This window comes from Mytilus galloprovincialis, chromosome 5, assembly GCF_965363235.1.
Source record: "Mytilus galloprovincialis chromosome 5, xbMytGall1.hap1.1, whole genome shotgun sequence".
In the NCBI taxonomy this organism is placed as follows: domain Eukaryota; kingdom Metazoa; phylum Mollusca; class Bivalvia; order Mytilida; family Mytilidae; genus Mytilus; species Mytilus galloprovincialis.
Window position 1 is genome coordinate 54,566,817 of NC_134842.1, and position 72,089 is coordinate 54,638,905.

The 72,089-nt window shown below is 32.1% G+C and overlaps 3 protein-coding genes and 1 long non-coding RNA gene across 5 annotated transcripts in view; 2 read left to right on the forward strand and 2 right to left on the reverse strand.

Annotated features, from left to right (window-relative positions):
- Window positions 1–7,252: 7,252 nt before the first annotated feature.
- LOC143076048 (tectonic-like complex member MKS1) lies at window positions 7,253–29,014 on the reverse strand. Its single transcript, XM_076251676.1, has 20 exons — window positions 28,868–29,014; window positions 25,714–25,861; window positions 24,514–24,593; window positions 23,631–23,703; window positions 22,979–23,088; window positions 22,476–22,607; window positions 21,701–21,831; window positions 20,682–20,727; window positions 19,218–19,311; window positions 18,380–18,422; window positions 17,395–17,457; window positions 16,270–16,340; window positions 15,803–15,881; window positions 12,087–12,194; window positions 11,303–11,436; window positions 10,832–10,914; window positions 10,620–10,679; window positions 9,170–9,207; window positions 8,471–8,541; window positions 7,253–7,988 (listed from the first exon to the last, which is right to left on the reverse strand). Exons 1-20 carry the CDS (start codon window positions 28,942–28,944, stop codon window positions 7,959–7,961), a joined length of 1,671 nt encoding a protein of 556 aa, XP_076107791.1. The 5' UTR covers window positions 28,945–29,014; the 3' UTR covers window positions 7,253–7,958.
- A 3,735-nt stretch (window positions 29,015–32,749) lies between these two features.
- On the forward strand, window positions 32,750–36,911 carry LOC143076049 (uncharacterized). 2 transcript variants are annotated; one of them, XR_012978521.1, is made up of 5 exons: window positions 32,750–32,837; window positions 33,879–34,049; window positions 34,571–34,677; window positions 35,397–36,165; window positions 36,270–36,911. It is a non-coding gene; the product is annotated as an uncharacterized LOC143076049 (long non-coding RNA). The 2 variants fall into 2 exon arrangements; XR_012978520.1 differs by lacking the exon at window positions 36,270–36,911 and having other exon boundaries at window positions 35,397–36,257.
- Window positions 36,912–42,826: 5,915 nt separating this feature from the next.
- Window positions 42,827–56,908, forward strand: LOC143076050 (uncharacterized). The gene is made up of 8 exons (XM_076251678.1): window positions 42,827–43,001; window positions 44,222–46,136; window positions 49,161–49,210; window positions 51,918–52,026; window positions 53,017–53,081; window positions 53,441–53,524; window positions 54,615–54,713; window positions 55,586–56,908. Exons 2-8 carry the CDS (start codon window positions 46,048–46,050, stop codon window positions 56,833–56,835), a joined length of 1,746 nt encoding a protein of 581 aa, XP_076107793.1. The 5' UTR covers window positions 42,827–43,001; window positions 44,222–46,047; the 3' UTR covers window positions 56,836–56,908.
- Window positions 56,909–58,966: 2,058 nt separating this feature from the next.
- The window catches only part of LOC143076051 (uncharacterized), a 17,109-nt gene continuing 3,986 nt past the window's right edge, over window positions 58,967–72,089 (reverse strand). The window contains exons 4-9 of the mRNA XM_076251679.1: window positions 71,574–71,876; window positions 69,649–69,691; window positions 69,056–69,126; window positions 68,088–68,162; window positions 65,723–65,782; window positions 58,967–63,812 (exon numbers count right to left, since the gene is read on the reverse strand). Coding sequence (XP_076107794.1) covers window positions 62,479–63,812; window positions 65,723–65,782; window positions 68,088–68,162; window positions 69,056–69,126; window positions 69,649–69,691; window positions 71,574–71,876 — 1,886 coding nt within the window. The 3' untranslated portion in view covers window positions 58,967–62,478. The remainder of the gene's footprint in view (window positions 63,813–65,722; window positions 65,783–68,087; window positions 68,163–69,055; window positions 69,127–69,648; window positions 69,692–71,573; window positions 71,877–72,089) is intronic.

Consider the following 72,089-nt stretch of genomic DNA (forward strand, 5'->3'; position numbering starts at 1 on the left):
GATATATTGTTAATTTTCCAAGTTTGTTTAAGTATTTGCCAAGTCTTTTTAATACATTTAGTTGTCTGGATGCTTTTTTGCAGATGTTTGATATATGCGTGTTGAAATTTAGTTCAAAGTCAATGGTGATGCCTAATAGTTTGACCTCTTTTTCACATTTTATTTTGTTACCTGCTAGATCAAATGTAATGTTTTTGCCCATTGTTTTTTTTGCCAATTGCCAAAGCTTGAAATTTTTCAGGGTTTGCCTTCATTTGATTGGAAGAAAACCATTCTATTAGAGCCAAACTGTCTTTTTCAAGTGTGGAGATAACGGTGTCTATATCTCTATTTGCATAAGATAATGTGTTGTCATCAGCATAATTGTAGAGTGAACTGTTTGTGGTGAAGTGAAATATGTCATTAATGAAGATGTTAAACAGTATAGGACCTAGAATAGAACCTTGTGGTACTCCTTTGTATATGTTTTGCCAATTGCTCAGACTAGAGCCAACTCGAACACATTGTTTCCTGTTAGATAAGTAATTTTTAATGAGTTTTAATGAGGAAGTTGAAAGACCATATGCTTCAAGCTTAAGCAGTAGAAGATCGTGACTCAATCAAATTTTATAAACCTTATACGTAATGCTTATTACCCCATAACACAGCTCTATCAAGTTCGATGTTGGATGGTGTTATTGTTCAAGAGTTATTAGATATGAAGTTGGTACTAGTACTAATGATACAAATATCAACACGTAGACTAAAGATAGGAAAGATGCTTAATCTGTTGTTTCTGTTCTTTAACTTTAGTTTGCCTCAACCAAATGTTTTGAAACTTATACACACTGCTTATGGTCACCAAACAGTCAAAATTACGTGAATCCTGTTTCTATATGTGGAAGTGTACTTTTTTTACACAAGCAGGGGCATCTGTGGCCCTTAGACATATTGCTCATTTATTTCAGTAAACGGTTTATATATTTACTTCCTTTGGATTCTACTTCTATTAGAATTTACTTGCATTTGTTATACGCCCGTCAAAATTTTTGAAAATTTTGACGGTCGGGACATATTATGGAATACAAATGTCCGGTGTCCGTCCGTCCGTCTGTATGTCTGGCGTAAACATGTCGCACCGTAACTTGAAAACGACTTATCCAAATTTCATGAAACTTTATTTAGTTGTTTCTTATGATGGTCAAATGATCTGTATACTTTTTGGTGAAAATAAGATTAAAACTTTTTGAGTTACGGCAGTTTGTTACTAAAACAGGGGGGTGTTTTTTTCACATGTCGCACCGTATCTCAAAAACGATTCTTGATTATGGCTTAAAACTTTGAACACTTCTTAGTTATATTAATGTTAATATCTGTATACTTTTTGGTGATGATTCAAAATTTTATTTTTGAGTTATAGAGTATTTTGTAAAAAAGGGGGAGGTTTTTTTTTACATGTCGCACCATATCTCAAAAACGATTTATTATTATTGCTTAAAACTTTACACACTCCTTTGTTATATTAATCTAAAGATCTGTATACTCTTTGGTTTTGATTCAAAATCTTATTTTAGTGATATTTAGTTTTTTGTAAAAAAAAAAACAGGGTTGGGGGTTTCACATGTCCCGCAGTGTCTCAAAAACAATATATAGTTATTGCTTAAAACTTTCTCAGAAACTATTTATGATCTTCTTCTTCCGAATACGGGAGTAGACTCCTAGGTAGGAGTGTAAAACTTCCCGGAACTTGTGTGCTATGTACATATGGACTTAATTTAAAAATAATATGACAAAGAAAAATCATTATCAATAACATATATACATTATGTACAGTGGCTTCAAAGTTTAATAAGTTGCTGTGGATCCTTCAAGTGTTAGAGTGGATATGCCACTTTTGAAGGATTCCAGGGTGTCAGACATACCTATTGCTTCAGGTAGTGAGTTCCAGTCCGAAATAGTGCGAGGATAAAATGAAAATTTATAGAAATCTTTATTTGTGGATATTTGCCTAAATTTATGTTTCCCCCTAGTGCGTCTATCAGAAATTGTTAAGTTGTCCTTAGGAACTTCAACTAACCCCCAATTTATTTTATACAGCATAGTTAATCTAGCCTTTTTCCTTCTTAATTCTAAATTTTCCCATTCCAATGATTTTATTAAATTTGAAACTGCTCCAGGTGATCTATCTTTATAATCATTGAAGACAAACCTGGCTGCCTTACGCTGTACCTGCTCAACCTGAGTGATGTGTTGTTTTTTGTATGAATCCCAGACAGGGGAAGAGTATTCGACGACCGGACGGACAAGTGATGTGTACGTAAGGTTTTTAACCTTACGTGTGCAGTTTTTTTAAGTTCCTACGAAGAAAACCTAAGGTTTTATTTGCCTTACAAGTAATATTGTTAATATGCGTTCCCCAATCAAGATCATGGCTTATAGTTACGCCTAAATATTTACTGTCTTTTACTGCTTCTAAAATATGATTATGTAATATATAATCAAAAGTGGAAGGTTTACTTTTTTTAGAAATATGAATTACATAACACTTCGTCAGGATTAAAATTCATTTGCCAATCCTCTTCCCATTCTACTAAACTAGACAAATCTTTTTGAAGTAATTGTGCATCAGAACTATTATTTACATTTCTATATAATAAACAGTCATCTGCAAAAAGTCTTGCATTGCAAGTTACATGTTCGGGTAGGTCATTTATAAAGAGTAAAAATAATGTTGGGCCTAAAACTGTTCCCTGAGGGACACCAGAATCAACTGCTAATTTTGAAGATTTTACACCGTTTAGTAGTACTTGCTGTCTCTGTTGCCTGAAAGTTTCATGATTATTGCATAAAACTTCCACACAAGACGTCGGGTGTATCATGCCCTCATGGCGCAGCTGTTTAATTTTTTAGGATTGCGGTGCAGTTTGATAACAGACAGTGACCAGCATAAAAAAGTGTTTCACTAGATTGAGCTCTTTGTCTAAGTGTACTTTAAAGGTTCTTCCCACTGAGTTCAGTTTATTGATATGCGTATTGTAACGTTTGTGGGTCATCGTAAATTCCCCTTTTTCTATTTTTAGATACTATATATAACTGTAGTTGTCCGGTCATTTTTTTCGCGGGGATCGTTTATCTCGTGCTTGAACTCAATGTCCAGACTTCATGTGATTTTTAAGATGCTTAAACAGACTATCCATGTATTAGATAAAATACAAAGGTAACAAAGAAACAGGCCGGTAACAACCGTTGCCGGATAGTTTTTCTGCACGAGTAGTCAGGTCAAGGTCCGAGGCGATAGCCGAGGACCTTGACCTGACTACAAGTGCAGAAAAACTATTCGGCTGGTTGTAACCGGCCTGTTTCTTTTGTTACTTTTGTTTTTTATCTGACTTGTACGACGTTTCAAGTAATAATATTTTAAGCAAGACTAAACATTTGAGAAACTTGGATAGCAATAAAGCAGTAAATGTAAGTTATAGTATAAACACATTTTTTTTCCTTTCCCTTCAACCGTGATTTTTTTTCAAGAAAAAAAATCAGGAATCTTATAATTTGATAAAAAAAAGAACTATTTCAAGTAAAAGATAATTGTTGTACACATTTAAGACTTTTTAAAATGCAACTTCGTAAAAAAGTAATATATTAAGGAATATTTTAGTGGTAAGTAAGATAACGTTTGATTTTTATGAATAAAACGGAAAGCGGGGAGGGGGAGGGGGGGGGGGGGTTAATTCATTTTAAAATACACAGGCTGTAATCTTTATGTTTGATGAAAAAATGCAGGATGAACCATTCAATCCCCCATTCCCCCTTTAAAAAAAAATCGTAAAAATCGCGCGTTTGTTGCCAAATACATGAATTTAATATGCAGTGATGGGGGTCCCGGGGGTTGGAACAACCCTTTTTTTGACGATCAATGCATTTAAATGGGGACATAAAGTTGAACCCCCCTATTTTGTTCTGGATTTAGACATGTATCCGCCACTGATATAAATTCGATAACAATATAAAGGTATCAAAAGAATGAATTTCCTAGTTCATTAGGGAATGAAATATTTATGAAAAAAAAGAATTTTGTCTTAGTATTATATATATTCAGGAATATACTTTGTGATTTTTTTTTAAACTCATGCTCGTCTCTAGATCTGCAAGTGTTGATCGGGATTAAACACGTGTTACTATATGATCCAATCGCAGCTTACCGCCCAAAATTGATGACATAAGTTGAAAGATTTTCTTCTAGATTTGCTGCTTATTTGGACGTGTATTAGATGAACACTTTTTGTTTATAGGATCAATCGTGCATTGGTGAGTTGATAGGGATTTTATCTTTTGATATTAGATTTGATTTTTATTTACTTATTTCTTGTCTTATTTTTATTGAAATGTTCACGTCAGTATCATCCTTTCTTTACTTTCAGCATTGTCCAAAATACTATTCATGTCCATATATTGAAGAAAACATTTATTGACCGAATATTTTGCTTCATGAAGGGGGCGGTGTGTTCTTTTTTGAGTATATTAACTATTTACTTTTCAACGCCATCACCCAAATGTTTTTGTTTAAATAAGCATCAGGGGCTGATCCAGTCATTTTAAAAAGGGGGGGTCCAACTATATGTCCCCATTCAAATGCATTGATCAGCCAACAAAAAAGGGGGGTTGGTCGATCAATCGTATACGGAATCCCCCCTGGATCCGCCAATGAGCACTATTAAAAGTATTTGGAAAATCAGGAATCATTCAAAACATTAATTTGTCATCTGCTTGACCATAATAAATTTTTTTCTCATAAAATTTGGGATCAAAATATCTATTTTAGGAGAAAACCATACCCCCCCCCCCCCCCCACTATTGAAGTTAAATGTCTAATCCCTTAGTGTACTGATGTGAATAGTATTTAACTGGAAATGTTTGAAAAAAGATATTGATGCTAACGTAAATATTTTGTTCAATAGAAAGACAGGAAATAAGTCGGTGAACCAAAAAGTTCAAATCTAATTGAAAGTTAAAGTGCCCATGAACTCACTGATCATGCACGAGTGATTCTATTCATAAAAAGTGTCCGTGTAACAACTAAAAAGAGTCCGTGTATCGTCTAAAAAGAGTCCGTGTAACACCCGTTAATGTACTGTTTTTCTATAGCTCTGCGGGGGGCAAAGTCGTACAAATCAACATGTCCATGACATGAAATCCAAGGTAAAGTGATTGAACCATTTTGAATTATCTAGCTATCACAACTGGCAGCACATGGTGCTACTAGAGCAGTAAATATTCTTTCTAATTTTTCACGGCAATTAAAAGATTTAGTTTTCATTGATTCAAACATTCTTCATATCAAAAATTGAGAATGGAAATGTGATATGTGTTTAAGAGACAGTAAAATGACAAAAAAATCAAAAAGCAGTCAAAGGTCACCAATGGGTTTTTAACAAAGTGAGAAAATCCCTCGCTCGATGGCGGACTTCAGATGGCCCCTTAACAAAATGTGTACTAGTTCAAACTCCAATACATAAAACCGATCTTACAATCAAAAACATACAAATATATCTATATATTTAATACAGATATAAGAAAATGGGATATGAGTGCAATCAGACGATACTACATATACTTCAAACAAAATATACAAGTTGTACAATGAGGGCAAATGTCAAGATCATATAAAGTTTCTCGTGCCACAAGACTCGCCATCTTATGACAATACATCTTCATGCTACATGTTCAGAAGCAAGGTCAATTTAGAATTATACTTCTAGGTCAGGGTAATATACAAAGGAACACACTGTATCATGACACACCCAAAGTGCATAGGTCAAGAGTCAAAAAGTCATAGTCTGGTCAGGAGTTCCATGCCAAAAAAAACAAGCGAAACTGCAAGCTACTGCTCACTGATGATACCCCCGCTGCAAGTGGATAATATTAATAGTGTAAAAATATGCAAGTGTTCCGTAAACAGGAAGTTGTCAAGTGATGAATCTGAAAATGCATCACACGGTATAGCTGACTTATATAAATCCTGAAACCAAATTTCAGAAATCCTTGTATTGTAGTTCCTGAGAAAAATGTGACAAAAATTTTCAACTTGGCTATCATGTGTAAAATCATACAAGTGTTCGGTAAACAGGAAGTTGTCAAGTGATGAATCTGAAAACGCATCATACGGTATAGCTGACTTATATAAATCCTGAAACCAAATTTCAGAAATCCTTGTATTGTAGTTCCTGAGAAAAATGTGGCGAAAATTTTCAACTTGGCTATCATGTGTAAAATCATACAAGTGTTCGGTAAACAGGAAGTTGTCAAGTGATGAATCTGAAAACGCATCACACGGTATAGCTGACTAATATAAATCCTGAAACCAAATTTCAGAAGTCCTTGTATTGTAGTTCATGAGAAAAATGTGACGAAAATTTTCAACTTGGCTATCATGTGTAAAATCATACAAGTGTTCGGTAAACAGGAAGTTGTCTAGTGATGAATCTGAAAACGCATCACACGGTATGGCTGACATATATAAATGTTGATACCAAATTACAGAAAGGGTGGATGTGTAGTTCCTGAGAAAAATGTGATGAAAGTTTCATGGGACGGACTGACGGACGGACTGACAGACAGAGGTAAAACAGTATAGCCCCCCTTTTTTAAAGCGGGGGTATAAAAACACAAAGCAGTCCTGCACAAAAGTTCATCACTGTACAAGTAACAATGTCTCATGGCATGATGCACTACACATCCCGAATACAGAAAACATGAGTCAGGGACAGAAACAGAAGACATGTATCTAAACTCAATGGAAAAGTACTTGTATTTCATGTCACTATATACACATGTCTTCAATATAGAACATAAACTCTCGCAACCATTCAAAGTTAACACCGTCTTACCACTGTTAATTGAAAATCTGATCGTGCAGTTATGTCAATAAATCAAAACAGTAAGATAAGACATTAAAACACTTAAAACTAGGGTTTACCATTGATTTCTTACCTCACCATGTGATAGCACTATGGTAAACTGATAGAAACACTTGGTGCAGTCATGCAATTAAATAGTTGCAATATTACGAAGAGAACAAAATACAAGACAGAGTAAGAAACAAATGAAAGTAATTATACATACGAACTTTTAATCACAATGCACAAATAAGGAACTGTAGTTTTCATTCATTTTTTCATTTAAAATGTACGCTCCCGTTAAACTATGGGAATTAACGCTGTATATTTATATAAACGATCAATCTTGTAACCAAATCAACAAATAAACACATAAATATTAAATGTTTTCACAGTTTAATTCTATTCATATATCAAAATAAATATACAAACTATATATATATGTACAAAATATAAAATGGACGGAGTAAAATAATATTATTCACTAACAATTGTATTACATACTCTTTTAAAACTCTCTTAACCATCAGCAAGCCAATGTAAGAAGGTGGACTTATAACAGTTTTATGCAGATAAGTAATATCTTTTCTTTTCTAATTATCATAACAACAGTATATTTTTTTTGTTTTCTGAGGTCTTCAAATCATACTAATGGATCTAGTTGTAAACCGATTGAAAAGGCTGACAGAAACATTTCAAATACTTTGATAAATATGAAAAGTTTCCTTTACTTCGATCTTTAACTGTCCTATGCTAGGTTTCAATACTAGGTTTCATTATTGATCAAATATCATACAAAAGAACATTTTTCAGAGGAATTGATTGATTTTTGGTGTTAAGCACCACTTTTTAGCACTATTTTCTATTTAGTGGAGGCCAGTTTCCATTGAGGAAAAAAGCCAGAGAGAACCACAACCTTCAGCAAGAAAACTGGAAATCCTAATCAATCAGGATTGGGTTATTAAAACTTAAAGATTTTCAGAAATATTCATCCTATTAATTTCCTGTTTGTCTTTCTCATAACTTTCTTTTACCAATGTCAACCAGCAATATTTTTAATTTTTTTACAAAAATAATATTTTTCTAAGCCACAGACTCTACAGATCTTCCAGTTGTTTTTGCACGGGGGGGTAACTTCGATATTTTCTTGGTAGGGGTGTGCCATTTTTGCCTCAAAAAACGTACCCATTTTAATATAACATTCACTGAAATTCAGTACCTATAGTTATATAAATATTTAAGAAAGAATGACCTATACTTATATACAATATTTAAAATATGACCCATGCTTATATAAGCACTAACTCACCGGGGTTCATTTGGGAACTTATTTGAAAGCACTTTGTTTGAAAGGTGAACTTTGATTTAATTTAATATAATAATTGACCATTAATAATGTAAGATTCTCAATAGCATATTTATATATAATATGTAGATCAAACCCTGAATCAATATATAATTATCAAACGTAAATGCATTTTAATATAGGATGTCATTAAAAAGGAGGGTCATTTTTATATAAAATCTCGCAAAATTATGACCCATATTTTTGGCACATCCCCGTATACCCAATAATAGGAAGTTGACCCCCCGTGTGTTTTTGTCAGTTCTTTTTCTGCATTTTCTCTTGCCTGCATCATTCTCTGTCTTGCTTTCTTGAATGCTTCTACAAGTAAAAAAATAAAGTCAACGTAAGTATGTATCCTTAATAAAAAAATATCAATGCCCTTACAAATAGATTCCACGATTTCAATTTGTTTTTTAACTGATTTCATGATGTCTTGTATCACACAGAATGTTGGTTTTAATTGTAGGTGTATGCATACTATAGTGTATATTCACTTATTTTTCTCAATTAATATTCTATAGTGTGTCTTTCTATATTGTGACTTACGCTATTGTTTCAGGTAAGGTGAAGGTTGGTGCCTATTATAACATTTAAACCCACTGCATTTGTTTGCACCTGTCCTAAGTCAGGAACCTTATGTTCAGTGATTGTTGTTTGTTGCTGCAGTTCATAAGTGTTTTTTTCATTTCTTGTTTTTTTTAAACAAATAAGACCTTATGTTTTTCCGTTTGAATGGTTTACACTAGTAGTATGTGGAGGTCTTTATAGCTTGCTGTTCAGTGTGAGCCAAGACTAAGTGTTAAAGGTTTATCCTATAATTGTTCACTTTTTACAATTTGTGATTTGAGGATGGAGACTTGTCTCATTGCAATGGGCACTCATACCACATCTTCTTGTATCCATTGAACAAACAGATTGCTAGATTATAATGAAAACTAAGTCTTACCTAACACTGAGGCAATATTGGCTTGAACAGCATTTACGCTGAAAATAGAATAAAATACATTAAACTAAAATGTGTCCGTAGTACACAGATTATTATTTAATTGCAGCCCACACTCACTATCATTTTTCTATGTTCAGTGAACAGTGAAAATGGGGCCAAAACTATAATTTGGCATCTAAATAAGATAGATAATATCATAGGAAACATGTGATCTAAGTATCAAGATGGTTGGACTTCAACTTCAGCAAAATCTTCTTTGACCAAATATTTTAACACAAAGCATGACCGACAGAGAAACGAACAAACAAAGACACAGACAGAAAAACATTATGCCCATAGGAAGAGCATAAAACTGATATTAAATAAATAATACTACATAGTACTAAGTAAAGGCATTACTGTTTTATTGTTGCAAAACCTTCAGGCAAGACTTTTCTCTCTTGGTCAATTTTCAATGAAAATTAACAATTTAAATGATTATGAATGTAATAATGTAAAATCAGAAATCATTGTGATGTTTTTTATTATGAGAAAAATGTGACGGGGTATTATAACAATAATTTTAACTCACATTTTGATTTTTTTTATAAAAATTGAACAGGATTTATCTTAATATCGCAAAGATTAAAATTGCATTTCAATCCAAAATGACAAAATCGCAATAACAAATTCACACAATAATTGCCAAATTGACAGTCTCCATTTTCCTACATGAAAATGTGGCATAAAACTTTGTATAAAATATATGTAGAAAAGCATAACTTTCTTATATCAAGAAATACCAAAATCCATGATTGCTAAGGGAAAGCCTGATCAAAAATTTAATAAGAGATGAAGAATGCTATTGAATGATATTTTTAACAATTTTTTATTGTTTCTGTGACATTATGCCATCACTATTTCTAATTGGTAGTGGATGATGAAATGTTTAAACATTAAGTGACAGTCTTTGTAAGAATCAGGGAATATTGAAAAAATCTAAACATGGCTGAAAAAAACCCACCTACCCAGCCATCCTATTTTGAAGTAACACTCATCCTGAGTTAAAAATGGTAGGTCTTTAGTGTCTGTGTGTCCGGTAACTTGCTAAATCTTTAGATAAACTTTGGTTAGAATGATAGCAAATTACAGAGTTAGCTCCCCTAAATTGTTAATTTCTAGTGCATTGTAACCAAAATTTATCTCCAATACCAGAACAGGACAAGGAAACGAATGGTATATTTTTGCATTGTTATACATTTTGAACATAAATTAATGTCAACCTGAGTGGGTTTTTATTTGTCATGTTTTCACCACTGCCTGATTCTTAGGTAGACTAGCACTTAATATTCTACAAATTTAGTAGGACTTAACATAAGATATTTCAATAAATAATGACAGGTTGTGAAAAATAAAGAATCCACAAAACTACCAATATACACTCCAAATTCCTTATTAAATCTTGACTTACCCTAAGTTATCTAACAATGATCCTAGTGATCGTTTCTGGGACTTCTTTTCCATAAATGCTCTGAAATATATAAAACAAAGATCTAAAATAAGTCTGTTTTCATTTTTTTAAATGAAGCTACAAAAAAAAAAAATTGATAGCATAATATTTTCCCAAAATATTGATATTGATAGATTTATTTTTTTATATGTATAAAGAGAGACAACTCTTACCTGGCCTGCATCATAACATTGAGGTTGACTGTGACTTCGCCTGTTGTTTCTGTACGGAATCCATATTTACTTAAATGGCTTCCCTGAAACAAATTTTTGTTCATACATCATTAGGAAAAAAATATTTGGTTTACATAAATACACTTCCAAACAATGACCTCTTAACTTACCATCAGATATTGGCTTTTAAAAAATTGTCAATAAATGAATGAATGCTAAAATCAATTGTTTAAAATTTTTCATTTTTTGTTTTTGTGTTATAAAAATTTTTGGGTAAAACATAGGACAAAATGAAATCCCAAAAAACTCTTACATAATAATGTCAACAATTGTGAATAATAATTAGCTGATCAAAAAATCAATGATGAATATGTTCTCAGTCAGATATTGAATAAACAAGTTGAAAGCATAGCATGATGGTAAAAAATCATATATCAAATCAACATCAGAAACTATATATATACATTGTACCTGAAATGTTGATGGTATAGCTGTGTATGTCTGATCTTCTAATTCTGGTGATCCTCCAACAAAATATCTCCGTAATTCTGAGGCTACAGACATACCAATAGGTCGCCAACAATGGGATGTTATTTTCTTACTTCCTGTTATGGAAATTAAATATTATGCATTATACTGTAATTAAGATAAACAAGAATGTGTCCATAGTACACGCATGCCCCACTCACACTATCGTTTCAAATGTTCAGTGGATCCTTGACCAAAAACTTTAACCTATAGCAAGACAGACGGACGGAAGAACAGATAAACAAAGATAAAAAATATTCAGTAATCTTAAGCTACCTACAATTGATTCAATATTATTTTGTGGTAAACCAATTTTTGTTGATTTTTTTAGTAAAGGTGAACCATGAATATCTTTGTTTGACAAATTACAAATGTTCAATAAGCTTGTGTCTAGACTTTGGCAAAACCATGAAACTATCTATGATAAAATACAAATTTTCCTCAACCCATGAAAATTGGTACCCATGAAAATAAAATTCACCGTATGTATGTTATCTAAACTCTTGTATGAGAGATATGATATCTCTGTAACTCTGTGATATATAATAGGATTTTATCAAAGGGATGATATCCTTTTACTCTGTGTCTACGCTCACTCGACAAAAAACTTCATATTATGTCTCCAGCTGATATTTTACGATATCAACATGCAGATAACCTGATAATCGGTACATATCTGTACTTTTATTAAATAGATCCTTTAGCATACTTGACTAATCATTCTTACCTGGTGCATTAGGAACAGTTACATATGTGTAACCTTCTGTTCTGAATCTCTTAAATGAGTCTAACGACAGAACTTCCAACATAATTAATGGGAAATGTGGAACCTCATCTGAAATGTAATGTCAAATGTACAATCAAAGAGCTGAAAGCTCTGAAGAAAAATGACGCCACTGTCTCTAATATTGGGATAGTTTTTATGCAAGTCTTGATTTTCATATACCGTAATTATGCAACATGTCTCGTAAGCATATAATTGGTATTCGTATATGTGTGTGTGTGAAGTGAAGGTGACAACTGGCTGTTTTTTTTAAAGACAAATGAATAGGTCAAGACTACCTGAATTGTACAAATAAATACCGTAGAAAGGCCTTTATATTTCTCTCTGGTACATAGTCTGAATCCGGGTCCGTTCGCGCCCATTCACATTTGCGCCCACTCATGTTCGCCCCCTTACACTTTCACACCCTACATGTTCGCAACCAATCTTAATTGGTTTTGTGTTTAATAACTCTGTAAGCAAGTGTTTTCTTATAAGTATAGTTGTTGTCATTGTCTCAAAATAAAGTGAGACAGCATTTGTTTTTTGTGTTGAATAAATCTTAATCATGTTTTGGATAGCGTATTGTTAAAAATAATAATAGTCCTTTCTAAATAAAGTGGTATTTTGTCAACGTTTTATTTTGTGTTGAATAACTCTTAATCATGTTTTGGTTAGTGTATTGCTATAACTTTGTTTCATTGACTTGTTTCAAAATGAATTGAGATTCTGACTATGTTTTTTTCTGTGTGTTGAATAAATTTTATCATGTTTTGGTTATAATAGTGGATTGCTATATTTTGGTTCCTATATTTTATTGTTTCGTTGTTTCAGATCAAAGGGACCAAGCTGTTAAAACAATTATCTTTTGTGTTTTTCCTTTAAAATCTTCAATGTTTTACTCATACCAAGCTCTAAATACATTCAGTATTTACATTCAGTATTTACACCAAAGCAATTTAAAACAACAATCATGATTTTCCAATTATTCAACTTGAATTTGAATTAAAATTGGGCGCGAATGAGTAGAGTGCTAGGACCTTGGGTGCGAACCTGCGAGGTGCGATCGTGTAGGGTGCGAAAGTGTATTGGGCGTGAACAAACCTGATACCACATAGTCTGAACCCACCTTCCTATGACCGCAAGGCTATGTTAATTTTTTTTCTGGGACGCCTTCCTACTAACGTCGTAGGAAGGCGTCCCAGAAAAAAAAAATAGCTTTGCCAGACGTCATAATTATTTGGACTAATACATGAGATATTGGATATTTTTATGCATTATTTTAACCAGTTGAGCATTTTACAGGATTGTTGGTTTAATGCTGTTTACTGAAAAAAAACAACCTTAAATTCGCTAATTATCTGGCATGAAAGTTTGATTTATTGAAAGGGACTCATAGTTTTCTATTTATTTTAATACTTGTTTAATTGTTAAAACAACAGCTTGGGTAAGGGCTTCCTTGTTTACCTTTATACACAACAACATATTCACTTTGGTTTCGTTGTTTACCTAAATACACAACAACATATTCACTATGTACTTGGTAACAGTTATTAATTAATTGAATAGAAAATATCATAACAAATATTATTGGATGCCGAATTGACGTCAAATAGGTGCCGTTTTGACTAGATGCAAATTTAACCAGGTGCCGACTTGACTTGTACGTTTCAATTCCTCTGCGATCGTTTGCAGTGTTTTCTTGAGAAAACCTATTTTCCATCATCAAAGAGAAGAAGAAACTGCTTGAAAATGATCCTGGAACGCTTCATGATTGTTAAAATAAGTTTAATTCACTTAAAAAACAATTTTAAAACTTGCGATGTTTAAACAGGAAGTTTCAAAAGCACGTATAAAAGAAGAAATTAACCGGTGAGAGTTGAAATCCGTACATGACAGATATTACTATAGTATGACTTCGAAAGCAAAACAGTTCCATCCTTTTGTAAAACAGTCTTTGATATACCTATCACATTAATGTTTGAAGGGTCTTAAGCTTATTTAAACCATATAAGTCGGTATGAAACACCAAAACGGAATGAACAATAACCGATTACGTTTTGTAGTTTACAAATTCTAAACTGGTTCCCGTCAAACTACAACACTTTGTTCGAGTGTAGTGGAATACAAGCAGAAACCAGTTAGTTTGTAAAATAGTAAATATGAAACCGAGTGTAAACTGGTTCCTGGCTGATTACTACACAATGATCATGCATAATGATAACACAAGCAGATTCCAGTTTCAACTTTGTATGGAAAATAGTAAATACGAAACCAAGCGCGGTAGGCAGAGAAATGTAATGAAGTTCAGGTCGCCAGTAATGGAACAATGACTGCGTCATTTTCCAAAAAATATTGTTAACTGAAGTACTAATTATCTGACAGTTTTAGTTTTGCTGATTTCTAAACATCCACAAGATTCAAATAAATCCTAAAATAACTCCATTTTAAAGACAATAATAAGATGATAAAGTGTCATGGGTACTACTTGTACAAGTTAATTTTATTTACTTGAAAAAAATATACACATATAAGTAAATAAATAATAGAATAATCTCCCCTTAATTTTCTCAAAAATTTACTTGTATATTAAAGTCAATTTTTCTTACAATCCCATAAAAATCCTCAAGTTTTGAGATTTAAAATCATCAATTTTTTTTTTTTATTAAAATTCAATGTTTCATCTCATTAATTCAACAAAGTAACTGATTGAGCAGAGATCTTGTATGTTTGTGCAAGGCCTTCAAAAATTGTTCCTTGGGGGGCCTGTAAATGAGCAGTGTTATGAAGATAACAGACAAATAGGATTTTCATTGTCCATGAAATTACATTTAAATGATTAGTACAAAGGGTACACAATTTAAATTCTATTAGAGCCAAAAAATTAAAAAAATTCCAGAAAAGAAGAAAGGATGACTTTTTTACTTATACAAGTAAAAAATTGTGAATGTCTAAGGGACATAACCTAAGCCATTTTTTTTACCTATACAAGTAAATAAAATTCACTTGTATAAGTATCCTACAAGTTTATTTATATGTGTATATTTTTTTTTTACTTCAGCGAGTTAATAAATATTACTTGAATAAATAGTACCACTGACTGAAGCGAAAGTAAAGATAATGAAAAAAAATAATTTAATGCAACGAAGGAATTGATCAAAAACATTAAATCTGTTTCAAAATCTAATATATATCCTTGTCTCAGTGATTTTTTCATGCTATTAAGAATGCATTGTGACGTTACAGTTACCATTGAATAAACATGCATAGAACGATCAATATGATGTACAAAAACATATAATCTGACCATATATATATAAATATATCTTTTCCTTTCATTAATCATCACCAAAATTGTGAAGAAAAAAATAATTTAAAAATTAAGTAGTCTTTAGTTCTATGAGCACTCAGTGTCTTACATCTCAAAACAATATGTTGAAACTTTAGTGCATTGTTTTTTTTTTATTTATTAATTCTTTAAGTAAATTTTTGATAAATCATTGGTATAACCCACTTTCTCTATTCAGATTCTATTTTATAATGTGGAAATAACTTTTAAATTTTGATAGCATAAGTGCATGTGATTTGAATTTACAGCAACATTTAATACATATATCATATTTCAAATGATCTTCTGTAATGGAAATTTTATTCTAGTCTAAATATCAACCGACACTAACCTTGTTCATCTTCATTCACTGAGTCATTTTTGTAGAACAGTTCAAAACTGAACGGGAAACTGAATTTGGCAACGTCATCCTAAAAGTGACATATAAATTAACATTACTTCACTGGATTAAAACATATAATTATGAAAGATAAGGTTGATAAATCTCTATGTCTTTTACTTTTGTTGGTCTTGTTTGATTTCTTCTCTATGCCCTTTTTAACATGGTAGACATTAAATATGTCACTATCTTTAAACCAAGCTTTTTAATTTTCTAGTGAGAACCACCAACAGAAATGTCCATTTTGTTTGCCGACTACATCTAAACTATAACTATTAATGCAAGCTTTATGGTTACGTAGCACACATGGGCCCAATGTTTTGTTTTAAAACATAACATGGCTTTGTTTACAAAATGTAAGAAGAGTGTAATATTATGTCTTATTATGCATTTAAATGTTATAAACTATAGATGTTTACCCTTCCTTCCACTTTAGTAGAACACGTCTGTGTGACCCAGGATAATTGTTGATGTTTCTCAGCTGTCCAAACTATTCAAACAGAAATTTTCAAAAATGAAATAGCATTGTCAACTAATATGCCAAAAAATTAATGTTTAGGGTTTTTAGACCCTCATTTTTGTGGGGATCCTTTTTTTAATTTTCAAAACTTTTCAAAAACGTATCTGTTTTATCAACCACAAACTTAAAAAACTAAATCCATGATTAAATAAATCACAAACATTTTAAATAGTAATTAGTATTATCGCTATTTTGTGCATTTTTCTTTTGATCTTTTTTTGTGATAATTTTCATATCATGCTTCTCGCTTGAGATAGAAAAAATATCGCTAGAAACTAAGGAGGCCATGTGGCGTTGCTAAAGAAATTGACATGAAATTGACAACGTCGTCATAGGTAAAATAGCGATAAACAGATTATCATTGGTCATCTCAACTCGATTGCTTTTCTCACTTTCGCTGTACCAGCTCAAGCGAGAAAATCAATCTCGTTGAGATGATCAACGATAATCTATAATTATCTTGTTCATTGGAAAACTGCAAACAACAAACTTCCAAAAAAGCTAGTATGTTTCTATATTGATAATACCAAACAAATATTGTTAACACTATATTTTATGGATTTTATGGGGGGGGGAGAACCTGACCTATCCCCCTCTATAATTTGTAGGAAAGTGTAAACACTGGGTTTTGGGGATTGCTTCACAAATTTGATAAGAAAACAAGAAAAAAGAAATTTAAGTACTTTCAGTTTGAATCAAAAGAAAATAAAAACAAAATAGAAAGTACAAATAATAAATCAACATGAATAAGCTTGATCATAATATTTCATATATAATTATCGGATATTGCGAAAAAAATGTTTATGAATCAAAAGTCTACATAATAAATACAAAAAAATGATCCACATTCCTAGAAATTCTCATAAACTAAATATTCTACACAATTTACAAATGAATATATTTTCCAAGTGACCTTAATAGTTGTTAATTCTTTATCTGTTACAGTTGCAGTTGCTGTACTTATAAATCAAGTAGCTAAATACAAGTGTCTTTGAAAATATTACTCAATAATATGTGTACTTACATTTTGGAAGATCAACGAAGAAATGGCAGTAGAGATCATCAAACTCAAAATTTTTGGCAGACTCTGAAATACATCAGCATAAATATTGGTTGACAAGTAAATGACAGAGTTCTAAAAATAATTTCCAATTGTATACATTTTTGTATTTCATTTCTGTCATTTAAAAAATATAAGTCTAAAAAATCATTCTATATTAAAAAAAAATCATAGGCTTATTGTGTAGAAAACATGTCTTTTTTACTGATGACTATACTAGTATACAATGTCATGTGTTTGGGGTTAGTTTGTCCAGGGTTGGCAAAAACCCGGGTTTTATGAGTATTGCCCAGCCCAGTGGGAAATTCTGGGAAAACCCGGGTTTTACTGGGTTTTGGTGGGTAATACTGGGCAATACTGTTTGTCTGTTCGGCGGGTTTCTGCCTCATTCACATATACTCCAAATTTTCTTTGATTGATCTGTAAACTGTTATATTGGAATTTTAATGTGACAGCTTTTAAATCATCACTAAACTATACTTGTTGACAGTAATTTCAACAGAGGTTATCTAAAATTTTCAAAAATATCCCTGACAGATAAAAACATAATTCACTTTGAGTTTTCAACATTTGATTTGACAATAAGTTCTAAACAATATTCCTCATTTGTCCACTTTTCTACTTTACAATTTGCTATAAAATGTAAAATATTAAAACAACTTAAGGTGGTTCATAACACTATAGGGAGAGAACTCTGAAAAATCAGCAGAATGTTTTAATCACATTCTATATTAAAGGAAATATTAAGCTTCTAAATGATCAAAATTAATGTTTGTCAAACAGCTATATATCCAATGATTTTTTTCTCAGAAAGTGTGTGATTAAAGTTTTTGATATTTTTATATTTTCGTCAACGGGTTAAAGTTAAATATTTTGTCAAAATTTTATAAAAATTAAACGAGCCAAATAAATTTTAGTCAAGGTACCACCTTCACATAAAAAAACTTACCTATTTCTCCATATACTAATAATCGCAGTACATCTGGGGCTGGCTGAAATAGAATGTAAAAAAGTTTATTGCCATATTCAGTAAAGTTCACATACAACTGAAAATGACTCCCATTTAATAGTGTGAATGCTTTGAATACAAATATTTTTTTTAAATAACTGATGAGGCTGTGTAAAGAAATTGTTCAAAATAAAACCATAAACCAGTTTCTTAATGCATGTGAACACTGGACAAAGGGGAGTAATTCAATATGTTATAATTATCTCCCTTGGTCATTGGGCTTTCTGTGTGATTTTAATATGTAATCATGAATTCACATAATTTATTTTTTTATAATTTGTTGAAATATGAAAAACATTATTCATGTCATAATCCATTGAGATGACATCTACAATCAAGAATTCCAAAGAAAAGAACATCTATGGATATCTGAATTTGAAATAATATATAAATTTCTAATTTACATGTTTACATAGAGGTTTATATTTCTAATATGCATTTAAAAATACCACTGAAAATAAATTTTCCTGATAAGAGATTTCTCTTTGCTACTCAAGTTTGGCAGCAAGATTTAACAATTCCAATTGATCGATATATATCACAATGTACGAAATCAGGTTCAATCTAACTGTCAAAAGAGATAGTTCATCTAGACATGCAAAATCTTATAAGATAATGAACTTTTCAGTGTCTTTTTTTTTAAATTCTGTGTATGCTTCATGTTTATCCCTACCATTTCATGTTCAGAACAGATAGAACAAATACATGCCAAACTACACTGATAATGAACTATTCTATGTATTTTTAAATTCAATGTATGCTACATGCTTATTTCTACCATTTCAAACTCATCTCCAACACAGGCTTGTAAGAAATCTTTGTGTCTGTTATACACTTCTCTGTACATTTTCATTTCTTTGTCTTGTTCTTGTCTGTAAAAACATGGATTATTTTATAAATGCAGCGATTAGGGCTGTTCCAAAATTAAATGCATAGAGGGCATGAGAGGTACTTTTTGTTAGACCGAATCACACATAATATAAAGTTTCTATTTTACTTATAATTCATGCAAAATTCTTAAAAAAAAATTAAACCTCCCATGAATAATTATTACATGTGTTTCCAATCCACCTAGCTGTATTTAATTTTTGAAAATCCCTAACATAAAAAGTTGAAAATAAAACATATCATAGATAAGTGACATCATCAATAATGTTATGAAAGTAAAAATACTCTGATATATGACAAACTGTGTAACTTGATTTTACAGAACAAGTGTCACATTGATCATGGTTTGTGCAGGATTTTGACAATTGTTTTGTTTGTTAAATGTATCAGAGATTTATGATAAAATTAACAGGTTTCTTAACCCTTTCGCCGATGAGTCCCGGTTGAAAGTGTAAACATGGCCCTTCTGTTTGTTGAAAACCGTGTCAAAATCAGAGGGAATTAACGGAATTTACGAGAATTTGAAATGAGGGAACACTTTTTTTGAAAGAATATGGAAGAATTGGAGTCAAACTAGTATACTTTTTTGACATAACTTTTTATGTACAAAACACTTGGAATGGACATCGTTCAGTGTGAGGAATTTGTACAGCCTCGTAAAATTTTTCAAAATTTTGCCGTTTTGGTTTAAAAAATTACGATTTGGGGTCAAAGAGCAGAATTTTGAGAATTTCACCTAAATAATGCCGAAAATTTAAAAATTTGAATATTTTATGAAGAAAAAATTATCAAAACATGAACAAAACTGTGAACATAGTGTTAGTGAATGAAATAAATACACAAATAACTACAAACAAGTTTTTATTGACATTTATTATGAAGATCTCCCACTTAAGTAATAGTAGCCAGGGAAGCCATCGTCTCAGAGTCGCTTCAGTCTGGGCAGCAATCGGTGAAAGGGTTAATTTGAATTTTTAAAATTTTCAAACTGTAGAAAAATTCCTATTTCTCTAACTGGGTCAATATCCATAATGCGCCTCAAATTGTTAGCATTTTCATAACTATTATTGTAGCTGTGTTCAGCTGCAGTATAAAAACGATATTAGAACTATGTTAGAAAAATATCAACTTTCACATAGCCCTTGCCTTTCCTCTCTCTGCTATGAGCCTCATAACAAAAAGTTATTAAAATTTGTCTAAAATTGACCTTATATTGTTTTAACCCATATGGTTTGTATTGACGGGGAGCACAGTCAATATCCTATAGTGGCTGAAAATTCGTAAATTAGAATATAGTCAGTAATTTAAAAAGGCTATTAGATAAATTATTTCTATTTTCATAATGTTTACTAACCTGTTCATAACTTTAGATGCATGTTCTATCATATATTCAAACACCTCTGAAAATTAAAATAACAATGTTGTACAAAAATAATTTAAAAGTTTACTGCTTATATGAAAGATACAATTAACAAAGTGAAATCACTAACAAAAAATATATGTTTGGCTAGAGGTATAGGGGGAGGGTTGAGATCTCATAAACATGTTTAACCCCGCCGCATTTTTGCGCCTGTCCCAAAGTCAGGAGCCTCTGGCCTTTGTTAGTCTTGTATTATTTTAATTTTAGTTTCTTGTGTACAATTTGGAAATGAGTATGGCGTTTATTATCACTGAACTAGTATATATTTGTTTAGGGGCCAGCTGAAGGACGCCTCCAGGTGAAGGAATTTCTCGCTACATTGAGGACCTGTTGGTGACCTTCTGCTGTTGTTTTTTTCTATGGTCGGGTTGTTGTCTCTTTGACACATTCCTCATTTCCAATCTCAATTTTACCAAACAAAATAGTTTTAATATTAGTTTGCCTCGCTCAATGAAAGCTGATAAATATATACACATATAATAATGTTTTTTTTCAAATTTGACCAACTCCATTGGAGGATTAGTGTTAGACCTGCTCCACTCTTTATCTTTTAAAATCATTTTTCTGTATAGTTTGTAAAGTACATTATTTTTCTCTCCTTCAATTTTGTTTTTATCATTTTGCAGTTACCTTTATATCTATGAATGGAGTCAAATTTTTAAATAGAGATTTTTTTTAGTCTAGGGGAGATAACCCTTAGCTATTTAGGATCTTAATTAAAGTATCAAGTCAATATGCCATGTTTGACACTGTAATCTCTTTAAAAAAATGCCAAGTGAATTTGTGTTGCTACTATTATTATAGTCATTCTCAACAGTTATGATATTAATACATATCATTATTTATATAAAAAAAATATGGATTAACACATACAAAAGTTTTCTACTTGTACCATGGTCTCATTTTACCAGTTACAATTACTGATTTGATGGGAACATAGCAACAGATCTTACCTTTACCAAAGCTTGATGTTTCTACAACATAAGGTTTCCTGCCTCTATTAAAATCTGGCCTCATACATAGCACCCCATTACAGTCCAAGGCAACAATACCTAATATCACTTCCTCGTCTGGTGTGGCAGGTCTGAATTATACAAAGAAAATGAAAATATTAAGGTAAACAAACTTATTTTTGCAGATACTTTATTTCGCATTTATCCCTTGCTAGCCCATTTCGCAGACATCAATTTCACAATTTTCAAATTGGCTTTATGTAGTAAAATGAGGAAAGGTCAAAGTTTTACATATTTGTGACAATCTATATTTGCACTATTTTTCTACTCACGAAAGATGTGATAATTAATCACTTTTGAAAAATAGTTGGTTTACAGTATTTTATAAATATGGTCTCCCTTATGCACTTTTCTAGATCAACATTCAGGAATTATCAAACCTAAAAATTAGAAAGCAAAGCATGATAAACAAAAAATCTTGAAGAGCTAAATTGTCAAAAAGGAACTTAAACAATGGTTAATATTCAAATAAAGAGCTGTGGTATGATTGCCAATGAGACAGCTATCTACCAGTAAGAATGAACCAGAATGATTTCACAGTAGATGTGCCTCTATAAAGCAATTAACTACAGGCCCTAAATCATCTACATTCCTCCCTTAAATCTGAATTGCTAAGTGTACCATCTAGTTTTAAACACAGTATTTTTAATGTGTAGTATATATGTAAGGGTTGCCAAAAGTGACAGGTTCAAAAATGTTCAATGTAATGTCTTACCTCTCCCTAGGACTAAGGTCCGCCATGATATACATGACTTGCGATGGGGCCTCCATGATGTGATTTCTGTTGCGTAGATCATCAGAAGGCTGTGAGTCAACAATATTTACTTTTGGTACAAATCCTGTATTTCTGGAAAATAAATTAGAATATTTTACTGCAAGAAACTTTTTTAATGAATCTATTAATGTTAAGACATACATATTCTACATAATTTGAACCTGAAAATTTTCATGCTGGTTTTTTTATTTGAGATTTATTTAATAAATTCAAATTTGAGATTTCATGACCAAATCTATTTATATACCCTCTTAAATTGTCATATAAAGTATTAGTGGCAGTGTTATTTTCATGTATTAATTCCTACCTCAAATATTATGAATTTAAAACTGCTATTATAGCTAAGGGAACAGTTAAAGGTCCCCTCTAAACTTAAGTATTTTTTATTTTATTCAATTCCATTTTTTTATCAATTTTCTACTTGGATTTTTAAATGTTAATACCTTTGTCTAGTTTGTTTACCACCACCAACTCTCCGTCGTCGTAGATGTGCCATTTTCTCTGCTAAAACTGTTGGTGTTTCTGATGGTGAATTGGTCATGTAAAATACATTCTGTAAAACAATTGTCAGTGTTATTCAAATAATTCTGATTTAACTTTTTGCCATATTATATCAGTAGATTTATACAGTGAACCCATGAATACATAAAAAGATGTTGCTTGTTAATTTGAAATATTCGGTACAAAAATTTCAAGCACATGTAATTAAAAATACAGTCAAATTCCATGGTCCCTGTAAAATTCCTCTTTGATCAATGCATATCTACTTCTAATGAGTCAAACTCTGTTGATTTGAAATACTTTGTTGAGTAAATTGTAAAGCCCTGTCGATGTAAAATCAATGAAAATTGACCCTGATGTCTTGAAGTTCAAAAGTATGTCTTTGTGATTTTAATTATTATGAGGGACCAACAAATGGAGATCCAATACACACTCATCAAATGTCATTTAAAAGAGGCAAACTGTTAAAAATATCTAGTTTACAAAATTCTAATTTTGTGACGATAAACTAGACCTTGGATAAGTCAAATACGTTTGTCAGGTCCCTTCGACTTTAACATAAAGATTGTTCACAAAAACCTGTCATTTTTTTACCTCGTCAGATTGAGAGAAATTATCATGGTCCACATATGTAAATATTCTGTTGTTTGGTGTTGTCCCTCTTGATCTGTAAAAAAAATGAAATAGATTTATAATTTTACATCTGTTATTAAAGTAAAATGACTCAATCCTGCTTCACAGAGGCCCAAAATTCAGATATGTTATTTTTATTACAAATGTGTGATTTAGTAATGTATTTCCACCTAGAATTAACTAACTTAATACCTTTCATAATCATTGTGTAGGTATATCAAAATTGAATACAGCTATGAAATTTTGATTGTTGCAATTTATTATTAAAAAAGTGGAAAATTTTCAGACTGAAAATATAAAGCTTGTATATAAAAACCCTTATTTCGGGAAATTTTGTTTCACATATTTTATTGGAGTAACAATACAAGTGAAGCAGGATCTGCTTACCCCGTTAAAGAAAATGAGATCACCCTACAAATTTTACACCTATACTTTATTTAGTGCTTGATAAATTAAAATGATAATGCTGTACCCTAGTAAAAGTGAACTTGTCCTTTAGACACATGTGAAAAGTTGTCTCATCTGCAATAATATTTAGGTATTCTCTTATTTTTTTACATGATTTACATTGGTACACATGTATGTAGATGTGATACATTTTTTAAAAGAAGAAAAAAATGTAAGAAATTTTCCTAAATATTCATGAAAACAATTCAATCATGGTAAATATTGAATTAAATTGGAACAATGAATACGAAGGCATCTTCCTTTTTTCATCTTTTTCAGGACAGATCATGAACCTTAATTACCTTAAATACAGATATATGCAAATGAAAAGTTATTTTCTTTACCGACATTGGTATATTTTCTTTTAAACTCTAGTCTACTACATGACAAAACTTACAAAATAGCAGTGACTTCTTCATGGTATTTCCTTTCTAAACCATCAAAGTTATTGTCTACTCGGTACGTTTCAATTTCTCTCTGAAAAGATCACATATTCATATTGATTACTGGGTTCAAGGGGGATAACTGCTAACACAATAACACAATTCAATATTTGGTGTTACTAGTTTTGTTAATATCAAAATAATGGAATCTAATTAATAAAACTAAACATTAAAAAAATATGTATTGCATTAAATTACCTACAATCTAAATATAATGCATATTGAACTCAACTTTTATGTTCATGATTCTAGAACATTTAAACTTTCATGAAGATAATTCACTTACATCATGTACATGACATATTTCAATTTTGCTCATTGTTTATCAAGAGATATGTGTATGCACTAAACTTTAGATATGAGATATATAGCCAACCCTCTGCTTCTTGTTTGTAAAATACTTTGATATCGTATGATCAGAAGCAATTTATGTCAAAAGGAACACATTTTTTTGCATAATCTTTGTGTGTTAAGTGTAAGCTACTTGTAAAATTTCAGGTAATCAGTAAATATTACAAATCTAATATAATAGCAATTTATTCTGGTATATCAAAAGCAAAACATAATACATTCTAATGCAACAAAGTTTGTAACGTTCATTTTGATTGGATAACGTCCCTTTCTTACATGGCATCAATTGACAATTAATGCTATGGGACGTACACGCAAGCTCCGACGGCATATGACAGATTTTAAATACATGTTTTAACGTTGTTTTCTGTCAGTTTCATTAGAATGGAGATAAGAATATTGTATTTTACAAGTCGCCAGTAAACTTAATTTGCGACCATCAAATCCCCAATTGATGCCGTCGGAGCTTAAAATACAATACAGTTATCTCCTAATTTTAGATACATAGAAAAGATGTGCCCTTAATATAAATATTTCAATTTCCTTTCATTGAAAGAGTATATCGCAAAGTGTTTTTTTTTCAACATTCCTGGTCCATAAGGTTATAAAGCTCTTCAAGTATATTAATATACAGCATACATATGACCCTACCATAATTTGGACAAACAATTAGTCAATATTCAGGGGTTATCAAAATCAAATTCCCAGCTTTCAAGTTTTAAGTCAACAACAGCAAGACATGAATTTTCACAGTCTCAGTGAGTCTTCCTTTACTTGATTAATAATATATATATATATTTTACCTGACTGAATATTTTTTCTTGCCAAACAATGACAACTTGTTCAGAATCTTTCTGTATATCATTTGGCATACTTTGGGTGTCACCATTTTGCTCTTCTGGTTCAGATGATGGTACTATGTTTGATGATGTGACTCTGTCCAGCTGAACACTGTAATAAAATTATTTAATCTATAAATAGTTCCACCAGTACCCTAGCCAAGGTTTTTAATATCAATATGGTACATTTATACACAGACATGTCAATTAAGGTCAAATAAAAAAGTATGTGTGGTTCCAGTTACATCTGAAAAAAAGTTAGGGTAGGTAGGATTTTTTTTTATTTTATGTCTTTTTTTTACATTGAGTCTATGGAAGCAACATTCTGACATTAACAGTGCTTAATGAAAAATGACAATAAAATCTTTAGGGTAGGCTATTTTTAAGCCGAAAAAGTAGGGACGGTAGGGTTCCTGGAACCACACATATACTTTTATTTGGCCTAAATGTACAATTATTCATTGATCTTGTTTGTTTTTTCTGTCTCTTTCTGATTATTTTGACATAAACAAAAATTGCTTCTGACAGAGTTATAATATCTTAGAACTTACAAGGCTAACTTTTTTCTAACTGTTGAGGGATGCTAAATGAAATATGATCATGATGATCAAATGACAATTTTATCAGATTTATAACACAAAATATTAATAGCAGTAATGATGACAGTCCCTTGTAATTAATGATTTTTATAGAATAACTAATCGAAGAATTCAAATAGAGAGAAATATTCAACGAGTGACCAAACAACTCATCAATTCACGAATGCACACAGCACATGAGTTAATTCTCAGTGTTGTTCGGTCACCAGTTGAAGATTTTTCGATATTTAAATTCTTTGATTAGTTATTCTATTTATTACATTGGCAAATGGCTTTTTCTTATGAAATTAAAGTAGAAAATGTAAGGAACTATATATCTTTTTCTACACATTCACAATTTGTTTTGATCCAATGTTATCAACATCTTGACAATAACCTATTGTTGAACATGACGTCAGAGGAGTGAAATAACCATGTTTAACCCAGTGGTTTTTACTTCACTGGGAAATCAATGTAATTCATTGCAACCAATTTAATAATAAAATTTAATTAATTCTCATATTTATGAATGAGATGACAAGGGTTGATGTATCTTTTATAATGATATAATCTTCTGTGGAATTAAATTGAGAATAGAAACGGAGAATGTGCCAACCAATTCTTTTCTAAGGCCAAAATAAATTAATAGTGTGTTTCCGGTTTCCCGACCCTACCTCCGTTTTTGATGCCGACCCTAAACATTTTATTGACAAAAATAATTTTTTTTTATTAAAAATCCGGAATTTTCGGTCTGTCCGGATCCGACTTTTCATTTAGAAAACTACAAATCTTCAAAATGTTTGATAGCTACGACCAATATGGACAAGTAAAGCGTTTCAAGAACCAAGATTTTAAATAAACAAGCATGGCTTTTCGGACAACTGTGCTGCGTATTCGCTGTCAAATATGCGAAATGTGATCACATGGTTACAAAATATAATGATATTAATTCCGGATAATTACGATATGATGAATCTTTTTGAAGAACACCATGATGGACCTATAGACGAAAAAAATACGAAGTTGGCGCATTTTGCTCAACTTCTTTGCACAGGTACAAGACGACCAACAGTCAGAAACGTTTCAGGATGGACAGACTGTATCTAATTCTGCCGGTTATTAAATTGACAAATAATTTATTAAAGAGTAAAATGAGATCAATTTACTGCTAAAGGCAATCCAGCTTTTGTTGTAAAAAATGTTCTTACAAATGTTGTAAAAAATTGTTCTCATGACGCAACATAAACGGATGTTAATGCTTTTGAGCATTTGACTGTTTGAGTTAATGACGGCAAGGGGCAGACAATGTGTAACGAGAAATAGAAAGCTTTCCCCAGTAGGCAGACATGGTGTATGATTCATGTTCATTTATAAATGAATCTGCCCCGGCACCATGTCTACTTTTATTCTTTAATATTTCTCTGGCTGGTCCCACAACAGTTTATACTAGAGAAGGATAAAAAATCATGTCCTATTAATCTACAATTTGTTCCATAGATTTAATAAGGCAAATATTTCGCATTCTCACTTTTCTCAAAATCTTGAATTTTAATATTGTCAGAACCCCACTCTGCAAGATTAAATCCTGTTAAACATCAAAACAAATCTATATAAAGAGGTTGCAAGAGTATTACCCCTCGAAAAATCATATTAAACCGCTGCTTAGGATCAATTTGCAGTGTTTTTACTACTTAAAAAGAGGGGTAGGAATCTGTTCCCACGTGTATACCCTGTGTGTCATTTACATTGTTAGGTTCAACGAGGCCAAACATAATCATACCATGCCAGATTTTTCACTACCATTTTTGCTTTAAGATAATTAATCAACAAGAACATATTCCTATAAAGACCTGGCACGAAATGCATAAAATTTGCATTAAATTTTATTTTCATATTTCTTACACAGAACTAAAACAGAAAATTAAAAAAGCTGTAGATTTAAGTACTATTCTAAATATCAAAGAAACATGCAGGCACATCCAGTTATTTTAATTGGAACCTTTTTCTGCTGTCATCGATAGAAAAAAATAAAAAGTTTTCATAAAATAAAATGTTTTACCTACCTACCCTACCTAATTTTTTTCAGGGTGAAATAGGAAACACACTATTTATTTATTTTGGCCTAATAGAGCAGTTTTTACCATGTTTACAACATTCATATTTTATTGTCCTAAATATTTATTAAATTGCCACTCAGTTTAAATTAAAATGGCCAAACTGTTAACTAAGTAATTTGTAATCGCCAAGTATAGGAGATCTATCAAAACGAGAGAAAAATACACTACCTGTCCCCTTTCACACGGCTTCCTCATATAACAGTACCTTATGCATGTTATTTGATGTTAAACAGTTAAAAGAAATTGTAAATTACAGTAAATTTTAAGGGAATATACTTGGTTCAAGTTGGAAATTATCTTAGTTTTTCAAATTTGTCATTTTTGACGTTGACGTTATTTTGACATGAGATCTTTTAGCAGAACGTAAATTTTTAGTTTCATTTGAGCATTGTGTTTTTCTGATACAATTGCAAAATTATTTACTTGAATTTGAGATTCTTAACAGGGTCTTTTGATCTATAATAAGCAGCTCCAAAATCAGGTTCATACAAGTCCGCCATGACCGTAAACTATTTGCGATGTTGTATAGTTTCTTAATAAAAGAATGAAAGTTCCCCTGTTATCAAACGCTTTATTGATTTGTTTACTATATTATGTAATTTTTAAACAAGTCCGGTATTGTTATGAAATTCCGGTTTATGCAAGAGACGACGATTTGGGGCGACAGTATGTAAATCGTACCTTCCAAAATCGTACCCTAGCTTTATTAACTCGTACTTTTATTTACTTGAACAATAATGCACTATAATTGTTGTATCAAATAAATATTTGACCAAAAAAAAAGCGAAGTGGAATTTGATGGGTAATCTGATGCCACCCTAGTAATTGTTTCAATTCGGAAATAATTTTAAAGGACATAAAAAGTCAATGCGGTTAACAATTAATCTTCAGAAGTAATTGTTTAGACAAAATTACTTTTGATTGTATTTTTGTGAGGACATTTGTGCTTCAATTAAAAAAAAAATAGCTCGTCAAGTTTTAGGCCATTTTGCGCTTTTCAATAACTTATTAAAAATGATATTTCACATCCTAAATTTTATGGTAATATTGTACTTAAAGCGAGGAAATCACTACGTGATCCGTGTAAACTCATCGAACCTTTAAACAAACTTATAAGTATGGGTTATCGTACCAATATTGTAATTAGATCTCTGAATATAGTTTACATTTGCACTAATATCGATTTTGTTACTAGAAAATTAAAACATAACTAAATTGTATCTTTTTTTGAGGCGGCCATGTATCATATATAGAGACACAGACACGTTAATTTTTATCTCTATAGAAGTCGCTCCTCATTATCCTACTCATGACCTGTCGATACATTTATTTTTGGCATTGCACAAGTCATGTCTTCTCTGACTGTTCATGACGTTAAAATACTAAATCCCTGGGATGTGTTTTAGTTGATTTTAGTCTCTGATGCATGATTTTTTATTATTAATTGTGTTTGGGTTTTAACTAGCTGTCAGTAACTGCGAGTACTCTCAAATCGTATTTTCTTGTTTATTCGACCTGTTGATACTGTATATAATACTTTTTTGTTATTTTATATAAATTTTCACCTCTTCTTACTAAATTTGTATAAACTTCAAGATTTACCTGTATTATTAAAACCGGTATTTTTTCGAAGGGTTAAATATTTCGCAGTAGTGTCGTGCCATGGCTTTGTTTGGACGTCTTGTTTGTTTGTTTTTTTGGCCTTGAATGTTTGTCCCTAATATTTTATTAACTACGCATTTGCATTCAGATATCGCCGATCACATTTATTCGTTCATAGTGTATTAATTTACGTTTTTGATTGAGTTAGGCCTGCCAATTGATATTTTATCGTGTGTTTTTCTATGTTGTGATGTTATGCTATTGTTTCAGAAAAAAAAAAGTAAAAGGTTAATTTGGATCCACTAAAACGTTTAATCCCGCTGCAAATGTTTGCACCTGTCCTAAGTCAGGAATCTGATGTACAGTAGTTGTCGTTTGTTTATGTAATTTATACGTGTTTCTCGTTTCTCGGTTTTTTTTATATAGATTAGACCGTTGGTTTTCCCGTTTGAATGGTTTTACACTAGTAATTTTGGGGCCCTTTATAGCTTGTTGTTCGGTGTGAGCCAAGGCTCCGTATTGAAGGCCGTACATTGACCTATAATGGTTTACTTTTTTAAAAATGTTATTTGAATGGAGAGTTGTCTCATTGGCACTCACACCACATCTTCCTATATCTATGTTATAATTATAGTGTTGTAAAACTGAGTTTTACTGAAATCCATTGACTATAACAAAAAATAACACAACGCATCTGAGACTACTATAACACTTAGTTATAATAGTATCAGAACACATTAATTAATCTTGATATACAGCTACGTTGAAGACTCATTCTTTAGCCATCGTGGACCTACCAAATTAGATTAGAAAACAAATAAACATTGAAGCTATGTTTCATAAATTAAAGATTGTGGAATAAATGCGACATCGTTTGAAAATCAAATGGGAGAGATTTGAAAGAAAACAGATTAAATTTTTTTTAATCTGAGACAAATGTATAACTTTAAGGAAAGGAAGCTTAAGCTTTCTTTTGATATTTTTGAATTTTCCAGTTACTAGTAATCATTCCAGAGTTATGGTACCAGGATTGTCAGATTTTAGTACATTTTATACAAATTGTACCATAAGTTGAGATTAATTGCTTGGATTGGTTTAGTGGAAATTTACATATTGATAATTTACATATTGATATGTAATTGGTAAACATTGCTTTTTGTTTGCTTTTGTTGTTGTGCATGTACTGATTCTTTGTCATGGATGTATAACCCATGCATATCCCTGAATTATTTTTTATTATAACAAAATGTTCGATTTAATTGAGAAAAAACGGCTAATAAATTGCCTTCGAAATGTCCCATTTAATTCAATAACAACAATTTCAATATTCAGAATAAGAGTGGAAGTTCATTCGTTCTCGGCGAAGCGCGAAGCTATTTATAAACGGTGTTCGGATTGTTTCTTGAATATGTAATATTTCATCGCATGTTGTATAATTCATTCTTTTTCGTGATTTAAATGTATGTTTTGTAACATAAAATTAACTGGAATTTTGCATTTGTGTCACGGTATGAATTTGATTTCGTAATATACATAAGACATATCTTGTCTCTGGTTTCCATAGTATCTTGTTACTAAGGAAACTATTATTAACATTCAGGAAACCGGCAATAATCGAAATCAAGGAAATTAAACACACGTGAATAAATAGACAATAATATTGCATTGACTTGACATATCAACGATAAAAGGATGAGGCTTAAAAACGGGGAAATGCGAGGCTATGCCGTTTTCAATTGTTGTTTAATGTGCTAATGATATTTATTTGATTTAAATTTTGTGAAAAAATCCCCGTTAATAAGGCCTCATATCATGCAGGCGGAGAAATATACAACACGATGAAATGTACATTTCCTGTTGAAACTCGCGATCGACGGTGAACAAATTCGTTTGAATATGCACTAAAATATCAGCATTAAGCATAAAACATAATGATTTATAGGTTGCAAACAAAAAATATTAAAAAGTGAAATATTTTTTTCCAAAAATTATCAAAGAAACAAGTTTGAGTCGTTCCACGCATCGTTGTATATATTGGAAATAAGAAAAGGTACAAGAGGTCGTATGAATAATTAAATATGATTTCGCAAATTCTATTTAAATATTCATGAGGAAAAGTGATATCGGGTCAGTGACTGTATATGACATACAAATATACAGTCAACGCATTTTGACTGCTCAAATAGAACGAGTGCAGTATAAAAACAAATATGAGCTTCACAACAGAATGAAACAACAAATCAATTATACTGTGAATATTATTTATAAGTATTGACTTCGGAATAGAAATATTATGGCCACCCCTGTCCCGTTAAGAATGTACCGACAAGAATATTATTTTTAGCCATTGTTTATGCAGGATGTATAAGTACGCAGACACGTTCGATCGGAGATGATGCATTGTTAAACAGTCGGAAACCAGGTTGAAATAGAACAAAAGAATCGAAGCTCTTTGTTAGAGAAGGCGATAAATGTTTACTGTAATGTTTACTATAGTGACAAAATTTTAAAAGTTAATAGAAACAAACAAAATTTCAATTTTCTTCTCAATTACGAGGTGTTTTATTTTAAAAACACCATTTGCATAAGTTTTCAATTTATCTAGTACATAGTTAAGCAGAACAATTAGATATCAAGTCGGCGACATGGGTATATCATAAGTGAGTCCCGCGAGATTTGACCAATACATTCAGTTTGGCCGCTGCTATCAAGCGTGACAGCACGGACTTTAACAGCTCTTGAGTAGAGCGTGGTTGTAGTGTCTAAAGTAAAGAAGTTTCTTACTGTGGAAGTAAGTTTTTTAAATGTAGTTAAATGTAGTTAATGCTTTCAATGTATTTTGTTGATAACAGCTAGTAGTTGTGGTTTAATGCTGTTTTTATAATTAATGAACTAAAATGGTGTTTGCGTCTGCATTGGTTGCAACGCGTATTGAGAACTGTCCTGTATGTCGGGAAGTGTTACAAGTATGATTTAAAGCTTTAAGTGGCGTTTGCATAGGTTGCAGCGTTCAATGAAGATATTGTCAGAGATTTTTGTTAAATATATCTAGGGAGAAGAAGGCTCCGAATTTTGCGTTATTGTCGAGGTATTGGAAATAATAACTTTGAAGGAGAATGTTTTTGGTTTAGTTCATTCTAGGAGTTTAAGAGCACATTTATTTTTTTTAAATGTTCATACGTTAATTTAGAAAAAGATATTTGTATCTTCAATTTATGACGAAGACAGTCCGCACTGCACGATTTTTAATGCCGGATTTGTAATGAGGTTACTAAATTTATTTTTATTAATTTCAGTTATGGCTCAGGTATTGAAGCCAAATTGCTCCCTGGCGGGTAAAAGTTTAATCCCGATCATTTTGAGGGTAAAAACGCAGATGCAGAAGCGGTTTTAGAGCTGTCAAGACTGAAAAAAGATGAACCTTTAGAGAGTTTAACAAAAGTCGAATTAATTGCTCAGTTTGAGAAGCTGACAGGTAATTTATAATTTATTATAACGTTTTCAAGACTTTCAGAGAACCTTGTATTCAAAGTAAATATGGCTTTAATTTTTTGCTTTTGATAATTTAATTAGCTTCATTTGACCGATAATGCTCTTTTGAACAAACATTTTTGTTAGAAATGTAGATCTGTATCTGGTGCGATAAATTTAGCCTTTGGTTTTTTATGTTAATTCTTGTTGTTTAGTGTCATCAAAAGTTATGATTTTATTGACGGTAACTTGGCAAGTTACCTCCGAGATTTTTCGCTTTTCACGGTTCGTGATTTTTTACACATTATACATGAAATTGCATCTGTTCCGTTTGATTGATTAGTGCCTTATTTAATTCCAGGTGAATCCGTTAAAGATGTATTAATTGTTCTGTGTGGGAAGGATGACAATATTAATATAGAGAATGTGAGACTTCTAGTGCATGAAAGCATATTGTTAGCCAATTCTGTTGGGGCTAGAGGTCAGAAGTTAAGTACTAGTAATCCCAGTACAGATACACCAGCGGCGAAAGGTATGAATGTTTCTTTTTACCTTTTTTCTTTGGATAAGTTTGCTTGTCCGTCTGTTCTAATTTAGCCCTTTTTAAATGCTTATCGAAGATTATCTCTCCTTATTTGTAACTTGATGTTTATGGACCTTTATGTAGGCTTTTGTTTATTTAAGTGAGATATTATTCACGGCAACATTTCATTCACGGCAACACATATCGTTCACGGCAACAGATCTAGTCTTGTTTTGTTGCATTTTCAAGAAATCTGGATTGCTTTGCTAAGTAAACTTAATTTTTTACAGAAAACAAGACTTGATAATTTTATATAGTTTTTCGTTATTTCGTTTTACACTTAATTTTGTTTTAATGTTGGCACTACTTTCATGGTTTCCTACATTTACAGCTTACGAATGTTATTTAGAGCAAGACATTGTCCTGTATTTGTATTGCTAGTATGTTTTGATATTCTTGATTTTCCTTTTGATATATATTTAAAAACTGTTGCAAGGAAGTTTAGTTATTTTTCGTTTTGTTTGTTGTAGGAAGTGATGGCAAAGCGGCGCAGGGAGACCCATCCACAACAAACCAGCAGCTGCAAGCAATGAGACAAGACCTGGATGAGTTGAAGAAAAATTCAAAGGTTTTACAGGTAGATGAAGCACTATCTTACGTTAGAACTTTGGCAGCAAGACCAAAACTCACAACGCCGGGAGTATTACTTGCGGCCATCGAAATGTTGGTTGATGCAGCTAACAAAGCGAATCATAAGGACTGTTCTTTATTTTCAAAATCTTTTTCAATGTGTAAAAAATACGAAGATAATGTTGATTTTTGTGGGCTCGTCTTAAAGTTATTTGGTTCCCAGGAGGACAAGAAGATTTCCTCCTTAATTTCAGACTGGGCAAAATCTAAAAAATACGAGGAACCATCAGGTTCTAAGGAGAGGCAGGATATATTAGATGCTCCACCTACTTCAGCTCCTGCATTTCCTTTTCCTGGATATGGATATCAGAATCCAGGTTTTGGTTTCCCGTATCCTAATTTTTATCCAGGGCCAAACTATGATTCAGGTGGTTTTAGGCTTCCAAGAATGCAAGGAGGGTGTCAAACGGTGTATGTTATTTTTGCAAGGAGTCGGGACATTTTATTGGAAATTGTCCAAAGATGAAAAAAGACAATTAATTAATATGTATTTTGTATATTTTTTAATTTTAATCTTTTAGATGCCTTTCCCTTTCCCAGGAGCTTCGATCTCTAGTGAAAAAATTTTCACGCGGGCAAGGGTTGAGTGTCTCTCTCCTTTATTTTATTTTATAAATCTCAAGCAATTTTTCAGAGTTGAAAAGATTTTCTTTTTGTTAATTTCAGAATATCAGGGATCATGAACCTTTGGCTAAGAAAGAAAAGTTTGAACCAGAAATTCCAGATTGGGAGTTAAAATCGGGTTTCGATCCACTTAGCGTTAAATTAAGAAAGCAAAGTGACATACATTTTACTTTTAGTAAATTATAAAGGAGAGATCACCCAACCCTCTGATTGCTTACCAAGTGCTGAAGAGGTTGTAAATGGTAGCGACTATGATTTTGAGGATCTGTCTTTTTTAGATCCTAATTTTTTCAAAGCAGGAAATTTAATGTATTGTTCAGAACAATGGGAGAAAATAGGTTGTCCTGGTGAAATTTTGGACTGGATTAAACAGGGGGTAGATATTAGGCCCATGTTTAAACACTTTAAGGGAAATTTTAGGGGTCGTTGTTACGATTCAAGTCTTCCCAAACCTGCTTATTTTCAAAATTCTGCTAGTTGCAAAGGATTTGAGAAATTTTTGTGTGACACTTTATTAGAAAGAATAGCCAATGGATCATTAACTGTAATTGGCAGAGTTGGGGAATGTGATCCGCCGTTACTTGTTTTACCTATCACTATTGAGCCATCAAAACCACGCATGTGCCATGATGAAAGATACTTGAATTTATGGATTAAGGATTTCCCTTTTTCGTTAGATACTCTTAAAGAGGTTCCTAGAATTATGTGTTCCCCCTTTTTGTTTAATTTTTCCCGTTTTGAAGTTTTGTGCTCAGATTGGGGTTAAGAGTTGTACATTTGTGGTTCCTGAGTTGTTTCCAAGACCAGTGTGGTGGCCTTTTTTCTGGGAACATGTGTCAGTATGGAATGTTTTAGCTGAACGAAATGAACACAAAGCCCTGTTGTATCCATCTACTAAAGGGTTTAAGTTTTAAGTTGGACACTAATGGTTTACCATGGCGTTTAATTGTCGCACGACTTCGTTTTTAGTTTCACCTTTTTGTAGAATGGTGTACCACGAGTTTTGCTGCCAGCAGAACAGTGTTTAGTGTGTGGTTATGCAAATGATGTTGGGTATCAATTTTGCCAGTCATGTGGACAAAACCCCGTTTTGATTGAAAGTTCGGAAAGAATCACGAGTAATTGTTCAGTGGAAAGGCGTTTGAGATATTTAGACAGTTTAGTTGGAAGCACTAGTTATAATAAGAAAAAACTTTCGCTGGAAAAAGAGTTTGAGAAGCTTTTATTTGGAGGTGAACCTGTTAAGTGTTTAAAAACCGCTTCCCCTTTAGATGTAAGGCGATTTATGGTCATGAAGGATTCAAGGGGGAAAACGCAAGTACATGACTTAACATGTGAATTTCTTGGTAAGTTGAGTATTCATTCATGTCAGTGTCCGTTAAGGTTAGCAGCGGGAACTGTTCAGTCTATGCTAGGACAATTAAAAGCTATATTTGAATCTAATGGTCGGGGTTCTGAGTGGAATGAAATAACTAAAATTGGTAATCCTGTGTGTAGTCCAGAGGTAGACAAATATTTGCATGCTATTCAATTTGAGCAGTCAAAATCCCATGTTGTACAAAACAGGCAAAACCTCTGTTTTTAGACAAACTCCGATCAATTAGTGTTCATATTGATGATTTGTTGTTGGATCCTGTTTTGAAATCCTCTGAAAGATTCATATTCCTTAGAGATCAAGCTTTCTTCAAAGTTCAATACTTTTCAGGGGACAGAGCGAATGACTTGGGCTTGTGTATTTCACAAGAGGTTAAATTATTACCAAATGGTGACGGTTTTCTATTTTCACACACAGTAGGCAAAACACTTGGAAAAGGGAAAGTGAATGAATTTTCCATCTTAAGACTTGATGATACTTTAATTTGTCCAGTTAAAGCACTGGAAAGGTATGTTGAAGGTGCCAGGGCACTTGGAGTTGATTTACGGTTTGGTTATTTATTCCGTACTTTGAGTAAAAATCGAAAAGATGTTACTGACAATCCTGTATCTTCGAATGCTTTGTATGATCGCTTGAGGAAATATTTAAAGAAACTCGATATTTACGACGGTGAGACCCCTCATGGAATTCGGGGAGCTTGTGCTATTACTTTAGCTTTGTCAGGGGGGTCTACAAGTGACGTCATGCAGCATATAGGTTGGTCTTCTTCGTCCTCTTACCAAAGATATAGTAGATTGTCAAGTATGGTAGGAAGAGGGTCAGTCAGTTCCATCATGGCTAATACAGGGGTTTCTGAATCTAATATTTGTAGATCTATATTCGAGTCGTATTGTGAGGTCAATAAACTTTCCAGTGCTTTTCAGTGACAATTTGAAGTGTTTAGAGTAAAAGTTTGTTACTTTTGATGCTTGTTTAATTATTTTTTGTATTTTGAGGGAATTATGTACTACTACTTTTATGTATATTGACTATGACTAACTTGTATTTTGAGGGATATTATGTATTTCTATAAGTATGAAGGTATGTAAAAATAGAAAATTTTTTAAATTGGATTTGCCTCTATTTTTCGAGGGATATTATGTATTACTATTTTGTACATGTATGTTAAAATTGAATTTTGTGAAGACGTACTGTATTGAATACACTTTTCTTTAATAAATATTACTTTTCATAATCTGTTTAACGTAATTTGTTTTGAAAAAAAGTTTATTAAGTTTAGAGGGAGACTTGTGGTTTCTGTTCTATTTAGATATGCGAATTGCTTACATCAACAACATTTGATCTTAGCTGGTTTGTTGTCTCATTGGTAAATAAACAACATCTGATTTTACATGGATAAAAATGGACAACATATTACACATGTCATTCTCTACACATTCTTTTTATTTCATACATGTAGTGGATGTATTGAATATTCAAGAGTATTTCCCTGATTATGGGAAATAAGGGATAAAGGGCAAAGACACCGAACATTTCTTAGTCACCCGATGTAATACATATAAACCATCTAGAGCTCATGCACCACTTGATCGTTCTTGACGTATGCAAAAACTACTGCATAAAGATAGTTCGCTCTGGGTGTCTACAAACATAAGAGCAGTTCAACTGAAAATATTACCACTTTAATTTAAGTCATAGGTTGCATACGTTTGTTAAAATTCATGATATGGAGAATGCACGTGAAAGTCTCAGAAACAACACAAGAAGTACACGGAATAGTTAGCAGTTGGCATAATTTGCTTTTACCAGTTTTCTGCATGGGCTGTATTCATTTGAAATTTCTTAACTTTTTGGATGGCGATATTTCAAGTTTTGTCATGGACTCAAAACTCCCATTTGTTTAAGAATTTTGACTTCTTCATTTATACAAGACAATTTTTAAGTTTTGGGTGAGTATTGGGAATGTTAAAGGTTAGAATTAGGAATTATAAGTTTGTTGTCGTTATACTAGCTTATAGTATTGAGGTCTGCTGTGTAACCCAATTTTCACCCAATACTCATATAAATTTGGTCATATCGAGCAAGGGCTCACCTATGATATTACTAGATCATAAGTGAGTCCCGCGAGATTTGACCAATACATTCAGTTTGGCCGCTGCTATCAGAGCAAAGCGGGACTTGCACATGCTCTGCATGATGTCGATACAAAGGTGGACTTGCACATGCTCTGTGCATGCTGTCGATACAAAGGTGGACTTGCACACACTCTGTGCATGATGTCGATACAAAGGTGGATTTGCACATGCTCTGTGTAATGGTAGTGCCGTACAGATGGAATGAACATGTGACGTCGGTACAAAACTTAAAAAAACAAAAAAAAACAAAAACAAAAAAAAAAACAAAAAAAAAACAACACGAAAGTACAAGTCATGTATCTCGATATGGCTAAGTTCAAACCCAATTTTCACCCAATACTCGTATAAATTTGGTCATATCGAGCAAGGGCTCACCTATGATATTACTATCTTTCAAGTTGGATGAAAAAAATGCATAACCTCCGATTTTTATGAAAAAAATACCACGGACGGGAAACATATCAATCTATTAGTTCAGTAATTTTCGTGTCTGCCCTGCCATTATGTGACTGAAGAAAAAATTCCAAAAAATGGGTAACAATTGTATCGAAAAGAGAAAATCGAGTGCACCTTTTTATGTTAGGGCGTGTTTAAGTTGAGAATTTTGTCTTGATATTATCGTACAAAGTAAGAATATTTCATACATCGTCTCGCTTCAGATTCTATCATTTTTATATATTAAAGCTACAGGTTGACTTTATAACACAAAAAAATCACAGTACTAAAAGATGAAATGTATGGGTCAAGTGAAATACCTATCTAATGAGTCACAAAAACAGAGGTGTGTTCGAATAGCTATTTTTTTTACTGAAAGTACTTGACGACAGTCTTTCAAGTTGGATGATGAAAATGCATATCTTCGAAAAATTCTATTTTTTTTGTGTGTGATTACTAGGGTTTATAGTCTTCATACACTAAAAAAATCTAGTCTGCCCTTCCACGAAATATTTAATTAGAATTTTTTTAAATGTTTATGAATTTTCGAAAATTCCACCTGACAACCGATCAGACAATAGTATTAAGTTGAATCAATGCAGACAAGATTATTAACTGATGCTCATAAGGCCAATTAAAATTAATTGCTAGATTTTCATCCCCGCCCGCCCCTCTGAAATCGTCCCGCCCCGATTTTTTTTATTTAACAAAAATACGATTTCCGGATTTTGTTCATGTCCGTTACCGGGAACCATCGATAATTTCGTTTCATTCAAAACTTCCTGTTTCAAATTTCGTTTTTGTATTTCTTCGAGTAATCTAACGAAAATGATTAAGTCGACATATTCTGCTGCTCCTCTATGATGACAACATCATCTACCGAGAATAGAGATTGATAACGAGAAGGGCATGAAATATTCGAGTTACGAGTAAAACGCCTTGTCCTTGAACGCAAATTGCGGTAGTCACAAACCGTCACAAGCAAGGATTTGTATAGTAAATCCTTGTCACAAGTGAATCGAAAACCGTGTTTTTTACTTTATTTATACAATGACTTTGTGTCAGGAAATTTGGACTGAATGTTTTCCAAAGCGCAAGAATAGTAGAACAAATTGGTACAAAAAAACATGACTGGATTAAAGAAATTGACACAAGCATGAACTTATTTGATTCATGACCGTATATTGAGAAAAAAAGTCGACAAACACGCATTTTAATTATAACAAGCCCTTATATTTACCCATGGCTGTTGTTTTTGTTGACAAACAGAAAACACCTTCTGTAACTGTCCCAATACCCTCAATTTAGTCATTAAACAACAACTACTTTTTGGTTAAGTTCATGTTTTACATCATAATTACTTTCAACACTGAGTTTAAATTTTATTCTGTACTCATAATACTTGTGTTGCATGCAATTGTACCAATACATTTTATTGATTTTATGGGGACTACAAACCATTGCTTAGAAAGCAAAATAAATTTGGTATAGGTATAGTCCAACTGAAGAGAGCATTTCTCTTCTTTTTGATGTATACTATAAATAGGTTTCTAAAGCGGAAATTACATGTATAACAGTGGTTGCCAATCAGGGATTTTTATTTAAGAGTTTAAAAAATAGTGTAGGATTCCTTATACAGCAAGTATATACATTATACAACTTGTTTTCCACTAGCATATACTCCGCGGTATGAAGAACTCGTGACGAGGGTTTCATATGAAATAAAATTTAAAAAATAAAATCCTCCCACCCGCCCCATTTTTTTCAAAAATTTGGATGAAAATCTACTAATTAATTTTAGTTGGCCTAATTAGCTAGTTGATACATTTGTCTTTTAAAATATAACTGACATATAAGGATCGTAATGGTGCAATGTGGATAAATTTATCGGTTTCCAAGAGCAATATTGGTAGCGCGTCATCCCTACAATGGCTTCCATTTCTACGATTGTGAAAATGAACTGGCGTAATGGGGAGATAATTTTGACGAAGTAGACTCCTGACTGTAAATATGCTGTCAATTGCAGATTGAGTGCCACCCTCGCTACACAAGAATACTTGGTAACATGTCAACTCTTTGAAGGGTCTGTTGGTATTGTTTTTGCAAAGCACAATTGATGCCAATAGTCAAACATCCGATAATTTTGCAACCATTTTAGTTGACATACCATGCCTGGAAGAACCTTCCTTCTGTACACAGTGTTTTATTATCATCCTGAATATGCATGAAACATTTGCCACTTGGGTATTAATAAAAAAAACTGTCAATTAATCAATCAATCTATAAATCAATCAAAAGACAAAAATTATAACAGACTGAGGAATGCAAATCACAGCAAAAAAAACAACAAACCCGGATATATAAGGTGCTCCGGAAGGTTATTCAGACTGCTACACTATTGGCACCCGACGTGTTGCTCATAACTTTGGTAAATCCTGACAATAAGTACTTTTTACCTTTTCTAAAATGCTTAATTCACATTATAACTAAAAGATATTTGAAAAAAAAGATGAAAATATCAGCGAGAAAGCATCATTACTTCTCCACACTTAGTCTATTAACCCATACACATTCAAAAAGAATCACAATAAGTTTATGAGAAGAGAGTAATGGATGCTTATTAACTCTTTGCAATTATGTCGAATCGTACCGATATCTATCATAATTATATGTGTTTATATAAAAAAAGAAGATGTGGTATGATTGCCAATGAGACAACTGTCCACAAGAGACCAACATGACATTAACAACTATAGGTCACCGTACGGCCTTCAACAATGAGCAAAGTCCATACTGCATTGTCAGCTACGAAAGGCCCCAAAATGACAATGTAAAACAATTCAAACGAGAAAACTAAAGGCCTTATTTATATAAGAAAATGAACGAAATCAAATATGTAACAAATAAACAAACGACAACCACTGAATAACAGGCTCCTGACTTGGGACAGGCACATACATAAATAATATGGCGGGATTAAACATGTCACATGTATTGTTAGCGTGATCTCAACCCTCCCCCTAACCTGGGACAGTGGTATAATAGTACAACACGAGAACGAACTATAAAAATCAGTTGAAAAAGGCTTAACTCATCAGATGGACAAAATACAAGTGGACGTGGCCGGGTACTTGTACATCCCGACAACAAAAAGACACCAGGAACAGATCTGAGAATACTCGCAGTTATCTGACAGCTAGTTCAAAGCCAGTAACAACTAATAAAAAAAAATCATGCATCTAAGACTAAATTAACAAATTTGAAAAAAAACCCTATTCATTCTGCCTTTTAGTCTGGTTGTTGTCTCTTTGACGCATTCCCCATTTTCATTCTCAATTTTAGTCTCCAGGTTCTTGATAGACCATTTGAGCTTGCTAAGTTGATATTACTTAGTTTTTAAAAAAAATCAGTAAATTTATGCATACACAACATAATTATTAACAAGACAACTTTAAATTTAAAACGTATATCAACAAACATATCCGTTTATCCTGTTTTTCATCCTTTTCCTTACTAACTTCGCACTAGTTTCAATAGTTGTAAGGTATAAAAGAAAAAATGTTTTAAATCACGTATAAAATAACCGACTTCTACTTCGTGCACATTCTTACAATGTTTTGGAAGTGGACTATATTTTTGCTGACTTGTACAGCTTTTGTATCAGCTCGTAGAGATGGAATAATCTATAAAGTTGATACTCAGGTAAGATGACAACTCATGCATTTAAAGTTATATAAAACTTCATATATCTTAACAAAATGGAATTATTACTATTTTCTATTTGAATTGCGAAGTTTTACTATAAGACAAGTGTACGTTGCTATTGTTATTATATTCAAGTAATGAAGGGGCAACTTTGTTTTTAAGCTTACAAGCTATAAACTTAATCCATGCATTTTAGTCTCGTCATCGATAAAACGTACCACAAAAACGTACATTATAAAATCGTCTGAACGAATAACTTTCATAGAACAGTCGTACAACTTCCATCTAACGCGCCCAGTCAGAATGGCGACAGAAAACCCTCATATAAAGATAGTACCACGTCCTCTTTACGTTAAGAAACCATTGAAAAAACTCTTTGAGGGGTCTACAGGTGGCTTTTTTGCACTGTTTTTTGCTGATAAACAAAAAAACCCCTTTTTTTTTGTACAAAAACCCTTTTTGTTTTGTACGCCAAACGGACGTTTCGTCAAAATATAATAGACTCATTAGTGCACGGTGCTTGAATGTATCCTCATTTCCCAGTGGCAATCCTTGTTAAGTCTGATTGACACATATAACAGGACTTACCAGTTATATATATTTTTTATTTAGGTTGGAACTTGTTCTAGTCATGAACACGCATGAAATATTCCTTACTGGACGTTACGCTAACAGCAGTCCTCAATTCAGTTTACGTATGGTTGAAAAAACAATGTCTGACTGTCTTAATTGATAAAATATGGTTTATTTTAGGGAATATCCATATTGACTATTAACATTACTTATATATGTATGTATATATATATATATATAATCGGTTTCAATGTGTATAAAGCTAATAAAACAGTTAAATAGATATATGGCGCGAAAACGTTTTGTCACAATATGTCTACGTGAACTTTTTTCAATAAAACAAAAAAAAAATTAAATTCGTAGAAAATTATTTTTCACATGGTTAAACAAATTAGAATGATTAAAAACAAAAAGAAAAATTGTTGATTATACATTTAGGATAAGTTCGTTTTAAACAGAACAAATAGTCTTTTAGAAATATATACAGATAAAAATTTAAAATCTTGGAAGTCCAATTACTAGTACGTCAGAAAAAAATCCTGACGTTTGTTGAGTTCTGCACCAGTTTTTGAACGATATACATAGATTTAGAAAGTAAATCTCGTTCAAATTGTTTATATATATATATATTTTGTTTTTTTTAGGCTAAGTGCACGGAAGTAACACGTGGTCCAACCAGGGACTGTCGATGGCCAGCTGGATTAGATATGGTTGACCAGATGGTCGAAAAAGGACGAATTTTAGCCTACAAGATACGCTGGTTTAGTGGTTCCTGGTCCGGATGGTATGGTCCAGGTCTGAATGATCTAAGCAACGTCTTTAACATCTATGCCAAGACTTGTTCAATTCCGTACAGGGCCAAATCGATGAGAAGAAGATGGGCAATGTTCTATGACCACACCCACAAATTTATTATTTGCAAACCACGTGGTAATTCATAAATTTGACCGCGATTACAACATAGTCAGTGTTATTTTGGAGAGCTTACGCTATTTGTATCTCATCATTTTGACAATAAACTGTGTAAAATCTTTTGTTTGAATTTATTATTTCTGTTTTTATGAAAGATGACGCATGCAATGTATTGTCTTTTTCTTGCAACAAAAAATAGCTTAATGTAACCGAGAAGCATAAGCTGCAAAAATTCATGTATTCTAAGGTGAAATATCTTTTAAAAAAGAAATTGAATTAATTTCCGATTCTGTTAAATGTATATTTATATTTTTAAAAGAGATTACTAATTATTTTCGTAAAGCTTTTAGTTTTTATATCATCAAATAAAAGTTAAAGAAAACGGTTCATGCTTTTATGCCTGAATAAAAAGTTATTCAGAGTATCCCAAATAAGACAGCTATCCAACGACATTAAATATCTATAGGTGTCAAAAAACTGTCTTCAACAATTGACAAGTGTCAATTCAATAAGGTGAACCTTTATAGTCCCCCCTCCCCCAGTCAAGAAAAAAAAACGATCAATTTAATTGAGACTATTATATCTGCTAGCAACTGTAAATATGGATCTGGTAGGACTTTACAGAAAAGAGCGTAATGATGAAAACAAAAAGAATAAAGGTGATAAGATATAAAGAATAGATAATAATGAACACAAACAATGAAGTAAAGAGAAGAATGGCATGAAAACTTAAGAAAGCGAAAATGAAGAAAGCCACTGAGACCCTTCCTAAACTACCTAAATGATAGCTATAACAATACAACAAAAGATAACGACTCTTGACTTACATGCACCTATCACACGAATATGTGGCGATGTTTTTAGCTGTTTATATCCCCCTTTTCAATAATTAATCTTAACAACGTTTCTCAATCAGTGAAAAAATAAAAGATAAATCTAGGAACGTAAAGGAAGTTCACTGGACTCTATTAAATAGGAATAAATCGGTAAAAAAAAACCGCTGACAAGTAAACACCACTAATACACAAAAAACATGCAGAGGTTGAAGATACTCATTCAAATCAAAGTTATAAACGTTAAGACAGTCTACAAAACACTACATAAAAATGTAAGACTGTAAGCAAATCGATCACGTCTTCTGATTGACTTAAAGTTTTTTTGTATCATCTCATAGACATAATTTTGTCATCGCAAACGTTTTCCGTGATTTTTTCCTTAAAAACAACTGTTGATTTTTTTGTTTGTCTTTTTCGAAATAACCGAAAAATCGCGGGCCATTCAGTATGCACAACATTTTTAGGTTATGTCTTCATAGACAGAAAAGAAAGTATTAGTCATTCCTTAAATGCTATAAGAAATAAAGCTTTTTGAAACGATTTTTTTTTCATGTTCAGCTTCATACAATTATATGTAAGGTAGATAACATTTTGCACGCGGACGGAAAAATAAAATAAATAATGACAATGCACGATGTTCTTCCGCAATTGAACGATTTAAAGCACTTCTATACATTCACTTCCGGTGATCAATGTATCAAATTCTGAATTTGAAATAAAAAATGGAGTATACAGTAATATTTATTTTAATATTTGGAATTGGAAATTCTTTACAACTTGATGGTAAATTTTGTAAAAATGCCACTTCAGGGTAAGACTGCGTTCGAATATCTAACAAATTAAAATAACACTCTATAAAATAATACAAGCTATAGTGGACGAAGTTCTACTGATGCGCTTTAATGAAAATACCTTCATCAGCGAAACGGAAACAGAAATGCTGATGTGATTGATTGTGCCTAACGTCCAGTGGCAGGTTTTTTTCATGCATTTTCTGGACGAGAACAAATTTACACAATAAGTAGGTTCTGAGAGGTATATCGACTGGGTTAAAGGATGTGAAATTTCAACTACCTTGAACCCCTCGGAAAGATGTTGCATGTGTTCTTTAATGTGCAAAGAGCATATAATTATCTCTCCCAACCCGAGGCATCGGATTTGATCATCGAACTATAAAAGTGCCATTTGTTCCCACTGAAAAGTAATATACCCCTCCCCCTTAGATGAATAGTCAATCTAATTAAAATATAGATCTCCGATTTCGTTTTTCTACGTTACTATTCATATATTTTAATTAGATTGATGAATAGTTACATAAACACCACTGAAAAAGTAAAAAAGACTTTTCTAAATGTTAAAAAAACATTATCTTTATACAAGATTAACACAAGACTGAAGAGAATCCATTTTCATGTATTTGCAAAATATTAAAGAAACTATAATGAAAACGAACAAAAGAGTAAAGAAACATACGAGTCTTTTAAAAAAAAATCTATTACGAAACACTCAACATGTCTGTGTTGCAAACCAGATTTTAACAATTATCATATCCATTCATACTGCCAAAACTTGATGTACACTAAATCTGTTTGAGGTATTCTGATGACAATTTCGTGGAAAAAATAATTAATTCATAAAGTTTAAATTTGGTTTCGAACTAGCATAAGCTTTCAGTAACTGTGAGTACTCTAGAAGAAATATTTAGCTTTCACAAAAACTTTCGCTATATATGTTCCCGTCATAGGCAAGAGCCCATATATACAGATATCTTTGAATCTATGCCAGGTACTGGTTTTATCGAAAGATAATTTCATCGGAACAGGAAACATTTTGTATGAGAGTGTAGAGTAGTATTGGAAACACAATTTCCTTTTTACATAATGCAAACAGAGATATTATGACCATCAAAGAAACGTTGCTAATCCAATGCAATGAAAGAATGGTTAAGACCATTATAAGTATACAGTAAAGATGTCACATTATTTTATAACGAACGTCTGTATAGTTGCCAGGACAAAAATCAAAAGTATCGAAGTATGCGTAAAAAAAAATATATATATATATACGTGAAACAAGTATTAGGTCAATGTAAAAAATAAAATGAAATTAATTTGTATGAGACTGAGAAACTGGGAACCCTTCCCCAGCTTTGCTCCGAATACAAAATAGTTTAAATTTTTCTGATATTGACCTAAAATTGTTTTTATACTGCAACTAAAAATTAATAAATTTGGTGTATTTATACTGTCTTCTGATTGGTTAAAAGTAATACTTTTTATTTTCAATGTTGTCAATTTTTATGGCGCATGCCCACTCTGACGTTGTATATTCATACGCCAACATGTGTGTACGTTGTTATTGTTAATATAAATAATATAAAAAGTTCTTTGAGCCTTATTCTTAATAGAAATTTGAATGGCAATAATTTATTTTGAATTTATTGAACCATAAAATTAATTTTTGACTTTTCACATTCACATTCAATGTGAAGAGTCAACAATTAATTTTATGGTTCAATAAATTCAAAATGAATAATAGCCATTCATTAATTATTACATTAATAGTATTTAAATTTAAAATTAAATTTTTAACTTACTATCATCCCTTAATAATTACATTACATGTATGTTTCAGAAGAATCCATTATTTTGATTGGATAACAACGCTTGTGCGTCATACTAGAATTCACCTTTATATCCCAATAAAGTTCAACATTCATGATGACATGTGCTATCACAAAAAAAGTGTACAGGTTATCTAAAGAAATAAATGAGAAAAATCGATTTTTTTATGATCATACCAAAAAAAAGTAATTTAGGTATTGAATGCTTCTTTTAGTAATTTCATAGGGTTCATACAAAATGTACTTCAGTTAACGCTTTTACATCCCAATTTTGAATTTACAAAAAGAAACATTCAATTCTTAAATGAACATCTGATTGTAGAAAAAGTGATCCATGCTGAAATTGACATTGCACAAAATATAGCTGTGGTACTATATTTAGGATATAAACACAACCAGTTGCAGTATAAAAAACTAGATCTATAAAGTTTGTTGTGTAAATCAGGAAGATATTACCAGTTAATATAGTTAGAACCTTGTGGCTATAATTTTGTCGTAGGTTAAAAGTGTTCATTTATGATTTTTCATCAGCAGAACTTTGAACGCACTGAAATTTGTGTGTTCAGTTCTTAGTATTTCTGCAAAATACGTTCGTCAAACATGCAGCGGCAACGTTGGTGAATGCCTATGGAAGGTTCAAAGAAATTTTCCAAAGCATTTAATTTATCCAAAACATCTTTGGCTAGAGGAATGTATAAATACACTTACACGTCTGTTTCAATTGGATGATGACATACTGTCTGTATGTTTAGAAACAAAAAAACTCCTTTATTCATAAAAAGGTTAAATGCAGAATGTCTGCAGCTTAACTACATTTCAGTATTCGACCCTGGCCGGTCGATTCACCCACTTGTGAAGAAAAAAAATATCCTTTGATGAAATATCTTATTTGTTCTCGTCCTAAATATGCATGAAATATATCCACCGGCCTGTTATGTAAAATAAACGAGAGCAGAAAACCACGAAAACAATCCAATAGGCAATCTGTTTATCATCCTACATGAATATGAAATATGGATTATAATTAATTCAATTTAAGAGGCTACGTGTTGATATGCAATTCTGCATCTTTTCAAGGTCGATAGGTTGTACGGGCGATTCATTACAACGACATTGGACTTAAAGTGTTATAACTCTAAAAAAAATAACTATTACTTCAAGTGCAGCTTTATATTAACTAAATCATGCTTTTTAATTTGATTTTCATTTCAGAGCTACAAATTGCTGCTCCAACCACGAAGAGATAAATGGCGTCTGTAAACGTAAGTGTTATATATGTGTTTCGATTATCGGATTTTCTGCTCACTTATATAGTAAAATATCGAGCTACAATATGTCGAGCGGCGACATTTATTCCCGGAAAACCAGATAACATTTTGATCGTTTTGCCGTTCCTTGTTAGACGAATCAATACTTTAAAGAAACTAAGTCTGATATTAAACGCCCCATCACACATTGTGACGTCTCAAATAACTTCTCCTTATTAGTCTATGTTTACGTCATTGACAAGTTCTGCTCACGTCTGAGTCTGGGATATATCCATTGAAAAGGAACATGATGTCTATAAAAGGAGTAGGTTCAGTAAGACCCCTTTTTGGCCCCAAAATATAGCACTTTTACAAAATTGTTAAAATGTAAACCTGTAGTTATTTATTGGACAGTAGAATGCTTCTGCTACATAAATATGGGCTGTTTTTGACAATACAAAGCACATATATCCGGTACTAGCACCATTAAGTCATGCTAAATTACTGAAATCCTCATAATTCTAGCATTTTAGTTATATTTTAGACCTACTCCTTTTCAATTTTCCCAATATTATTGTGTATTCCATATTGTTATTCATCAGATTGTTAACTTTTTATTAAAATTTATCTGTAGTGTATCGCTTATTTTGTTAGACTTGTGTTTCTCATTCTTTCTTTTTTCTATTGACGGTACGTAAAATTGTATACTTTTTGTACATGCGAGATTAAGCGTTTGATGATTTCGTTGTTGATAATTAAATTGTGGCCGATCTATGCTAGTTTTTGTTAAATGCATACGCGGTACGATTTTACATCTGATTTTTGACTATCGCCCAGCTTGACACACATGCATAAAATGTTAAGGGTCTGAATGAGAGGTACTTTATTTCTGTATTACTGAAATTTATAGATCATTTTCTTCACACCCCCCTCCCCATTATTTATAGGCGTATGCAGGGGGACTAGGGCCCCTCCTCTTTTGTGGAAAAAATTTGGTTGATTATATCGGGAATCACTGAAGTAGGACTGGAGTGGGCCTCTCTTAGGTCAGTCAGCCCCCCCCCCCCTTTTATGAAAAGTTCTGGATCCGCCATTGTTAATCTCTATTCTTCACATGTGATACATATAATAAGCACAAAATTATGTTCTACTCTGTAATTGTTTGCATTATTCGTATTCGTCACTTTTATTTCAGATTTATGCCTTGTTGTGCCTATTACTTTTTGTTCTGTAAACCCAATCCAGATCCCAACGTATATACCCGGCTATCGTTGATCATATTATCCCTTTCATGGATGTGACCTACCGAATTAGACTATTTACTGGATTTGTTATCACATAAGCAACACGACGGGTGCCACATGTGGAGCAGGATCTGCTTATCCTTCCGGAGCACCTGAGATCACCCCTAGTTTTTGGTGGGGTTCGTGTTGTTTATTCTTTAGTTTTCTATGTTGTGTCATGTGTACTATTGTTTGTCTTTTTCTTTTTTAGCCATGGCGTTGTCAGTTTAATTTACATTTATGAGTTTCACTTTGGTATCTTTCGTCCCTCTTTTATCAGGAACTGTAGATAGTTTCGAATTCACTTTTTTTTTATGTCTCTAGATCTTATTAGTGTTAATTGTTTTACCCATATTCGCTGTTGGGTCAGTATGTATCTCAAGCTCAGGTACTTATGATGTACTATTTTCCATAATAATTTTCTCTATTATGATCGTTTGTCAACATACGAGGTCAAGTACTTTTAATTAATATCATTCATTTAATGAAATAAATGCTTCCTGTTACGAGTAGACAACAATGCAAACCATCCTGAATGTCATTCATAATGATAAACTATTATTTGCCTAATTTCCGTTTTAAGTGACTTGCACGTTCAAATGATACAATAAATCAAAATTATAACCATCCCTCGGAATATTTATCTTCAACTATTTTGTTTTTAATTTGCCGTCATTGTATCTCAGGATGTAAAATAGCTCTGAAATAACTGAAATTCAGGTCCACTTCATTTGTTCATCCAAAAAGGCATAACACTACATTTGATTTCATCGAATTAAATACAGTGAAAATATTGAAAGCATTTATTACTTATGACAATGATTGTAATCTAAAAGCAATAACAATGTAATATTAATGTACTTTACTGAAATAGCAGCTTACTGGATAGGATTTTTTTTTATATTACTGTACGTTTTTCTTTCCATCAATAAAATCAAGGATTTGTATAGTAAGACTTACTATACAAATCCTTGATAAAATCAAACACCTTTAAGTCTTATATGGCAAATTTACTCTTGTGCATGCCTTTCTTTCAATCATGCAATTTGTCATATATTATCAAATGTACAAACAGACAAACAATAGTTCACAAAACATAACATAGAAAACTAAAGATCCTATCAAAACTAGGGAAAAAGGGGGGGGGGGGGGTTGAGGTACTCTGCAAGGGTAAGCTTTACATGTGGCATCCGTCATATTGCCAATGTAAGTACACATCCGGTAATATGTATAATTCGGTTGGTCACATGCGGTGAAAAGTAGACGGGATTGTAGTTTAACGACATTAAAACGTAGTTGCTATCATCTGTGACACATTAGAAATTCTTTTTATCAAAGTCTTTTAAAATGCAACCTTTGCATTATAATTCAAACAACATGTATACATTATAATTCACACAACATGTATACATTATAGCATGTACCTTTTCTTTGGATAGAATGCATAAATGGAACGAGTGCTGAAGCTGGGGGTCAATGTAAACCATGTAAAGAGCATATGTTTGGTTACAAGTGTATACAACACTGCAATTGTGAACAGTTTCAAAGGTATGTCTTCTTGTATATATAAAATGGAGATGGGATTGAGTACCTCATGCATATCAATGAGATACATATTCATTCGACCAAATGACTGTTAATATTGATAGGTATCAGTTTATGTGGTATGAATGCCAATGAGACAACTGTCCATCCAAGTCACAATATGTAAAAGTAAACCATTAAAGGTCAACATACGGTCTTCAACGCGGAGCGCTGTTCACACCGAATAGCAAGATATTAAGGGCTCCAAAATGACTAGTGTAAAAATCATTTAATGGTAAAAACCAACGGTCTAATCTTTATATAAAGAGAAACGAGAAACACTTAAGAACCATATCAAGTATGGTCTTCAACAATAAGAAAAATCAATGCCATACAGTAAGCTTATAATTCACATCGCCCTAGAATGATAAATTGTAAAACAGGTAAAAAAAAAAGGAAAATAAATTGTGTGATTTTTACTACAAAAATGAACGAAAAACAAACATGGCAGACACTAACCAAAGATATCAACGATAATATATGTTCCTGGCTTTCGACAACCACATGAAGGGTGTGACGGAGTTAATATGTTTGAGTACAACCAATCATATTGGATAATTATGTCACACCGCTGAAATATTTACACTAACTACCCATTCAAGAGAACTCAATACTCTCTTGCTGAACGCTATATCAAAGCCAATTACAACTTCTAAACAAACCGTACGAAAACAAACTGAGGTATAAATCAGTACACCTCGTAAAGATTTAGCGCAGATGCAACATAAGCAAGGATAATTATAATACAGGGTGCCACTGTTGAAAAGTTGAAAAGTATGAAATAATGCTTTAGAAGGTTAGTGCCTTTCTTTTGAAATGATAAGTCAAAAGACCTGTAATGATTAAAGTTTAAGACCAAGATTTGTTTCAAGGAATGATTATAACATTTAAAATTATTATACCCAAAATTAAAAGATTGGTAGAGAAGTAACACTCTTTTTTATATTCATTCAGTTGCGATGCTGCGGTTGGATGCATTCCAAAGACACCTTTTTTAATAGAAACAACTACAGATTCAGGTAATGTTAAATCTTAATTAGATAGTGTACAATCTACAGATAGATCAAAATGACACAAACCGTGTTGCTTTCGACATGAGAAATTAAATTTTGAGCATTGAAACCCCACAAAAAGTAAAATCCAAAAAATACCGAACTCCGAGGAAAATAATAATATTTTGGTATTCGATTTTTTTATCGAGTTGTTATCACTCTATACTCTGTTTGACATAGATCTTACAAAATCAAATACCAAATTGACATCATACTGCGACAAAACAAAAGAATGAATACTAACTGAATACTTTGATAATCTTATTCTAATAGAAATCCAATCGTCGCAAAGTACTTAGATAAAAATGTAATTTATCTTATTATAGGCAATTCTTCTGAAGGAAGTACTCAAGCAGTCATATTGTCTACTGGTGTTCATGTCACAACACAACAGAGAGATGTTATACACAGTAATAAGTATATTAAAATACATTCCTCACTTAAGCTATAGATTGGCCCTGAATATGCATGAAATATTTGACACTGGATGGTAAAATTAATTTCAATCCGTAAGATCCGTCAATTCATAACTTGTGGATAATTTATTAATAATAATAGAGTGTCGATAATTTGTTTTATCGCTATTTTACGAAATTTTCCTTTGATCTTGCTCACTGATAATTTCCTTTCTCAGCGGAGTCAAGTAATATGATAATTTACAAATATTTGAGCATCACTATCGAATTATTTGTAGGCAAAACGCTTGCTAGCGTAAAGAATTTTAATCTAAGTATCTATGATGAGACTATTTATGCTGGAGTATTCATGTCGCCCCTTTTAGGATTTCGTCCTTTTGACGAATGTTTGTCTGTTAGTTTGTCTTTTTTCTTTTGGATCTCCTTGTGTATGTCCTTTTATACGTCTCGTCTTGTACCTTTATTACGTTCTATCATTCTAATGTGTCCATTGGTAACTTCAACCTACAGTCTAACTATCACTGACTTAAATCCAGAATTTTCAATAATAAAATTGGAAGTGCAAGCACATTGTTGAAAAAAAGGGGAAAAAAAAACGAACTCTAAGGAAAATTCAAAGCGGAAAGTTCCTTATCAACAGGCAAACAAATATCTCAATATTTAAAACGGAAGGAAAACAATTGTTATATTCCTGTGAAGAAATAAAATTTCGATTAATCGCGTTGAAATACACTGAACTTATCACTGAAAAGATGAAAAATGAATAAACAAAACAAAAACCCCAATAAAGACACAAACAGCTTTACGAAGTAAGGGTTAAACAAGTTTCATAAAAAAGTAACTGTAAATGAATCATACTGAATGTTGTCATTCTCCTAATGGGTACCCAAAAGGTTAAGATTAACAATGTTAGTTTTCAAATTGACGTATGTAAGTAAGAGGTACAAAAAAAACTTTACTCCTAATGCTAAATAGATTCTGGAAAGGCTATTTAGTTAATTTATCAATATAAATTATGATTCTTAAACACAATGTAAATAGCTGCTATGCCGGGAAAATAAAGATATTGTTGACTTCATTGTAGAAATTACCACGACGAGGAAAATTGTAACTGACAAACATGTTACCGATGTTCTTAATGATGTCTTCATTACTACGGAGCCAAACTCTATTAGCAGTGGAGGTAACATTAAATGTATTTGCCCGTCATTACATATTGATAAAGCATTGAGATTAAGTGTCATGTGTTCTTCATGATGAATGACATTTGAATATTCATTTTTGACAAGACAACGAGCGATTATGTATGATAAGGTTTATCTTTGATATTAGAATAACTGTAATTTGACGTTATTAGTTAACACATATATTGACATAATTCCAAAATGTTCAAACACTTCTTGACTAGCAGTTTTCATTCGTGAGAGGACTTGATATTTTCTATGGTCTTGCATTTTCACGACATATTATGCATATTGTGTGTGGAAAAATATGTCGACATTAACTCATCATTGCCTCTAGACAAAAATACCATTTAGATTAAAGGGGATCAGTTCAGGGAAACGTAATGTGACCGCTAATACAAAATGGGGATATTCTAAAATGACTTTGTGTAAAAACACAAATCTTCTATTAATTTCACGAAAATCTGATACACGTTTAGAAATATTGTGACTTTGCAGATTATTCATTGTTGTATTTTGAAAATTTATGATCGCATAGTTATATATATTCATGTGCATGCCCACAATGTCTTGAACACATGCAGTCTGGTAGACAATCGTTGGTATTATTAGTAAATAGTGTGATAGTTAGCTTTTAAAAAAGTCACTAAGCAAGTCAATCCGTTTGATTAAAATGTAGACACAAATTTGATTGAAAAAAAACATGATACGGTCAATACATTCAATAGAAATTCAGTTTTGCTCTCAGAATCGAATTTATAGTTTATTAGAAAATGAAGAAACATGAAGAAAGCATATAAAAGTACACAAGCCGTTGACTAGTAGTTTTTGTGTGTGTTATGTCTGAAATTTTCTTTGTTTACAATTGTAGGAAGTTCCAACATGGAATGGTTGATTTATACGCTCTGTATTGCTGGTGTTGTTATAGTGACTGGTTTGAGTCATTTATTTCGTTCATACAGAAAGCGAAAACATTCTAAAGAAATGCTTGTAAATGGAGATCTTGTATTAGAACAAGTAACAGAATCTCCATATAGTGGCTTCTACGACGAAATTGACGAGAACATGCTATCAGATAATAAGAGTTATTTTGTTCCACAAGATAGCCATTCTGTTACAAAAAGCACTGGAATTGATGATACAGGTTACCTTGATGCGTGTTTTACAACTGCAGAAGACGAACGACAAAAGTTACAAGACAAGTTATCGCAAATGGGAAGCAACTCGACGTCTTCTTCCAACTCACACGTTGCTGCTCAAAAAGATTCGGAATATCTCCATCCTTACCATTCACTTCAGGATAATTGGAAAGAAGATTCGCATGGGTATGAAGCAGCAGTGTCTGTACATCACGGTATCGAAAGTTCTTCCGGGTCCGATGAAGAACCTAATAACCATAAATATTCTCACGTGTATCAACCGCTTCAAAAAGACAGGGATACGAAAGGTCAAGCATATGAAAAACCACTGACGCCAAAATTAAAAAAAATAAATGATGCTAAAAATTTAGAGGCTACTCCATCAACGGCATTATCACATACGAATACCAGTTCAACGTCTTCATCCAACTCGGACGTTGCTACTCAAAACGATACAGAATATCTCCATCCTTACCATACACTTCAGGATAATTGGGAAAAACATTCACATGGATATGAAGTAGCCGTGACTGTTCATCCGGTGACTGTTAATCCGGGGACCGTTAATTCCTGCGGGTCTGATGGACCAACCGCTCATGTGTATCAACCGCTACAAAAAGACAGGGACACAAAATATCATTCGTATGAAAAACCGCAGACGCCAAAATTAAAAACGGCAAATGATTCAAAAATGCGACAGGCTGCTCAATCTCGGCATGTAACCAGTTGTTTACTAGATAACGTCAACAATAATGCTGACTCTGACGAAACAATAAACAGTTGTGATGAAATGGAGACAATAAACCACAAACAAGATAAAAACAATCTGTCTTATCAAACCAAATCGAAGACAACGGAAAAAGAAATATTCCGCGATGAACATACAGAAAGCATGTTGGGTGAACGTTTTAACAACATATTTCCCCAAGAAAACAATAATGGTATGCTAAATGCCTATGATGATGCGAAATCATGCATTTGATAATATGTATATTTTGAATTATCTATTTTTGTTGGTAAATATAGGTTAGCTATTAAATTCAAGTTCTACGAATGGCAAACATTTTTGTGTATGTTAATTTGGAATGATTTTATTCCGGAGCCTTTTATCTTTGAGTTAGTTTTGTACCAAATATTTTAGATTCAAGTTAAGAATATTGTCAGATCCAATCCATTTAATTAACACTGCTCGTGCCTTTTGATTTGTGAAGTAGAGAGGGTATGGTGTATCAAGACTATCTTAGCGTGTTCCTTATCAAACCAAAATATAATAATGTATCGTTGTTATAGACGGGAATCACAGTTTGTTTTACTCTATACATGATACATAATATATATTCTTTCCCATAAAAAAAATAATATTTAACACATTCCACATTTTAATACGTTCATAAATTACATGTAAAAGAGGGACGAAAGATACCAAAGGGACAGTCAATCTCATAAATCTAAAATAAACTGACAACGCCATGGCTAAAAATGAAAAACAAGTAACGACGATATTTGTTTTCAATTATGGATAACCACATTCCAGAAATGGTCAAGTAGGTTCCTATTCATTAACACTTTTATTCGTTTGTGCAATATTATATAAATCTACATCATTATACCCTACTCAAGATCAGCAGTTGTGGTTATATTGCATCATCTATGTTATGACAGTGTATTCGCTTTTCTGTTCGTCTGTTCGCATGTCCTTCCGTTCGTCCGTTTTTCAATCAAATATTTGTGTTTGAAATTGATTTTTTTGTCTGTCAATTTGGTATACTCGGTACTGACATGATTCACTACATGTTTGTTTTTTTGAAAATTAAGAAATAACAAACTCCACAAAAATGGAGCTTAGATTGCAAATATTTCCCTAATCTTTTGTTCATATAGCTCTCAACGTTTTAATGTATCAAGAACGTTCCCGATAAAGAGAAATGAAGGGAACCGCTTCAGATGCACTCAATTTATGAAGTGTTATATCCATTTAAAAAACATTCACACGGTAGCCAGTTCTTGGGGTAGAAAATCCTGAGTATTTCAAAAAAATCATGTGTATTTGTCTTGAAAAGTATGTACAGTCAAAGAACAGTTTGATAATTACATTTTTCTTATTTTCTGAATAAGGTAAACTTATCCTTTAGATTTATTTTAATATTTCACAACAAGCTCCAATATACTTGGATACAACTTATCCATATTGATGCCTTTTGTTGGCTGTTGTTCGTGTATTTCTTTGTCCATTGTGTTCTCCAATTTATTTATATTGTAGTCCTATGGTGTTGCGATGTCATTTTAATGTTATATTTTACATGGCTATAAAAGAGGGAGGTTTGGCATGCCACAAAACCAGGTTCAACCCACCATTTTTTCCTTTAAAAATGTCCTGTACCAAGTCAGGAATATGGCCATTGTTATATTATAGTTCGTTTCTGTGTGTGTTACATTTTAACGTTGCGTCGTTTGTTTCCTCTTATTTTTGAGTGTAAATTCACATTGCGATAAGACGTGTCACGGTACTTGTCTATCCCAAATTCATGTATTTGGTTTTGATATTATATTTGTTATTCTCGTGGGAGTTTGTCTGATGCTTGGTCCGTTTCTGTGTGTGTTACATTGTAGTGTTGTGTCGTTGTTCTCCTCTTATATTTAATGCGTTTCCCTCAGTTTTAGTTTGTTGCCCCGATTTTTTTTTTGTCCATGTATATATGAGTTTGAACAGCGGTATACTACTGTTGCCTTTATTTACGCTGTTGTTTTAGTCTGCAAACGAATGACATCAAAGCGCGTCTGGTATCATTTTTGATATTCTGACCATATTTTTATTTTTTCAATTTTAATTTGGGTTATGCTTAGAACGACAACACGTGTACTAATGTTATTCATTTCCTAGTTTGGTAAATATAATGTTAATGTTTTTACTGTAGGTGATAACATTTTGGGCATGTTTTCATCAATGCATCATCTATGTAAGTATTCGGTCTCTGGAAAAGCTGATTACAGACAGAAAATTATAACATATTTTAATTGTCAAAGCGTAATGGATCAACAACTCAACAAAATGAATCAACAACTCAACAAAATGAATCAACAACTCAACAAAATGAATCAACAACTCAACAAAATAAAAATTCGATATATATATAACAACAGGTCCTCAGTATACAGTTTGTAAACACATACTTTAAAAAAATACATAATTAACCTTAAACCTTACGAGTGAAACAATAAATAAGTATGTAAGTTTAAACAACAAATTATTTCAAACAATAGATAAATCTGTTGGAAACTCTATATTTTATTCCAATATTTATTACAAGAGAAACCAACTTTTGTAAATGATTATAATGCAAGATAATACTGTTTATGTATCATGGAAAACACAGTTAAATACATACATCTTATGTACAGGTGCCGTGACTAGAATTTTCCGACAACATAAGATCAATAACACTAATTTAATATTATCTATCGTTTTGCTATGAGTAATCAAAAATAGTTGCCAAAAGAAAACCCAACAACACTGATATCGGTATTAACCTTTTAAAAAATTTGATTAATTCAAAGAGAAGAAGTCAAATTAGTAGAACGTAGTACATGTATATACACTTACGCTGAAAGACTAGAACACTAATGTCATGTTCCTGACTTTGTACAGGAATTTTCAATTTAAGAAAGGGTGTTTTAAGTCGAATAGAAGCTAACGTTATACACCGCTGTCTGTATATACAATTCTAAGAAAAGAAAAAGTGATCAAAACAAAAATGGTATTACACTCGAATAATAATACCAACAACAATAAAATAAGTTTTCCTAAAGAAAATGTACAGGAATGAGATCTAAAATAGGAGCTATGCACATAACCTGATATGATTGCAAATGAAACAGCTTATACACATGATATCACATGACATAGATCATAAAGAGGTCATCGTCCGATCTTCACCGATAAGTAAAACCTTTACAGCAAAGCATTACAAAACGTAAAATAATATATAATAAATGATATACCTTTTCTTAGTAAATGTTACAAAACGCAGTAAAGCTTCATGCCCTGGTGAAACTAGCACGCCAGCTACATAACTCATTTACTTACCAAGTGAGAAAGTCCGTAGCTCAGCTTTTAACAAAATTAGTTATTTAAGCGTGATACCTTATTCATAACAGAGAGGTCATTGGTGTCAAACCATAGGATAATATCACGATTATCCACTATACGAAGTTCCATATAACTCTAAAAATCATTTCGGTATCTGTCAATTTAAAACAATACATCATTTAATAATAACAATTTAATATTGAAGCGAACTAATAATAAACAATGTCATTTTTATCATGTTTCTCATACAGGATACACTTTTGTATAAATATAATCTTTTAATCTTAAAGAAAAATTCTACTTCTTCAATGTGTGTTCTGTAACTGATGTAACCATTATAATTAGAGATATCTTAATTTGTTAAAGGACAGTAGGACGTTTCAACCAATTCATAATATACCCATACTGTTATTGATTATTACTTTTTGATAATGAAAATACACAATTATTTGGACAATCATGGAAAATCCAGGACGGAACATAGCAAAATTTTACATCTAGTTTACAAAACTAATCACATATCGTAAATATCATACAATTAATTTAGAAAATAAAAAAAATCTGATATGCATAAAAACAGGTCATAAAATAAGCAATAACAATAACAGAAAAAAAAAGAAAGATATGCAAAATAATCTCTTAAATAAAAATAAAATCTGTTAAAAAAATAGTAAATGAAATAAATAAGTTATCAACAAAAAACAAATAATATTTGCAACATAATTATAACCAAAGTGTTCCAAATTCTTACTCTCCCTTTACAAGACAAAACAATCTTTGTAAATCTTTGTCATGCAATATAATACTTTATCACATATTTTGTACTGATAGGTACGTTTTTGCATGGCCAATAATAGCCGGAAGTCAAGGTTGGTTATCAGCCCTCGGGGCCGATATCGATATCAGCCCTCGAAATCCATATCAAGCCCCCGAGTTTAACTTCCGGTAATCTGTCAATCAAAGGCTATTTGTAAACAAGTTGAACACAATGAAAAGAAATTTAAAAAGTTACAAATGTGCTGTAGAAGAAAAAAGTAGAAATCACAAAAGTTCCCGTAAAATTTTGACGTCATGAAGAATTTAGAAAATATATGACGCCACACTGGAATGAGTATCGATATAGGATTCTTCCTAAGCATTTTTTAACATTTGTAATTTAACACTTTAAACTCGTTTAATATTTGCAATTCTTAGAATTAATATGTTTATTGTTAATTATTTCTGAAACTTTTCACAAAACGTTGTTAACCTACTGTGATACTTTTTTTTAACTCACATTGATACATTTATTTATTTTTTTCGTTGAATATCTTTTGATTTTTGAGGAAATATCAAACATAATTTGTTGTAAGCTATTTGTTTTCTCCTGCTTGAAAATATGTGATAAATAGATTATAACATGTCATTTTCCATATGGTCCATGGTATCAGCCCACGACCCATATCAAGCCCTCGGGCTAAAGCCCTCTGGCTTGATATGGGAGTCTAGGGCTGATACCAGGGCCATATGGAAAATGCCATGTAATAATCTATAAATATACAGAAATTAACTTTCCTACACAGTACAATAAGTAAACCTAGTAAACAGTTATTTAAATGCATTGTACTAAACAATGTTATACGATTAATCACAACCGGGCGACTACGAATTTAAATTTTCATTCATTTTAATTGATAATCTGGTCTATTTAAATTGTATGAGGAAACCAAATAATGACTAAAATGAATATATCTATCCCCGCACATGTACAAAAATTGAATATTATACATTTAATGGTTTTGATGTCAATTTTACTTTAGTTAGACACGAATGACTAAAAATGAGCAAACAAATACTTTTATAACGGAAAGGTAAACAATGAATATACATGTATTGCACAACCCAATGAAGAATTGTATATTAAGAAGATATTTTGAAATAAATACACAAAAAAAGAAGAAAAAAATGGAATTTCATCAACGTCTATCTAATGTATTTATCAAATGTACCTATTACCTTTGTAAAACAAGGACAATGTGAATGTGTGTTCCATTCAATACTTTTTAGATTACTAAATGAATATCTAATATTGTTTTTTAATGAACGGAGTAGTAAAATTTGTCAAGCCAAATCCAAATGTCGATATAATTATTTAACTTATAAGCGATTACTCATTCGAGCAGTATATAAACAATTGCAAAATAAAAACGAACAAATTTTCAAATTTAAAGACCATTCAAGCATTTTATATGGCCAATTTCACGTGCTTAAAAGAAAGCTTGTTTGTTGTTTTTATTGGATGGGAATACTATTCATTTACTTGCTTATCCTTATCGTATTGTCATATTGTTGAATAGCCAACATGGACAGTTTTAGAAGATTGATCACCAAACAGTTTAGCTCCGCAACGTGTTGATTGAAGAAAATGGCATTCAATACCTCGATAATTTGCAAATGTGAAATACTTTACGTATTTGAGAAAGATTGAAAAGTGCGTTCAAACTCCGCAAATTAAAATTCATCGTAGTGATAAATTCAAACAATCGAACTGCGTTTGCGCTATACAAAAGAATGGTTTTGAAGGAGATTCGGGGATAAGGACCAACTCTTTCGCAATATCTCTCCGTTATCATTAATTGTTTTTAGCTCACTGAAATTGCCCTTTCTTGCTATCTTCTTAGCTTTATCATTATATAAAATGGCCTTTCTTATATCACCTGTTAAATGGAATAGACGGGCGTATGCTATATAAAAGAACATTCGAATACGTATCTCTGCACTTGAGTCAAACAGTTCCAATAAACCTTCTGATTTGTGTACATATTCAGGCCTGATTTGGTAACCATCTATAAATCTACAGCGCATACCAAGTCCTAAATAACAGAAAAGTAAACGAACAGCAAATCTTCTAGACCAGAAAAGTTTAAGATCATCACTCATGTTTTGTAACATATCTCTTGCTGTGTTGCAATAATATGCTATAGACTTCAGCTCTATTTCGGGGTTATTTTCATACCACGCCCTTCGAAACAAAACTATTTTATAGTACAGGTCAACAGTTTCCAAACATGGTTCAATGTTTTCTGCACATTCTAGAGCCCCGATCACCATGTTCTCTCCATCTGCCTGTTTGCCTTTAAACGACATGGCAACAGCTTTACGTCCGTACAACATGCATCGTGAAAGATTTGGACAAGAAGACTTAGCTATTATATTTTCTATTTTAGTGAACAGATTACCTTGTGGATCTACTTTGTTAGTTTTATTAGCTACTGCATCGAAGTTGAGTGCAACTAAAACAATGTATTTATCACACATCTCTTTAATTTCTTTCTCCTTAGCCTGATTACAGCTGTTCATAATCTTTTGTAAGTCCTGCGATACATTTGTTAAATATTCGACAGGATTTTCAATTTCCATTTTTTGCATGCTTTTTTTCATAACCTCAAAGTATGCTTGTATAAAAGCTCGATCTTGAACGTCCATTTTTGATACAGCTACAGGCCTTAGTTCTAATACATTTTTAAGATAGGTAAACAACTGAATTGCACACGATTTATACTTGTTATCAACAGTGTACATTACGAATACAACATTTCTCAAATCTGAGCGCATTTTCAAAACATTCTTAACAACAACGGATCGCATTTTTGGATTGTTGATGTCGTTATAACACGATTCTATACATGAATATGCGCATTTTTTAATCAAACCATTCTTCAGTAATATTGATGCAAACTCTACGATCTCTATATTACTTAGAGTTGACATATATCTCAGTAGAACACACTTTTCAGTTCCAGTTAGCATAGTTTGGTGTGAGACGATTTTGTCCAAAGTCTGCTCTTCGTCTCTATTGACCATTCCGGGATGTTCCGCTGAACGATTGAAGTCTGAAAATAGTTGATGCATAGTTGTGTGTTGGTAAAATATTTATTAAGATGAAAAGAACAAATGTCAAAACAGTCTACATATGAAACCTTATTATTTGGGAAGGATAAACCACCCAATAATGGTAAACCATGAAGATTCGTGTTGCTTATTGAAGCAAGATATAATTTGAATTTACTGAAGTAAGTAATTAGCGATTGTTGAAGCAATTTCCTGATGCAAATACTTTCACTTCACAGTTATATTCCACTTGTATGGGTCTGGCATATGAAAGCCCCATTTTAAAATACTTTAATTTTACGCCTTCGGTTAACATTTTGACAATTACTTATTGAACGAACAAACAGACCGATTTAAATAAGGTAACACGTTATAGCAATCATCATTAGTTTAACTGACTAGAAATGTACAATAATATATGATCAGGTAGGCACAACCCCACTTATACACTGTTAATAGAACACATTATAATGAAGGCATTTGAAGTGGTCAACACAGTAAGACGAGAGACCATTAAGACACTACACTAAGTATTATTATAGCAGATGTTAGTTGAAAGCGGATTCAAAAACTGCTGGAAGGTAATCTAAATATGAAATTAAAATTTTAAATGAAGTTCACAGTTGATGAGTTTCAAGAGATTGTCAAATAATGAATGATGCACAGAAATAGATTAAATACAATAAGCTAACATTTGATCAAATATCCCGCTTGGCTCACAGTTGATGAGTTTCAAGAGATTGTCAAATAATGAATGATGCACAGAAATAGATTAAATACAATAAGCTAACATTTGATCAAATAGCCCGCTTGGCTCAAGAATTGTCGCCGAAACTACTATTAAATCAATTCCACCTTTTATAAAAAGTGACTAGGGATACATAAAAAATGTCATTTCCATTAAAACAAGTCCATTAAAATAACTAATTGATAAATAATTAAAATACGTTTGTGTTTAATTATACTACGTTATTTTGATTTGCTAACAGCAATCTCGCGTCATTCTGAATTCCTTCAATTCCAAATGAAATGTAAAATTCAAGATGACACGAGCTTCCAAAATAAGGTGCACACGTTTATGAAGAAACACTTTATAGAAATCGTGTTTCATGATCCTTTAAAAAGAATGCATTTATAAGTATTCAATACCTTTTTTAGTAATGTTTTAGGGTTGTAAAAGCGTTGACTATGCATACATTTTTAGAACTTTTCGTATTTGGGTCAATGCTTTTAAACCACAATAAATTATCAAAAAGAATCATTCAATTATCTAATAAATAAAAAATATACATTGTTCTCTTTATGCTGTACCATTATTGCATTATCTCACACTGCCTCAGTTTTGTTCCGAACAGTAAAAACACGTAAATTTAGGATTCCCAAACGTGAAAGAAAATTATATAAAATGGTAAAATTCTGAAAAAAAGAAAACGATGAAAAATGTTAGATTTCTTTGTCAGATATTTTGGAGTATTTTGCTCCCTCATTAAATCAGGGTATTTCGCGACCAAATTTAGCTCACTACTACTTTTATAGGCGGAATTGTTAGCAACGTACGTTAAATGTTAAATTACACCCCAGTTCTATTGTTATACTTCATAGTTTTTTTTTTGAAACGCGTGAACATTGGATAGATCTATTGTTACGAATAACAATGGAATTTGACCACAGGCCGTGCCGAGCGGGGTTTCTGGAAACCCTACTTCTACATCCCGCAAACAAAGTCCATTGTTATTCGTAACAATAGAAATTGATTATTCTTAAATAGCATGAACATAAGAAATTACTAATAGTGTTCACTACAAATTGTTTCAAGATATTAAAAAAAAAAAAAAACACTTTAGGAAATTCCTATAGCGAAAAAAAAATTAAGCAAACATTTGTATGTTACTTTTAAAATACCCATACTTACATTGCCTATACAGAGTGAAAACAAATCTTGGCATAATCGTCTTAAGAAAGACAACAGACGCTGAAAAATGAGTAACACATTTGATAAATGGTATATTAGTTACTTAGAAGTTATCTGCTTCTGATTGATATTTAAATCCAATTGAATATATTAATATTATTAGTTACATAGTGTGCTAGTGACCTAATACGGTATATATGGGGTCAGTAAATTCCATATGGGGTGAGAGCGAAGCTCGAATCCCATATGGAATTTACTGACCCCATATATACCGTATTACGTCGCTAGCACACTTTGCAACAAATTTATCTTACCGACTATCTTAACGTGTAAATTTAGACTTGTGATCTATAAAATGAGCAAGCCAATCTTCAATACTGTTAGCATTAAGAAACTACTTCCATTGATCCTACAAGAATAACCAACGATAACAACTTGTTAGATTTAAATGTGTTTAATGAGTTTATTTCAATCTTAATCATCAATTTCTTCTTCTAGTGAAACCTTTAAGATTTTTTTCAGTTCCGTTTTGTTTTTATAAAGGCACGTAACACAACTACTAACCGTGTATGAAATAAGCCCCGCCTCCCTACTACCTAATGTGGAATATAAAGGGACGTAACTCCACTACTAACCGTGTAAGAAATAAGCACTGCCTCCCTACTAACCTAATATCAAATATACAGGGTCTTCATGCGGACGCTTTTAACCAATCACATTCCTAGAAATGTATAGGAGGTAAGATAAAAGTTCATACAAAGTGACCGAACAACACCATACAATAAAAAAAGACATATTCACAGCAAATGTGCAGTGGTAAATGGTTGAAAAATGTTCAAAGTTTATGTTAAATTCAGTTTAATCAAATGAAAAGAAACAACAATCAATACCACTTCCCTCCACTAAATTTAAGAGATAACTGTATTGTATTTGAAGCTTTAAGGACGTCCATCGGTAGTTTTACTGTCGCTAATTAGTTTACCTGGCGACGCTTAGCGAAGACAGGTAAACGGGTATTTGCGACAGTAAAACTACCGATGGACGTACGAAAAGCTTCAAATACAATACAGTTATCTCTATTATAATGCAAAACAAGTTCATAATTAAATTTCAATCATTATTTCAGTGTAAAATCTTTATTAAATAAAATTCCGCGAAAAAATGTTATCTTCTTTGGTTCCAACACTAGATGACGTCATAGGTATGCGTCCGGCGTCAAACATAAACACCGGGCGTTTTCTGGCTTCTGTGCCGCTTCAGAATGTAATAAAATTTGATAAAAAGAGGATTTTTAGGTGCAACATGTCAGTGTGATGGCTTATTATTGTAGAAATTACATGTCAATAAATTGAGCAATTCAAAATGTCGGCTACCTTAGTTACAGACAAGGAGATTTTTACGCTAACTGTCATCCAATCAGAACCATTGATACAAACTAATTGCATTAGAATAACACGTTTGCTGCGTTTATCCAGAAGGATGTACTTTATGTTTAATTTATTTTGTCTCTTAATTTTTTTTTCATTAAGTATCAATAACTATGAAGAGTAGTTTAGTTTAAACATATTCATTTATAGTGGATTGGGAAACAATTTTTGCAACTTATATTAATCCCTTTACACTTTGCGGGTGCGATTGCTGCCTTGTAGCGGCATTAGCCTGCACTTTTTCGAAATCTACAAGGGTGTATTTAACGTGCAAGAGATAAGGCTCTCTCTTAACACAGGTCAGCCATTTACCGTCTACTTCCGACGAACAATCATCGTTTCCTTAAGACCATGCTCGCAAATGGTGTCAAGGGAGAGCCGAAAATTGAGTTCCTGACATTTTCATCCCGAAGAGTAAAAAACTGTCCAACTAAATTTTACCGTTCGTGTTCAGGTCGTGCTGCTACACAGGTTTTTTTTGAACAAGTGGAAAGACTGAAAACATGATTAGCATGTAGAAGGTATATAATTAAAAGGCCGAGTAAAAAAAGATGTATCAATATCATTTTGATATCCTTAGTATGCTTGATAAGGCTGTTACGAGACATAAGGAGTCCATGAAACAATACACTTTCTTTAACTCTTTATCACAATCTATATCATACGTGAGTGTAAGGGAAAATATCAGATAGTCTAGATATTTTGTCTTTTAACGGATTTTATTAACCTTTATACAAAATATATACAAACAGAAATAAAGTACCATTAAGCAATGTGAGTAAGACAACTATAATTATAGCTTGTTCAAATTTAAAGGCAATAGTCAGTAAAAGCATTCTAATTCAGAAACGTTTCACTTTGGCAACATATATGTTTAACTTAAATAAATATATAAGCAGGTTTAACTCTATTATCGTGTCCATGCTTGTAAAACTTACGATATGGTATGATAAACATCAAAAACAACATGACCAGGACAACCCAAAAAGCATCCCTACTGGCATTTTCATTTTCTGTAAACATAAGATAAAACCGTAGACCTATATTTTTTTTACCAGTCTGACAATTAACAGTGATGTTTTGTTTTTTTGAAAAAATATTTTGATCGTGCATCTAAACAAATAGGTAGATTTGCATAAAACTTACAGGACAGTATGAAAACATCCTGTTTACTATATTTAATCTTGATCGTACTCCTATGAAATGCAATTTTTCGTATGGAGTACAATTTGATAGTTTTCTAATCGAATTACTACGATGTTAAAGATATAACCTTCAGATTCCGTTTTGAGTTCTATATTATATGGTAGCCATACCTACTGTGAGTTTTTTTTGTATGTAGAATTTAAAGAAATAATCGAATCTTGTATTGTGCTGTACACGAACTCAGAACTTAAGGATGTTTGCTTGTCATTTTTGGAATTTTTGTCAGATTTTTGAAATCCATAATCTGGTTTTATACATTTGAATGCCTTTATACATTTTGCTCAAGGACCCCTATTTTCTTTTTTTAAATCTTTTACATGTGTTATTATAAGCCATTTGTAAAAGTCTTTAAAATTTTATTCTTGTTTTAATTGTTTTTGAGAACTTTGATTGGTCAATGATAAAGCTATTAAAAATTAAGAGAAATTCCAATGGCTAATATCTCAAAAACAAGCACATTGACCCCTATGTTTTTTTTGTTGATTTTTTGAATCCTCAATAAATCCTTCATCAATATATAGTAGTTTTATGGAAAGATTGTGAAACTGTGCAGCAAACTTTCTTCAATTGTCCACAGATAGGTCGACTGTAAATTACTGTCTACACCACATAAAATAGACACATTCTTTGTTTTTCAAATATCACGTGTTACGTACGTGAAATGAAGATTTGATAAGATTTAAGAATAATTTTAACTCACCATTCCGTCTTACGTTATACCTATGGTCATCGTAGTCTCTAACAGTATAAACATCGGTTATGAATTTTGACCTATCGAAACAAAACTTAAAATCTGTTATGTTGTATTATCATAATACACTTTGTGTGATCAACAATCCATGGAAATCTATCACAGAAGAGTAATGGGGTGTTGTCATACGTTTTTTTAGGTACCATTTAAATAAATATTGCAACTATTTCTGACACTAGTAACAGTGATAATTCTAATTCAACGGAACTGTATTTATTACCTTCAAACATCCAGGTTCCATTTTTTTAAACGAAAGGTCACAATTTCTGGCTCTGTTGTAGGAAAACATATGCGTTTTATATGCATTTTAAACCTTAGTTCAAAGATGAGTTCTTTTCTAAGGTCTTTTGACCCCATGGACACCTTTATATTTCATTATATACAGTTTTTATTGTTTTGGGGTTTCCCTTATGGCTTTCTGAGAGATCTAATTTCATTTTAAAAACCTCGACCCAAACTCATGTCGATAGATGAATCGTCAAAACTTTTGATGCCAGTTGGTATTGTTAAAAAAGTAGATAAAGCTGTACAGATATACTTACTGTACGTTTGGCAGATTTGTCGTATACTCAGCATTATACCAGCCTGCAAATATTCAACATGCAAACTTTAACAAGAACAGTCACTTACATATACAGATATATTAGCATTTAATTACATAAATTGTCATTTCAGTCATGCTGAGATCATTGTCTTTGTTAGACAATTTTCTATAAATGATAATGTTTTTGTCAGTGTACCTGTTGTTTCAACAGTTTTTCAACAGACTGTCGCCATTCCAATGAGAACCAATTGTGCCCCTCTTCTTGCCGACTTGTTTCTTTTTCATTAAGGGGCTGAATTCAAACAGAAACTTCTTAGGAAGAAATGTAAGAAGTTAGCAGTATCTTTTAACTTTACTTTCAGCTAAAGGTAATGTTCTCTCACTAAATAATTCAAAATTTTGTGACTATGTTGACCTTATCTACCCCATCAAACTAGAGATAAAGGATACAACAGACACAGTTAAGTTTGCCTCATATATTGACTTGCATCTACAAATTGACTACGAGGATTGTTTGAAAACAAAACTTTACGACAAAAGAAATTATTTCAGCTTCATAATTGTGACTTTTCCATTTCTATGTAGCAACGTATATATCTCCCAAATGATACGATATTCCCGGGCTTGTATTTCCTATCATGATTTGCTTCTCACAAGGAAGATATTAATCCAAGAGTTCCAAATGGGGAATTTGAAATCATCTCTTCGTAAATTTTACAGACGCCATCAAGTACACCATTTCTCAGATAATATCATCGTAACTACAATCCCCTTCCCTTCTCACGAATGTGACCTACCGAATTATACCATTTACAGGATTAGTGATATCATACGCAACACGACCATGACGACGGGTGTCACATTTGGAGCAGGATCGGTTAACCCTTCCGGAGTACCTGAGATCATCCCCAATCTTTGGTGGGTTTAGTGTTGCTTAGACTTTAGTTTTCTATGTTGTGCTTGTCTTTTTAATTTTTGGCCATGGAGTAATTAGTTTGTTTTCGAACAATGAATTTGACTGTCCCTCTGGTATGTTTCGCCTCTCCTTTAGTACCAGTAAATAATGAAAAAATAACTTGTAATGAACATTCTAGAGCACGAATATACATGTTCCTTTGGGTTTGATGAGAGTACGTTTTCTTTGGTATAGTCAACGTGCTGTTTGCTCGCAAACATCTCCCTTTCAGCGTTTTTATATGCAACAGTCAGAATTATCAGATAGCCCTGACAGTCTTGGTTGTGTACTGGATAGCCTTCTCTATGGTCGGGTTGTTAGCTCTTTGGCACATTCCCCATTTCCATTCTCAATTTTATGTACATGCAAGTTTGTTTTATCTTTGTTTTTAAAAGCAGAAAATGCGGGGATATCTGTACACTTTTAGTAGTCCATTATCAACATTTAATTATTTAATTACTGTCGGAAATAACAGTTCCATTTATTTTCATTGACAATGTGTCGGAAAAGTATGCATAAAAAACATCAATATTTTGTGTTTAATGAAACACTATTTTAGCAAAACTTAATCGGCACAGTTGCACAATTGGTTAACAGAAAACGTATGACCCAGTTCAATCTTTAATGATCAATCAAATAGTTGTTTTGTTAGACTTTGTCATGTTTGTGCCACCTACATTTACAAAAGACAGGAAAACTAAGATTTTATAGTAGTATATGAACTGCAAGGAAACAAATAAATGTTAGACCCTAAATAATAAAGATAATTTAAATATAGTTAATATATAAAGCTGCTCAACAGATTGGCTAACGCATTGCCGAAAGGGACGTGAGGGGCACCGGTTATGATGTATGACGAAAAGGTTAAAAAATTAAAAAAAACCCCATATAAACAATTGACATTACACTGATGTCCGATGATCAACTCATCATGCATCTTATTTGATAAATATTCTCACTAAGATTACCTGTTTTATATGTTTTGGTAATGTTTTCTGTGGCATTTTTATAGCAGGAACAATCATTCGCAGATGGTAAACAGTAATTTTCATGAGTTGAACCGACGAAAACATATCCTCTATTGCTATCACAATAACATTGTCTGTCCGTTTTGGCACTACCATTGCTGAAAGTTGTTTGACCTTCACTATAGCACCGACTTTTCATAAACGAACAATTAGTATACCCTTCTGTGCGAAAAATGAATGGTTGGTATCTTTCTTCATCACATTCACCTCTGTTAAAGTTTGGTTGCCATATATACTTTGAACCTACAATGATCAAATTCTATTCACAAACCTTCACAAATTCACAGATGATAACGGTTTGACAGTCAAATGAATAAAATACGCTTTTTGCATATTTCAAGAAGGCAAATACATAAATAAGTTTATCTCAAATATATCATAAAAAATGCAAAATCAATTGTAACTAAGATTACATTTGGGCCATTCTGTATAAATTACAATTGAACCTTATGAAAA

Coding starts and splice junctions, on each gene's coding strand:
- LOC143076048 (XM_076251676.1), bottom strand. CDS start 28,944: ATGGCGGACTTGTATGAACCTGATTTTGGAGCTGCTTATTATAGATCA. Junction 25,862..28,867: donor GTTAAGAATCTCAAATTCAA/GTAAATAATTTT, acceptor ATTTTATTACAG/TGTTCAGCTGGACAGAGTCA. Junction 12,195..15,802: donor AGTGAATGAAGATGAACAAG/GTTAGTGTCGGT, acceptor ATTACATTTCAG/ATGAGGTTCCACATTTCCCA.
- LOC143076050 (XM_076251678.1), top strand. CDS start 46,048: ATGGAGTATACAGTAATATTTATTTTAATATTTGGAATTGGAAATTCT. Junction 49,211..51,917: donor GATAAATGGCGTCTGTAAAC/GTAAGTGTTATA, acceptor TTCTTTGGATAG/AATGCATAAATGGAACGAGT. Junction 53,082..53,440: donor AGAAACAACTACAGATTCAG/GTAATGTTAAAT, acceptor ATCTTATTATAG/GCAATTCTTCTGAAGGAAGT.